At 40.4% G+C, this 72,089-nt stretch overlaps 1 long non-coding RNA gene and 1 pseudogene across 1 annotated transcript; one reads left to right on the forward strand and one right to left on the reverse strand.

The window, feature by feature from the left end:
• The first annotated feature begins 14,308 nt into the window (after positions 1-14,308).
• On the forward strand, positions 14,309-46,184 carry LOC133791892 (conserved oligomeric Golgi complex subunit 7-like; annotated as a pseudogene).
• A 3,669-nt stretch (positions 46,185-49,853) lies between these two features.
• LOC133789749 (uncharacterized) lies at positions 49,854-52,399 on the reverse strand. The gene is made up of 3 exons (XR_009873680.1): positions 52,370-52,399; positions 51,208-51,314; positions 49,854-49,976 (listed from the first exon to the last, which is right to left on the reverse strand). It is a non-coding gene; the product is annotated as an uncharacterized LOC133789749 (long non-coding RNA).
• Between the last annotated feature and the right edge of the window lie 19,690 nt (positions 52,400-72,089).

Below are 72,089 nucleotides of genomic sequence, written 5' to 3' on the forward strand. Positions count from 1 at the left end.
ATCATTGTGGGGAAAGTGCACCCCTCGTGCATCCTCCTTCATGAAAGTGATTGAATCATTCTCTCCCTTAAAGCTTTTCGGGGGTCGTTGCTCCAGACTTGTGACACACGGTGGTGGACTCCATCTGGCTTCTCTAGCATACCTGTCTCGACCCTTCTTGGACTCTCCTCCAAACCCCGGACCTCCGAAGATCGTTCTCACTTCTCCTTGTTTCTCTGGGGCTCTTTCTCGGGCCTGAGGTATCACCGGATCATTCTCCGATTTCTGATTTTCCCTTCTGACGTATCAGCCTAGGTGCCCCCTGCGTATGAGCTCTTCAATTTCTTCCTTCAAATGGGTGCATTCTAACGTGGTATGGCCCATGTCCTTGTGGTATTGATAGTATTTGCTAGGGTCCCTCTTGGACCGATCTTTTCTCATCGGCAGGGGCCTCTTGAAGGGAACCCGACCTTCATTCGTGAGATAGATGTGCTCTTTGGTGTCCGTCAGGTTTGTATATAAGGTGTAAGCCGCTTGCCTAGGGTCACCCCCGCGTTTGGGCCTTCTCTGGTGGTCATCTCTCGACCCCTCGTATGCCCTCTTCTTTTTTGTCCCATTCGATCCTTCATGGGTTGAGGGCTTAACATGGGACTCGCTTTTTCCCGCCTTCAAGTTCTCATGGCCATCCTCGACTCGAATGTACTTTTGTGCCCTTTCGTAGAAGTCATCTAAGTCGGTGACTTCCCTTTTGAGCATGTTATCCCAAAGCTTGCTACGCGGGTGCGCTCCAGCCGAGATTGCCATCTTGAGTTCTCCCCTGGCCAGGCTTCCCACCTTGGCTGCCTCCATGTTGAACCTATGAATGTAGCTCTTTAAACTTTCTCCTTCACCTTGCTTTATGTTAGCGAGACTGGTTCTCGATATGGTGTAATCCCGCACGGCATGATGTTGCTGGCGAAACTTGTTGGAAAACTGCTGCCATGACCTAATGGTCCCCGGTCTCAGCCTTTTAAACCATTTGTAAGCAAGCCCTTTCAGCGTGACAGCGAAACAGTGACACCTTGCTCTACTATTGATCCTTCTTAGCTTCATTAAGTCGTTGAAGGCATCCAAGTGGTACTTGGGGTCCGAGGTACCTTCGTATGGGGTCATATGGGGTTCTTTAAAGTTGGCAGGGAGTTGCTCCAACTGGATTTCTCACGTGAAAGGTGACTCGTAGTCCAATTCTTATCGTTAATATGCCCCCCTGACGCTGTGACATTCTTGCTCCGAAGACTCCTCATCTCGGTGTCTAGCTCTTGCCGCCTCTTATGTAAGGAGTCCCTTACCTCAGTGGGATTTCCCTTTCTCTTTTCTCCGTCCTTTGGAGGGGCCACAGGGGGCGTCATCCTTGCTCTTGACCTCTTCCCGTTGAGCTTTTCTCTTAGGTCAGGCATCGCTTCCTTAGAGGTGACTTCGGCCTCATTCCTAAGACCATCGTTGTTCCTTCGTCTTTGCTCTTAGGGATATTTCACCGGTCTAGGTCCCTCATGGTATTTTTTCTGGGGGGTGTTGCTGGTAGAGAGTCGGGTTCTCCCATCATCCACGGGAACAATAGTTTCCCCTCTTTCTCGTTCTTTCTCCTTGTGCTTCAGAACGGGTAGGCTCGACTTTCCTTATAGAAGGTCGTTTAAGACCTCCTGCGTGTTCTCTAGCGTGGCTTCCAATTTTTGGTTTTTTCTTGTGCAACTCACGAATTTCGTCCACATAGAAGCGAGTCTTCAAGCTGGAACTCATTGAATGCACATGGGGACTTTTGGCTGGCCTCCGCGTCGAGGGACCTGGGTCTCGGTGGCTCGAGTGGGGTGCCACTGGGGGTCGGGAATGTGGAGGCGCTGGTGGCTCTAGGTGACCTCCGTCGAGCCGGATAGCTGGGGATGATGCTTCCTTCTCCTCCATTGGTGGAGGACGTTCCTCCGGCATGTCCCTCCGCTTAGGTGGAGGGGGTTCCTTTTGGAAGGCCCTTAGTTGCTCTCCGTCCATGTGAACCTCAACATCTTGTAGCTGACGTAGGCGTTTCGAACGCCTTGGCATTTCTCCTTCTTTGAAGGTGATGAATGAACGTTGTCTTGACACTCGTTCTTCCCACAGACGATGCCAAACTGTTGACGGTAAGAATTCGTCAACGATATAAGGTCAAAAAAATCAAATTATATTGTGAAAGATAGCTAAGAATAAGATGGAAAGAATTTGAAAGAGAAGAAGAATACAGAGCTACAATGGAGCAAAGATCATATATTCCTTAAGTGTCTATCCATACAATGAATTTTCCAACCCCTTCACCTGAGGGGTCAAAGCCTATTTATAGGTGGGCTCTATTGGCCCCTGATACAAGTAAGTCCCAGGGGGCAAGGACATACACAGGTACATTGCCAGGGTAGTGGCTTAGGACATAGTGGTGTCTACCCTGACAATGCCAGAGTAGTGGCATAGGACATCGTACTGTTGACTCTGGTATATGGTCGGGGGTGCTTAGGCAGTGCCTCCCCTCTCCATACGGGTTCGTACTGCCACTACTTGTCATACGCGGATGTCAAGGCCACACCTCTATCCTCCTCATGGTCGTACATCCTATATCAGTACACGTACCTTGTACCCAGTCATCTTCATCAATTCTAGTTTGGCACCAAATGATTGTTTGGTATTTCCAAGTGTTCCTCGTACGCATATTGAGGAGGTTTCAAACTTTACATGTCGTGAGAAGACAAGGCATGGGGGTGCCTCGATGGTGGCATAGGGTGCTTGTGACGAGACAAGGTGCACGCGGGGGGCCTAGCGAGGGCCTCGCATAGCGAGATGCTAGGGGTACTTAGAGGGTCTCAGATAGCGAGATATCCCTTGGAGACCTATGTTTGGATGCATGCGTCTATGCATGCAGGACACGAGAGGCCTAGTAAGGCTGCACCCTGTGTGATCACTCATAAGCGAAACGGAATGTCTCGCATAGACAAGGTGCGCGCGGGAGGCTAGTCGAGAGCCTTGCCTAGCGAGGGTGGCACCTCGGGGTACCCGTGTTCAGGTCCTTAGGTGCGCGCGGGAGGCTAGATAAGAGCCTTGCATAGCAAGGGTGGCGCCTCGGGGTACCCGTGTTCGAGTCCTTAGGTGCGCACGGGAGGCTACCAGAGAGCCTCACATAGCGAGGGTGGCGTGCGCACGGGAGGCTTGCCGAGAGCCTCGCATAGCGAGGGTGGCTCTGTTGGCTTAACGACTCTGATGCTAAGTGAGGCCCTCACCCTTCGTGCTTGTGGTGGATAGCCCAGCGAGTAGGCGCGCGTCACTCCTAGACGGGTTAGGCCTTGCTATGCGAGGCCTTTCCCTCGGCACACACCCTTGGCACCTCACGCCGATGTCCACAAGGGTAGCGACGTGTAGAGCGCGGCATGTCTCGAAGCACCGTCCCACTAGCATGTGTTTCATAATCTTTAGGGTGCCTTATAATATAGAGGTTCTCCTTAATGGAATTCATAATGGAAAAATTCCCACATTTACAGCCACCACGTTGGCTTTCCCTGGATGATAAAGGATATCACAATCATAATCCTTCACCAGCTCCAACCAACGTCTCTGTCTCATATTCAAGTCCTTTTGTGTAAAGAAGTACTTGCAGCTCTTATGGTCTGTATGTATCTCACACTTTTCTCCATAAAGGTAATGCCTCCACACCTTCAATGTAGAAACCACCGCTGCCAACTCTAGATCACGGGTTAGGTATCTCTGTTCATAATCCTTCAACTGATGTGATGCATAGGCAATCACCTTTTCTTCCTGCATAAGGACACAACCCAACCCCAGTCTCGAGGCATCGCAATAAACCATAAACTTCTCCTGATCTGTTGGAAGACTCAGGACTGGGGCAGTAATCAAGCGTCGCTTTAACTCTTGGAAGTTGTTCTCACATCTATCTGACCACGTAAACTTCAGATTCTTACGTTTCAACTCTGTCAGTGGGGACAATATTCTTGAGAATCCTTCCACAAAATTCCGATAATAACCTGCCAATCCAAGGAAGCTTCTAATCTCGGAGGCATTCCATGGCCTTGGCCAAGTCCTAACAGCCTCAATCTTAGCTGGGTCCACCTTGATCCCATCTCTACTAACGATATGACCCAAGAATGTCACTTGTGGTAACCAAAACTCGCACTTTTTAAACTTCGCAAACAACTTGTGCTATCTCAATCTTTGAGAGACCAATTGGAGGTGCTGCTCATGCTCATCCTCTCACTGTGAATAAACCAAAATATCGTCGATGAAGACGATCTCAAATCGGTCTAGATAGTCCCTGAACACCTTGTTCATTAAGTCCATGAATGTTGCCGGGACGTTAGTAAAACCAAATGACATAACGAGGAACTCATAATGCCCATATCTTGTACGGAAAGCTGTCTTGGGTATGTCTTCATCCTTAACCCTCAACTGGTGATAACCAGATCGAAGATCTATCTTCAAAAATACCATTTTACCTTGCAGTAGGTCAAATAAGTCATCTATCCTTGGTAGAGGATACGTGTTCTTGATAGTCAGCTTATTCAGTTCTCTATAATCAATGCACATCCTTAGTGAACCATCCTTCTTCTTCACAAATAACACTGGTGCACCCATGGCGAGAAACTGGGTCTGATAAAACCCAGATCTTACAACTCCTGTAACTAAACTTTGAGTTCTCTCAACTCAACTGGGGACATTCTATACAGTGCCCTCGACACTAGCTCTGTCCCTAGCGCTAGCTCAATAACAAACTCGATCTCCCTGTGTGGCGGCAATCCTGGTAAATCTTTCGGGAACACATCCAGGAACTCACAGACCAACCTAGTCTCTGCTAGTCCCACTGGCACGACCTGAGTGGTATCCACCACACTGGCTAGGAATCATATGCAACCTCCTTGCAACATATCTCTAGCCCTCAAAACTGAAATCATAGGCACTCGGGGTCCATGCATAGTGCCAACGAATATGAAGGGTTCCTCACCCTCAGGTTCCAAGGTTACCATCTTCTTCTTACAATCAATGGTTGCTCCATATCTAGTTAACCAGTCCATTCCCAAAATCATGTCAAAGTTGGACATGGCTAACTCTACAAGATCAACTGACAACTTCCTACCATCCACCATTACTGGCAAAGACCTAACCCATCTCCTGGAAACCACCAATTCCCCAGTGGGTAATAATGTCCCAAATCCCACAGCTTAAAACTCACAGGGCCTACACAGTCTATCAATAATCTAACTAGAAACATAAGATTGTGTAGCACCAGAATCAATCAGCACAGAATAAGATATGTCAGCACTAGAAAGCTGACCTATGACCACTGAGGGCCTAGCCTCAACCTCAGCTTGTGTCAATGAAAATACTTGAGCTAGAGTCAAGCTGTCTGTCTTCTTAGGTTCTTCTTTCTTCAATCTTGGGCAGTCTTTCTTGAGATGCCCCGCAAGTCCACATACGAAGTAGGCCTTTGCCCGACACTCACCCAGATGATGCCTCCTGCATCTAGCACATTCTGAATATGTCTTCCAGTTCTCATTACTACCCTGGCGGCCAACCTGTACACCTTGTGGCCTCCTATCAGGTCTAGGATCCGAACTAGTATTCGAAGTCTTCCTTTTTTGGTCGCTGGGGTCTCCACCCCTACCTGATCCTGAGAAAGGAGGTCCTGTCCTCCTCATATCCCTCCTGGCTGCGTTCTCACGCCAGATCTTATTCTCAGCACCCTCTGCAGTAAGGGCTCTCTCTACTACCTTCCTTGTCCCATCAGTGGGTACTAAGTCTGCAGCGAACTTGGCTAATCTGTAAAATTTCAGGGCGTACTTGGTCACTGACATATTCCCTTGTAAAAGTATACTAAACTCCTCCGCCTTCACAGCTCTGATGGCCTCATTGTAATATTTCTCGTTAAAGAGGGTTCTGAACTCTTCCCAGTTCATTTTAGTTACATTCCTAGTCTGGGACACCACCTCCCAGCAGATTCGGGCATCCTCCCGAAAATGTACGTGGCACAAGCCACTCTCTCATTGCCCACTATCCTCATGAATTCTAGGATGGATGTAATCATGGTCATCCACTGTTCTGCCTTAAGTGGATCTACACTGCCCTCGAAAACCAGAGGGTGTTGCTTCCTGAACCGCTCATAAACCAACTCCCAACGATTCTTTAATTATGTCTGCTGTTGTATGACCGGTACTGGAACAGCAGATGAGACCCCTGATGCAGTGTTCCCAGCCGGAACCTGCTGTTGCCTCAACTGATGAATCTCTTCATCCTGTCTCTGTAGTCTAGCTTGCAGGCCTGGAAGCATCTGTTGCCAATTTTTGGGGGCTGGCAGAGGGTTCTAACCCTGACTACCACCTTGAACCTGATTTTCAACGTCGGCTGACTCATTAGATTGCCCTGGAAGCATACTTCCAAGTCTATCTGCAATCAATGACTCGGCTTATCAGGCGATAATAACAATATTTCACATCAACCCATGGTTCAAACTGATCGAATAAGCATCCACATGCATTGACAATGCTAATAAGCATCCCGATAATTCACACATAACAATCATGCTAATAAGCAGAGGAATTCATAATATTACTTGAACATGATGCTAATAAGCACATTCTTGGCATGCATACACATAACATAATGCTATTAAATATTTTCCAACACTCAAGAGCAAACAAAATGCTAATAAGCATTTTTCCTCTAACATGCAACGGAGCTGATAAGCATCCTCTATCCAATATATATATACATCAGCGCTAATAAGCGTTTCTGACATTCATCAATAATAATGACGCTAATAAGCGATCCTACAGCATTTAAAAATGTCTATCGTGCTAATAAGCACATTCTTAACCTACATACCGGAGTCAAGGGCCAGGCCCTATCAGAATAGCTCATGCTTCTTATTTAAACAAGCAGGTAAAGCATATATAATTCATTTAAGCAAATATACACAAAACTATATTAATAGTTACCCAACCCTGAGTCAAGCTTGTCCTTAGCAATGAATGTACATCCCCAATCCAACTTTAGGAACCCTTAAACCTTGGCAGCTCTGATACCAAGTTGTAATGCCTTGCTAACTAGGGTCCGTTACCAAGTGAGTTTAATATCAGTGTTGGACCTACTAAATAAGTCATTTGGACTAAATATGTGATGAATCTACAAAAGGTTTAGGTATTTAAAATTTTGATCAGGTCTTAACCTGTAACGCCCTGGATAACCAAGACCGTTACACTGTGTGTTTAGAATAGTGCAAGACTTGCTAATCAAGTCATTCAGACAAAGTGTAAACTCTATACCATTATCAGAGTAAGAATAAAAAGATTTTGGTCACAAACAGGCTATTTTCATTAAAAATGACGGTTTAATACATGGAGACTCAAAACAGGGTTAAGATGTCTTAGTTACAACAAATTCTAGAAGTTACAAATAGTTCAAGCCACTCTAATGGCAAAATATACATTTTAGGTTTCCGTTCCTCTTTAATTTCTCGACCGTGGCGGCTGAGCAGCTGACGATGTACACCTCGCCCCCAGAGCTCTCTAACTCATGGTTGATTTAGCCTACCCTTGCCTTTACCTGCACCACGTAGCACCCGTGAGCCAAGGCCCAGCAAGAAAGCATAATAACATAGCAAGATCAGCAACACTTATCAAATATTTCACAATGCTCAACCAAGAATTCAATATTTCATAACATTTATCCAATCAGTAATAACAGTTTGTCATCCAAACAATCAACCAACTATATTCATAACACAATATTCACATTCATAATCAATAGATTGTCATATCCATCAAATAACATTCAGGGTTGGCGCCCTTAGTCGCACCCTCTATTTAACACACTGTCTTCGGCTCATTAGGGCCGCCCCCAGTGTAATACTCACTGACTTCAGCCAGCTTAACCGAGCTCAGTGATAAATAAGCTGCCTCAGCTACCAGTGGCCGAGCCGCGCCCCAGTGCGCAAATATTGATTCCGACACCCTTAGGCCGGTAATCGCATGTCCCATGGCATAATAACACCATCTCACGACATGATATACAAATGTAGGGAGCTCTTAGTCCCATCGTGTCCACATGGTTAATCACATTCACATAACAATGCATACAAACATAGGGAACACTTAGTCCCAACCTAACCACATACTCAGGTGCAACTTTCTTACCTGTATCCCGAGCTTCCGATGCCCCAACGCCGCGAGCACGGTCCTCTATCCCGAGCCTCACCAAAGACCTAGTCACAACATAAACGAAACATCCTTTATCACTAACCAATCCAAATATACTTCCCGGAACCAATCCCACACTCTCTGAATGCCCCAAATCCCTAAAACAATGCACCAAAGACATCCCCCGAATCCCCGGAGTAAAGGCTCAAAATTGCAAAATATCACATTCTGAAAATGGCCTAGCGCCGCGGCGCTGCCCTATAGGGCCGTGGCGCCCAGCAAGACAGAGAGCACACGCACCGCCCAGAAACAGCCTTGCGCCGCGGTGCGCTAGAACAGCGCCGCGGTGCGCTAGAACAGCATTCTGGGTTTTTCCCCTGTGTTTTCCCGAACCCATAACACTCTAAATCACCCCAAACTTATACCTAAGCCTCAAAATCAATTCAGAACCCCAAATGAACCCCTTTTAACAACCTATAAACATCACAAACAACCCCAATCACACAAACACACCCCAAAATCCTATCTTGAGTTTCAAATTCCTAAAACTTTAACCATGGCTTCCAAAACTACAAATCATGCTTCAAAAGTCTTAAGCCACACCAATTACGAAATTAAACATGCTAGAGATTCTTACCTCAATCAAACTCAGCTTGAACTCCTCCCAATTCCAGCTCCCAACCTCTTTGCTCTTGATTACCCTAATTGAATTTCAAAGTAAAACCAGCCATATTCCCTTTAAGTTTTCTCACTTAATCTTTGAAAATTCAGACTTAAATTCAACTTAAACAGAGCACAATTCTTACCTTTGAGAAATCCTAGCTTAAACCTGGTTTTGATTGCCTCAAACTCCCTTTGAGTCTCCTCCTAGGTCCCAAGTTCAGCCCCTTCTTCATTTCCCTTTTCTTTCTAGCCCTTTCTTTCAAATTCAGCATAAACCAAAATATAACAAAGTATAATACGTATTCCCTTTTCCTATAGCTGAAGTAATCCTAATCCTTGTCTAATGATCATTTTACCCTTCCATCTAACTCCCATTCCAACTAAACCTCAAGGCCCTTCTTGTCATTCCTACTTCCTTACAATTCTACCACTTCTTTTAACCAATCTTGTTACTCTCTATGGTTATTAGCAGTTACACAAGTTACCAAATTACCAGTTACCATTATCTCACAAGAGCTAACTTACAAAATCCCCAAAATACCCCTAGACTCCTCCCGAGCCGGGTATAAAATCCTCGTTGTGACTTCTGAGTTATCTAGCTCTCTAGGACCGTCTCGGCACGTGCATCGCATTGATATCACCACACCCACGTGGTACAAATTACATCACAAAATTATCACACTTATGCCCTCAACGGGCTAAAATTATCACATATCATAATACACATAGTCACGCATCTTAATCATTGAATTCACGCATACTTCCCATTATGCCCTCCAAGCATGCTAATCAAGGCCCTTAAGCCTTATTAGTGAATTTGGGTCATTACATAACCATTTCATTAAACTAAAAAAACATATTCTTTACACAGGATCCCAAAAACATTAGTTTAAAAACTGGTTATAGCATCCTTGTTACATAGTAAGCCGACCTAGGCGGCAAAAGTTGGGTTTGACTCTAGTTTCCTTAAGCATCTCGACCGTGGTGGTCGAGCGGACTGCATATGTACATGTCACTGTTATCACCCTCCGACTCATGGCTGGTTGAGCTTCTCTTTACCTTTACCTGCACCACGAAGCACCCGTGAGCCAAAAGACTCAGCAAGAAAACATTTTAAGCAATTCATGGAGTAATATATCTATTAAACAGTAATAACTAAATCTGGCAGCGGCGCGCCTCCGAAACAAAGCCCCTCCTAGGCCTTGGGGTTTACACGGGCCGCAACGCCAAAAAACAGGGCCGCGACGTGACCTTACGAACCCAGGACCCCTAATCTCCCCAACCCAAAACCTCACCAAAAAAAATTCTTTCCAAAAAATCCCAAAATCACACCTCAATCCTAGCACAACATTAGCACTAATCCAGCAACAAAACCCAAGCTTTAACACACTCAAAACACCACCAAAAACTCAATTCACAACCTTGAACTTTAAAGCTCATGAACAACAAAAATACAAATTAAAACATAGTTTACAATCCTTACCTCAGCTATGAATTCAATCCCCTTAGTTGCAGCTAATCACACCTAACCTCAAGCTTTCAATTCCCAAACCTTAGCCTCAATGATTCTTTAGTTTTGTCCAAAAATCAAATCAAGAGAGAAAGAGGAAGAAGAGTACAATCGAGAGGGAGAGAGAAGGAGCAAGAGTGTTCTGTTTTTGCTTCCTTCAACCAAGGGAGAAAGTGACTAAGTCACTACTTTTTACCCAAAAGACCTAAATGCCCCTAGGGCCAACTCTCTCTCTCAAAGCCCCTCAAGGGTAGTTTTGTCATTCGCCACATACCCCGTTAATCATAATTAATGTCTCACAATTTCCATTACTTCCAATATCCTCAAACAATTACCAAATAATTTCTCATTACCCGCTCAATCTCGGTAATGTACTAAGTACCAAATTACTCCTAGGCTCACCCCGAGCCCGGTATTTGACCCCATTATGAATAAACTGCTAACTTTCTTCCTAGGATCGCCTCATGCCCAATATCTTAAAAATATCCAAATAATAATGTGGTCTCACACATATATCACATATATGCATACATCTATACAGTTATGCCCTCAACAGGCCAAAATTACTAAAATGCCCTTCTAATAAGAAATAGGCCTACCTGCATGCCAATACAACCATATAATAATACACACGCACATAATCATATAATAATGCAATTAACTAGTTATTGCCCTCCTGCCCCCCAAATCAAGGCACTAAACCATATTAGGGAATTTGGGACGTTACATGATATATATGGAAAAAGTAAAAATTTATTAATAATTAATATATGAATTTTAATTATATATACGTATATATCATGAAAGCCAAGGTGCACCTCCAGACTCACTCTGCAGAGATTTGATTGCTTTGACCATAAGCCCTCATAGTGAGTCTTAGAACACTATAGGCGATGGATGTTTGGAATAGCTCGGGCACCTTCGGACACATTCTTATGGTTCAAAGTACCCCCAGTTACATTCGATGACCTCAAATGGAAGCCAAGGTGCACCTCCGAACTCGCTCTATAGAGCTTTCACCGCTTTGACCATAAGCATGTTGGAAATACTTATACAAGATCTTATTTATTTTAATGTAAATCATATATTAAACAAATCAATATAAGAAAACCTAGAACATGTGTTCTAGAATTGAATTAAACAGAAATAATGATAAGAACACTTACATTATATGCAGTGGAGTGAATAAGTCCTTCCTTCAGTTTCTCTAACCCTTGTATCCTTTCTGTCACAGGGTATTTCCAAGAAACTGAACCGATCTTCAAATTTCTTCACAACCTTCCACAGTATCTTTAGAATCACCTAGACTAGAGTAGACAATTCTAAACACATGAGATATATACAAAGAAAAGAATAGAAGAGAATATTGAGGCTTAGAAAAGGACTTTTATTGTAGAGAGTCTAAAACCCTAAATCATCAAAACTAGATCTTCTGATCATCTGTTTTCAACTCTCACTTAGCATTCCTTTTATAGGTTCAATTATGCCACTTATTTTATTAAAAAATCAATAAAATAATAGGTAATATCAGCCATTAGGTAAAAATTCTCATGGGCTATAGGCTCGTGAAATTTCCCATTTAATTATAAGCGCATTGGACTTAAAATCAAGGCATGTATTATTCTCTATTAGTTAATTATTTAAATCCTTTATCAAATTAATTATTTATAATTTAAACCTCGATTTAAACTTATTTATTAATTTAGACACTAATTCGTCTTAATTAATAAATCTGCCCTAAAATCTCTTTTCTTCTCTAATTGCATAACTCTGTGAAATTATCCAAAATTGACCCAGTCAACTTTGATAATTAAATCAATTACTTGATAATATCTAGATGATTTTATCCAAGGCACTGTGGGGACCATGAGCCTGTGAAATCAAGCTCCAAGAATTTATCATAAATTTAACAAATAAATTTACTAACTTATTAATTTCTCGTGACTCCACTAAAGACTCAAAATTGCACTATTGAATTCATAGAAAGCTAATATAGATATGTTATTAGTTATCCATTGTTACAACCATAATTATCACTCAATCTTCTATAAACGGTCTACAATGAGATGGGACTGAAATATTATTTTACCCCTCATTGTATTTTATCCTTAAAACACTTAGTTCCTTGTAAATGATATTTCAGTAAACTAATATTAATTACTGAAATAAGATCTCTATCATTTAACACCTCGAACCAAACTAAAAGGAAACTATCATTTTACTTCTTCATCAGAAGCTATAGATGTTCATATCTATGATTAACACTCCCATTCAATTATATACTACCTTGTTCCTAATATGGAAGTATGGGCTAGTCCGTAGGGTAAGCTGGTAATGAACAAGTCAATAAACTCAAATAATACAATAAGTTAGAATACTAATCACTCAGAATTGAGATTGAAACCTGTGGTAAACTAAATGATATGACTAGAATAGATGTTTACTTATCTTATCTACTGTCAATATTGGTCCAGTCCGATGTAACAAATACATCTGATCTTATCTACTTTGCTAATGTTCTGGAAAGAACATAACACTACAATGTGTAAGTAGATCATATCATAGATTGGCAAGTCAGTGTAAATCCTTTGCACTGACTAATCTTAGGACTAACTTATTTTTTGAACATATAATCATATTTATATTCCACGGTGATTACGTCTCTATAAATATGATTAGCTATATGCTCGGGATTTAATAGAAGTTTATATTAAAAAAATAATCATGAAAATAAAATACGTGAGCAAAGTGATTGATCAAGTCAAAAATGATTTCTATTCTTTTGTTGATAATAAAATGAGATTACAAAGAAATTTGGTTTTAATTAGGGCATAAAACCCCAACAAAGCACTCGTAGCGAGTCCTACAACACTATAGGCAATGGATGTCTAGAAAAGCTCAAGCACCTCCAGACCCAATCTTATGGTTCAAAGTACCCCCCAGTTACGTTTGGTGACCTCAAATGGAAGCCAAGATGCACCTCCAGACTTGCTTTACAGAGCTTTGACCGCTTAGACCACAAGCACTCGTATCGAGTCCTAGAACACTATAGGTGATGGATGTTTGGAATAGCTCGAGCACCTGCAAACCTTTTCTTATGGTTTGAAGTACCCCCCAGTTACATTTGGTGACCTCAAATGGAAGCCAAGCTACACCTTCGGACTTGCTCTACAGAGCTTTAACCGCTTTGACCATGAGCACTCTTAGCGAGTCCTAGAACACTATAGGCGATGGATGTTTGGAGCAGCTCGAGCACCTCCAGACCTGTTCTTATGGTTCGAAGTACCCCCCAGTTACGTTCGGTGACCTCAAATGGAATCCAAGGTGCGCCTTTATGAATTTTTCACCATTTATTCTAAAGTTATGAATTCCATTGTTTGTAAACATTAAATTTTCAAAAGTATATATATATATGCCTTTCGTTGATATTTACCTCCTATTAATTGTAAGTGGAAGTATTGAGGCAAATAAAATTTCATAAGGGAAAAATATGAATGTGGTAAAACTAAAAAATGATATAATTTTGGTGCCATTTTTCTAGAGAAGTGTTAATTTTGCAATCCAAAATAACACAGCCCAACCCAATAAAAGGGACATGCGCCTCACTAATTAATCTCCCAAGTCTTGGAGGGATTTCGAAAATTTCACAATCCTTCCTACTAATTGAACTAAATATTTAAATATGCCTAATATGTATTATTTTAGAACAATATAATAATACTACAGTGATATAGTACGTACTACTGCAGTGATTTGTCAAGGTGATATTTTAAGCTAATTTTTTTATTTTAGTTTATAGTAAATTTAAATTTAAAAAGATATTATTACTTTTTTTTTAGTTGTCTTCAACACATTATCATAAGAAGAGCTTTGACAAAAACCCTATTTACTTGTTAACCTAAGCTAAAGGGAGTTCAAGTTTACCATAAGCACTCCAAGACCAATTCGAGTGTATGATAAAATGGAAAAGTACAAACCAAAGGAACATAAAATACTACCAGAAGATCCTCTCAAGTATCTTAACGAATTAGAGAAGAAGTTCTATGATGCTAATTTCGCTAGGGAGCAAGCTACAAGCGAGAAACTGGTAATGGAGAATGTGGTTTCTTTACTGAAAGAAAGGATCGATGACTTAGAGGGTGACTTGCGTGACATGCAAAAAAGAAGGAGGACTTGGCTGCGGAGCGGGTAGGTTTAAATATGGCTATTGCACAAATGAAAAATGAAGCTCATAATCAATACATAAGGAAATTGGAACTTCTCACTCGTGTGAATGTATCTCAATCTTCAAATGTAATGGATCATAACTAACTTATATAATTATTGATGATTGTTAACTCTTATTATAATTTTTATATGTTATATCTTAAGTTCCATTAGTAGCCTTGGGAAGTGTTGTTATTTACTGTGTATTCTTGTTGTATTGTTGTCTATGATATTATGTTGCTTGTAGTATTATTGTTTTGTTGTTTATGGTATTATTTTGCTTGTAGTAGTAATGTATTTCTTTCTAATGTATTATTTTGCCTGTATTATTATTGTTGTTATTTTTTTATTTGTTTTATTATATTGGCACACGTGTCATTGACCAATTCAATCAATCCATGGTTGTTTTTTGTAATTGAAAAACAAATAGTTCATGGTTAGTCACATCTTCTTTTGGTTTTCCTTTCTATAAATGTAAAGAATGTTGTAACCAACCCATGGTGATATAACACATCTACAATTCTTTCTTCTTCCATCCATTATAAGTAAGAGTAGGAGAATGGAAACCTCTGGAGGGAATTCTAATGCATGTTCAGTGGCATTAGGTAGGCGTGAATATCACTGTAGCGTTAATTTGGTGTGGCGTACTGTATGGACCATTGATAATCCAGGACGTAGATTTTGGGGTTGTGGAAACTACATAAGTACTAAATAATCATGTATGTTCTTTTTTTTTTGGTGTTATACCCAGATTTCGAGCTATGTTAAATATAACCTCGAAAGTTGGATTCACAAACGAATGGACTCACAAGGTTTAGAGTATGCTCCAGGACTAAATATCGAGCCTGCAAGACTGAGACGACCTCGAATATGGTGACCTCGAAGTGTTCACGATCTCGAAAGGTAGCTCCAGAGACGCATCTATCCTCAGGGATGACCTCGGATCAGGGGTTCCGAGCTCGACGCACATACGATCTCGAAAGCCGTGTGACCTCGGGAGATGTCATTAGCTCGAAAGCTGACGAGAAACCTGGGAGGCTAAGGCCTTGGAGATATATGATAAAAACCGTGAATATCTATAAGTGTTGTGCATAAGAGATGTAATCTTCATTTATTGCTGTAAATCCCCTAAAGTTGTGGGATATTATTTGGTTAGTTATACGCCCCCTGGTCTTCAGGGGACGTTTCCTTTTATATTTGATTATAGGCATTTAAAGCCATTTATTTTATTTACACAAAAAGAGTAACCACCTAAAATATGTGGGATAGTATTCTGCAACCTTCTCTATAAATAGAGAGGTCATGCACCATTGAAAAGGACCGAAATTCTGAATCTTAAGAGAAAACTCTGAAGAATTCTTGCTTAAAGAATTTTCAGAGATAATCTTGAGTTTAATAACAAAGACTCGTGGACTAGGCAGATTTAACTGCTGAACCACATAAAAATCGTGTTTTGTGTTGTTATTTCTTAATTGGTCATTACTAGTAATTGTTTACGTTCTCTTCTTTCACTGTTGACAAAAAACGGCATCAACATTTGGTATTACTATCTCCCTACTAATTTCATGGAAATGGATGGTAGAACTTAAATGTGGTGAAGGAGTGCAATTTCTTCGAATGGATAGATCAACCTATATGCGAGGGAGCAAGGTGTGTATTTCAAAAGCAAGATAGAAGGATTGAAGAAAAAATCACCCAAATCAATGGGCTTAAGAGTGAGATGTCTCTGGTTTGTAGTGAAATTAATGTACTAAGGAAGCAAATAAGATGCCTTCACAAAATCTTTGTATTTTTTGGGTTGGTAGTTGTATTAAAAATTTTTTATGTAATATTGTTAGTTTAGAGTTTATTATCTATATTAGTTGGGAAAGTAGTGTTTATTCTCCAACTTTCATTAAATGTTCTTAGTTTAGATATGATTTTTTGTATTCCTATCCTAATGAGCAATTTGCTGTGACCAATAGAAAATATTAGTCACTTATTGTTGATGCTCATAATCTCATCGATAGAAAGCATGAGGCTGAGGCAAGGCCCTTGGGCCACCGTCGTCTCGGTAAGCCATCGCACCATCACAACACAAGTCTGGGTTCGACTCTCGTAGAGTTGATGCCAAGTGGCCTCACTTGGCCTCGCCAACCCATACTGCCTAAAGGGCCTCGCGAGAGGCCTCGGCCACGCCACACAAGTGGCCTCGTGAGATGCCTAGGCCACATCCCTCAAGTGACCTCGCGAGATGCCTAGGCCACGCCGTACAAGTGGCCTCGCGAGACGCCTAGGCCACATCCCTCAAGTGGCCTCGCGAGAGGTCTCGGCCACGCCACCCAAGTGGCCTCGCGAGATGCCTAGGCCATGCCGCACAAGTGGCCTCGCGAGACGCCTAGGCCACATCCCTCAAGTGGCCTCGCGAGAGGTCTCGGCCACACCACCCAAGTGGCCTCGCGAGACGCCTAGGCCACGCCACCCAAGTGGCCTCGCGAGAGGTCTCGGCTACGCCACCCATGTGGCCTCGCGAGACGCCTAGGCCACGCCACCCAAGTGACCTCGCGAGACGCCTAGGCCACGCCGCACAAGTGGCCTCGTGAGACGCCTAGGCCACATCCCTCAAGTGGCCTCGCGAGACGCCTAGGCCACATTCCTCAAGTGGCCTCGTGAGATACCTAGGCCACGCCTCCCAAAGTGGCCTCGCGAGTCTCGACGCCCCTGGCCTCATGAGGGCCACGTCCACAACGCACTCGACCCTGTGAATAGCTAGGAAGCCACATCCTCAAGGGGGTCGCGAGGAGAGCGTCTCGCCACGCATCCTTAGACATCTTCCAGGGCCACATGCCTATCGCTCAGACTCGTGAGTGACCTCAGGAGGTTTCGGATATCCCATACCAAGGACCCAAGACCTCCACCTCACATCAAGGGTCCCATTCCTTACACCTCGTGATCCCTATGCTTAGGAGATCCAGTACGAGTCGAATGGGGGGTATTTGTACGACCAAGTACTAAGTACGGGTACCAGTGCCAGTGAGATTGCTGGGGTAAGGATCATGGTCCGTACGGCCATAGGTCAGAGCCGACACCACAACCTCCTGCGGCACTACGGCTGCCACCACGCATCAGACATGGGTACAGACAAGTAGTGGAGACACCCTCCTGACACCTGCTCCTATACGGGTTGTACAACCACGACCTCTGAAGCCACTCCCCTGACACAGTACGTACGTCCCACTTGGTCCCCTGGACCACTATGTACCTAAGGCCATTAGAGCCTACTATAAAATGAACTCTAAGACCACCTGAAAAGGGGTTGGAAATTTTACTGTAGCAGAGGCTTAAGTGTGAATGAAAGACTGAATTCTCCATTATTGATCCATCATTGTTCTTGAGTTCTTGTTCAAGTTTTTACAGCTTTCCAATTAGCGATCTTGATTCGATTCGATAATTTTTCCAACTTAACTTAGTTGACGAGTTCTCACCGTCAACAGTTTGGCGCCGTCAGTGGGAACGCTAGTTTCAAGCTACTGTTCCACCATTGTTTCCGACAATAAGAAGATGACAAGACGCTCGAAGCGACTGAGGGAGACGCGCGAGGTAGAAGTTCACCTGAATGGGGTCCAGTTGAAGGCCTCCATGAAGGACGCTCCTCCACCTAGGAACGTGGAGCCCCCGAAAGACCCAGAAGTTCACAGAGGTCATAAGGTGGCCTCATCGCCGGCCGCTCCACCTGGAGGGAGTCCTCCAAGAGCACCACCGGTACACGCTGATGAGTTCCCTCCTCCAAAACCGCCACGGGCACCGAACTCCGGCCGGCAAGACCTGGGCCCTTCTGCCCGTAGACCTGACAAGCACCCCCCAGGTCCACTCCGTGAGCTCAAGTTCGAAATCCCAGTTTTACAAAGAGGAGATACGTGAGCTCCACCGCAAGAACCAAAGATTAGAAACCACCTTAGAAAACATGCAAGAGGTCCTTAATGGCCTGCTGCAGGGTAAGTCCAACGTAACCTTGCCTAAGAGGAAGAAGAAGGGCAAGGATGGGGTGGAGACCACGGTACCGGTAGATGATGGGAGAACCCGAAATTCAACTAGTAACACCCCCGGCGCGAAGCAATGCGATCACCCCGAACCGCCTAAGCAGGCCCCGAAGCCAGCACCGAAGACCAACGCTACCCCTCGCCATGAGGATGAGGTCACCTCCAAAAGAACACCCTCAGACTTACGTGAGGAGCTCAATAAGAAGAGGGCGGGCAAAGGGACCACGCCCCCTGTGGCGCCTAGAGAAGGCAAGGGAAAGGCGGATCTCGGCCCGTCCGCTCTAAGGGACACTCTCAGCAAGAGGAGGCAGGACCTCGACACGGAGATGAGGAGCTTGCGGAGCAAGATCGTCACCGCGTCAGGCGGACAGGCCTTTGAGGAGGACTTCGACCATGATTCGCCCTTTGTGAGAGAAATTCAGGCAATCTGACTCCCTGCCAATTTTAAGGAGCCCAATATGACCCCTTACGAAGGGAACACGGATCCAAAATACCACCTGGATGCGTTTAATTATCTGATGAAACTGAGGGGGGTCGGAAGTGGCGCCAGGTGCCATTGCTTCGCTGTTACTCTGAAAGGACCCGCCTACAAATGGTTCAAAAGGCTAAGGCCAGGGTCCATCAGGTCCTGGCAGCAGTTCTCTGACGAATTCCTCCAACAGCACCATGTCGTACGAGACTACACGATCCCAGGTACCAGCCTGGCCAACGTGAAGCAAGGGGAGAAGGAGAGCCTGAAAAGCTACATTCACCGGTTTAATATGGAGGCCGCAAAAGTGGGGAGCCTAACGCGTCGGGAGTTAAAAATGGCCATTACTGCTGGGGTGCTCCCAGGAAGCAAGTTGTGGGACAACATGTTAAAGAGGGAAGTCACTGACTTGGATGACTTCTATGAAAGAGCACAGAAGTACATCCGTGTGGAGGATGTCCATGTAAACCTGAAGGCGGGGAAGGAGGAGCCCCACGCGAAGCCCCCAACTAACGATGGGTCGAATGTAGCAAAAAAGAAAAGGACGTACGATGGGTCGAGGGATGACCAGCAGAGGAAGACCAAACGAGGGGGTGATCATAGGCCAACGGCTTATACTTACTATACGAACCTCACAAACACCAGGGAGCATATTTACATCACCAACGAAGATCGGGTGCCTTTCAAGAAGCCCCCACCAATGAGGAAGGATCGGTCCAAAAGGGACCCCAGTAGATACTGCCAATACCACAAGGACATCGGACACACCACAGCAGAGTGTATCCATCTGAAGGAGGAAATTAAGGAGCTTATCTGCCGGGGGCACTTGGGCCGCTATGTCAGGAGGGAAAAGCAAAGGCCGGAAGGCGAGCCCACAGCACCCCAGGCGCAAGAGCGAGCCCCAGAAATACAGGGGGAGGTCCGAACCATTTTTGGAGGTCCAGGATTTGGGGGAGACTCTAGGAAGGGGCGAGATAGATATGCGAGAGAGGCTCGGCGAAGTCCGCCTCCCTGCGTCATGAGTTTAGAACAGCGACCCCCAAAGAGTTTCAAGGGGGAAAATGACTCGATAACGTTCACTGAGGAGGATGCACGAGGAGTGCACTTTCCCCACAATGATCCCCTGGTGTTGACAGTCCAATTGGAAAATATGTGTGTGCATCGAGTCCTAGTAGACAACGAGAGCTCGGTAGACATCCTATATCGCCCTGCTTTGGAAAAGATGGGACTGGGCATTCGTCACCTGAAGCCATGCCAGTCGTCCCTATACAGATTCATAGGGGACTCAGTGCAACCCCTTGGAATGATCGAATTAACACTTACCATGGGGGAGCAACCCCGGCAGACTACAGCCATGTCTAACTTTGTCGTAGTAGATTGTGCATCAGCTTTCAACGCGGTATTGGGGAGACCCTCCCTGAGAGAATTGAAAGCCATAACTTCAATATATCACTTAGTTGTCAAGTTCCCGACTCCGGGAGGGGTCGCAAGTATGAAGGGAGAACAGAAGGAGGCGAGGGAGTGTTATAACACCTCACTCTGCACGCCTGTAAAACTGCATGAGCCAATGGCCATGGTGGTACATGAGGCGCTATGTATGCCCACGGGGGGTCCGCAGGAGCTGGACCCTTGGGTCGTGGATGAGTCAAGAGCAGAACCAGTGGAAGAAGTAGAGGAGGTTACGGTGACGGAAGAACCATTAAGGAAATTGAAGATAGGGAGAAGCCTGCAAGATGATGTGAAGGAGGAGTTGACGAAATTTTTGAAAGACAACCTAGACGTGTTTGCATGGAGTCATGAGGACATGGTGGGCATAGACCCCAGTGTGATGAGTCACCACCTGAACATCTCCCCAGAAGCAAGGCCTGTTCCGCAAAAAAGGCGGGCGCTAGACCCCACAAGATACGCAGCGTTAAAGGAGGAGGTTGACAAGTTGAAGGCCAACGGTTTCATCCGTGAGTCTTTCTACCCTGTGTGGGTATCGAACCCAGTACTTGTGCCAAAGCCGAATGGGAAATGGAGAACCTGCGTCGATTTCACAAATTTGAATAAAGCTTGTCCTAAGGACAGCTCCCCACTTCCCAGGATAGATCAACTAGTAGATGCAACAGCAGGACATGAGTTACTGAGTTTTATGGATGCCTACTCAGGGTACAACGAAATCCCAATGAACCCGATAGATGAAGAGCACACGTCGTTCATCACAGACAAAGGGCTATACTGTTACAAGGTGATGCCCTTCGGGCTCAAGAACGCGGGAGCCACCTATCAAAGGCTGGTGAATAAAATGTTCGCCAATCAGATAGGAAGGAATATGGAGGTGTATGTGGATGATATGCTAGTGAAGACCAAAGTAGCAGCAGAGCTCAACAAAGACCTTGGTGAGATGTTTGACACGCTCAGGAAGTACCGGATGAAGTTGAACCCAGTCAAGTGCACCTTCGGGGTATCCTCAGGAAAATTCTTGGGTTTCATGGTCAATTCCAGAGGCATCGAGGCCAATCCTGACAAGATAAAGGCACTCATAGAGATGAGCCCGCCAAAGAATAAGAAGGAGATGCAGTGCCTAACAGGAAGGGTCGCGGCCCTTAATAGGTTCATCTCAAGGTCCACCGACAAGTGCCTCCCATTCTTTGACATCCTCAAAGGGAGAAAAAAGTTCGCTTGGGATGAAATATGTGAGGAAGCATTTATCAAGCTGAAAGAGCACCTGGGAAAGCCGCCCCTGTTGGCAAAGCCAGAGAGGGGCGAGAAGTTGTACCTGTACTTGGCAGTGTCTGAGCACGCCATCAGCGCAGCCCTGGTTAAGGGAGAGAAGAAGCAGCAACAACCCGTATACTATGTCAGCAAGCGTTTGGTGGATGCGGAGAGCCGGTATCCAGAGATCGAAAAACTGGCTTATGCGCTAGTAGTGGCGTCGAGGAAGTTGAAGCCTTACTTCCATGCACATACAATTGAAGTCTTAACAAATAGTCCTTTGAGACAGGTCTTACATAAGCCGGAGACTTCAGGGAGACTCATGAAATGGTCGATTGAGCTAAGTCAGTTTGATATTATATACACACCAAGAAATTAGTTCACAAAAAAAAAATGATGAAAAATGAAGTGAAAAATATACAAAACAAAAGAAAGGAATTATGGTGAAAGTGAGGTTGTGGGGGATTGAACCCCTTACCTCTTGAAAGGAATAAGAGTCTATGCACCACTAAGCCAAGGGAGTAAAGTGAGAATATCAAGCCATGCATGAAGGCCTATTTATAGGAACCAAGGTGAATAGTCTACAAGGGCACCTAAAGGTACTCTCCTAGACTGGGGGGCAAGTGTTGATGCTCATAATCTCATCGATAGAAAGCATGAGGCCGAGGCAAGGCCCTTGGGCCACCGTCGTCTCGAGAAGCCATCGCACCATCACAACACAAGTCTGGGTTCGGCTCTCGTAGAGTCGATGCCAAGTGGCCTCACTTGGCCTCGCCAACCCATACTGCCTAAAGGGCCTCCCGAAAGGCCTCGGCCACGCCACACAAGTGGCCTCGCGAGATGCCTAGGCCACATCCCTCAAGTGGCCTCGCGAGACGCCTAGGCCACGCTGCACAAGTGGCCTCGCGAGACGCCTAGGCCACATCCCTTAAATGGCCTCGCGAGAGGTCTCAGCCACGCCACCCAAGTGGCCTCGCGAGACGCCTAGGCCACGCCGCACAAGTGGCCTCGCGAGACGCCTAGGCCACATCCCTCAAGTGACCTCGCGAGAGGTCTCGGCCACGCCACCCAAGTGGCCTCGCGAGACGCCTAGGCCACGCCACCCAAGTGGCCTCGCGAGACGCCTAGGCCACATCCCTCAAGTGGCCTCGCGAGAGGTCTCGGCCACGCCACCCAAAATGCCTCGCGAGACTCCTAGGCCACGCCACCCAAGTGGCCTCGCGAGATGCCTAGGCCACGCCGCACAAGTGGCCTCGCGAGACACCTAGGCCACATCCCTCAAGTGGCCTCGCGAGAGCTCTCGGTCACGCCACCCAAGTGGCCTCGCGAGACGCCTAGGCCACATTCCTCAAGTGACCTCGCGAGATGCCTAGGCCACGCCTCCCAAAGTTGCCTCGCGAGTCTCGGCGCCCCTGGCCTCATGAGGGCCACGTCCACAACGCACTCGACCCTGTGAATAGCTAGGAAGCCACATCCTCAAGGGGGTCGCGAGGAGAGCGTCTCGCCACGCATCCTTAGACATCTTCCAGGGCCACATGCCTATCGCTCAGACTCGTGAGTGACCTCAGGAGGTTTCGGATATCCCATACCAAGGACCCAAGACCTCCACCTCACATCAAGGGTCCCATTCCTTACACCTCATGATCCCTATGCTTAGGAGATCCAGTACGAGTCGAATGGGGGGTATTTGTACGACCTTGTACTAAGTACGGGTACCAGTGCCAGTGAGATTGCTGGGGTAAGGATCATGGTCCGTACGGCCATAGGTCAGAGCCGACACCACAACCTCCTGCGGTACTACGGCTGCCACCACGCATCAGACATGGGTACAGACAAGTAGTGGAGACACCCTCCTGACACCTGCTCCTGTACGGGTTGTACAACCACGACCTCTGAAGCCACTCCCCTGACACAGTACGTACGTCCCACTTGGTCCCCTGGACCACTATGTACCTAAGGCCATTAGAGCCTACTATAAAATGAACTCTAAGACCACCTGAAAAGGGGTTGGAAATTTTACTGTAGCAGAGGCTTAAGTGTGAATGAAAGACTGAATTCTCCATTATTGATCCATCATTGTTCTTGAGTTCTTGTTCAAGTTTTTACAACTTTCCAATTAGCGATCTTGATTCGATTCGATAATTTTTCCAACTTAACTTAGTTGACGAGTTCTCACCGTCAACAGTTTGGCGCCGTCTGTGGGAACGCTAGTTTCAAGCTACTGTTCCACCATTTTTTCCGACAAGAAGAAGATGCCAAGACGCTCGAAGTGACTGAGGGAGACGCGCGAGGTAGAAGTTCACCTGAACGGGGTCCAGTTGAAGGCCTCCATGAAGGACGCTCCTCCACCTAGGAACGTGGAGCCCCCGAAATACCCTGAAGTTCACAGAGGTGATAAGGTGGCCTCATCGCTGGCCGCTCCACCTGGAGGGAGTCCTCCAAGAGCACCACCGGTACACGCTGATGAGTTCCCTCCTCCAAAACTGCCACGGGCACCGAACTCCGGCCGGCAAGACTCGGGCCCTTCTGCCCGTAGACCTGACAAGCACCCCCCGGGTCCACTCCGTGAGCTCAAGTTCGAAATCCCGGTTTTACGAAGAGGAGATACGTGAGCTCCACCGCAAGAACCAAAGATTAGAAACCACCTTAGAAAACATGCAAGAGGTCCTTAACGGCCTGCTGCAGGGTAAGTCCAACGTAACCTTGCCTAAGAGGAAGGAGAAGGGCAAGGATAGGGTGGAGACCACGGTACCAGTAGATGATGGGAGAACCCGAAATTCAACTAGTAACACCCCCCGCGCGAAGCAACGCGATCACCCCGAACCGCCTAAGCAGGCCCCAAAGCCAGCACCGAAGACCAACGCTACCCCTCGCCATGAGGATGAGGTCACCTCCAAAAGAACACCCTCAGACTTACGTGAGGAGCTCAATAAGAAGAGGGCGGGCAAAGGGACCACGCCCCCTGTGGCGCCTAGAGAAGGCGAGGGAAAGGCGGATCTCGGCCCGTCCGCTCTAAGGGACACTCTCAGCAAGAGGAGGCAGGACCTCGACACGGAGATGAGGAGCTTGCGGAGCAAGATCGTCACCGCGTCAGGCGGACAGGCCTTTGAGGAGGACTTCGACCATGAGTCACCCTTTGTGAGAGAAATTCAGGCAATCCGACTCCCTGCCAATTTTAAGGAGCCCAATATGACCCCTTACGAAGGGAACGCGAATCCAAAATACCACCTGGATGCGTTTAATGATCTGATGAAACTGAGGGGGATCGGAAGTGGCGCCAGGTGCCATTGCTTCGTTGTTACTCTGAAAGGACCCGCCTACAAATGGTTCAAAAGGCTAAGGCCAGGGTCCATCAGGTCCTGGCAGCAGTTCTCTGACGAATTCCTCCAACAGCACCACGCCGTACGGGACTACACGATGCCAGGTACCAGCCTGGCCAACGTGAAGCAAGGGGAGAAGGAGAGCCTGAAAAGCTACATTCACCGGTTCAATATGGAGGCCGCAAAAGTGGGGAGCCTAATGCGTCGGGAGTTAAAAATGGCCATTACCGCTGGGGTGCTCCCAGGAAGCAAGTTGTGGGACAACATGTTAAAGAGGGAAGTCACCGACTTGGATGACTTCTATGAAAGAGCACAAAAGTACATCCTTGTGGAGGATGGCCACGCAAACCTGAAGGCGGGGAAGGAGGAGCCCTACGCGAAGCCCCCAACTAACGATGGGTCGAATGTAGCAAAAAAGAAAAGGACGTACGATGGGTCGAGGGATGTTTAGCTTCGATGCATGGAATTTCATTGTAATTAAAAACGGTTACAACCCAAAAACGAATACAATAGCCGACCTACGCGGCAAAATCAGGGTTCAACCCTAGTTCCAATTGACAACCTCAGCCGTGGCGAACGAGCAGGCGGCATATGTACACTCCACCCCTGAAGCTCTCCAACTCATGGCTGATCCAACCTTTCCTTTCTTTTTCCTGCACCAACTTGCACCCGTGAGTCGAGGCTCAGCAAGAAAACATAATCATACTGATAAGCAGTGCATTGGCATATCATAGATTTACAACTAACATGCCTAGTAATAATAATTCTACTAATGCATGCAATTAACTTAGCTGAGTGGCTACAGAGCCACACTGGATCCCCTCTCCGTCTTTCGTACAATCGGCCCTAAAACTGGCCAAGAGGGTGTGATGTTAACATTTCCAGCGACCTTAGAAGCATTCAAGCGTGTGTCTCCCTTCTGGATTGGCTTAGCCCTGTCGGTCAATGTTTGGCATGTAGCACCACCCTCAACTCCTGGGTTGAGCTTTTATACTCCCAACTAATAAGCTGAGTGCATCAGCCTTTGACTAGTAAGTCAATTCCTTTAGAGTTCAACTGATAAGCTGAGTTTTTTAACTTTCAACTGATAAGTCGAGTGCTTTACCTTTGACTAATAAGTCAAGTCTTTGTTTTTCGACTGGTAAGTCGCGTTTGTAACCTTAGACTGATAAGTCGGATCTGTAATCTTTGATTGATTAGTCGAGTCCTTAAACCTTCAACTGATAAGTCGAATCGTTTCATCCTTTGACTGATAAGTCGAATCCTTTAACCTTCGACTGTTAAGTCGAACCTATAGAGCATGTTATAACCTTGACTAGTAAGTCAGGCCCTTTATCAGATAACACAGACAAATCTTCAGCTTATTAGCTGAACTTTCCCAATCAGATATACAGACTAACAACCACAGGATTATACAAGTGTGTATCGCACTCCTTCTTATTTGTATGGCATTCGAGCCAGTGAAGTGCATGTCGCACTCCCTTTCTATCTATTTGGCATCTTATGGACCCAAAATGGTTATGTTTTAAATATTTATACTCGCAAGCACACGAATGATATATGAAATATAGTGTTCGTGTAAGCACGAGATCGAGCCCAAAGGAGTTGTCTAAAATCGAAAATAAAACTATTTTAAATAAAAATTAATAAATTATAACCTAGCTCCAAAGATTGATGAAATTTTTGTATAATGAAAATAAAATAAAAGATAATAATAATAAAGATATTAAAGACAATATATATAACTAAATTAATAATTTTAAACAAGATGGTAGAAGAAAGATTATTAAGATAATAGAATCCACAAAATATAAGTTCAATAATATTTAAAAGTACATTGATTCCCAAGTTTTAGTAATAGTTGAAGTTAATCAAACCATAACTTATTCAAATTAGATATTCTATTTAAGCACAAGTTTTTATAAAAATATAGGATCTATCTTCACTTTTAAAAATTATAATTTCAAAGCATTTAGTGTAAATCAATCTAATGAAATAACAAATAAAACAATGAACATTATTTATAAGGAAAAACATAATATTTTTGTTCTAAGCATTGGATGTGTACAATTTAATGACACATCTTACACAAAGAATATTATGTTTTTGCACTAATGAAGAACTATGGCTCGAAGCCATGAAACAGGAAATGGCTAGCCCTGAAAATGAACTATGGCTCGAAGCCATGAAACATGAAATGGAGTCCATGTACTCAAATTCTGCCTGGGATCTTGTGGAAGCACCTAGTGACTTTAGGGTCATTGGGTGCAAGTGGATCTACAAGAAGAAACGAGGTGTTGATGGAAATATCGAGACTTATAAAGCTCGATTAGTGGCAAAGGGTTATACCCAAAGAGAAGGCATGGACTATGAGGAAACTTTTAGTCCGGTAGCCATGCTAAAATCCATTCGCATCCTCTTATCCATAGCAGCCACTCTCGACCATGAGATCTGGCAAATGGACGTCAAGACAGCTTTTCTTAATGGAAAGCTTGATGAATTCATTTATATGGATCAGCCAGAAGGATTTAAAGTATCTGGACAAGAAGGAAAAGTTTGTAAGTTAAATTGGTCCATCTATGGACTTAAGCAAGCTTCTCGTTCCTGGAATCTTAGATTTGATGAAATAATCAAAACCTATGGCTTTGAACAAAATATCGATGAGCCCTGTGTTTACCAACTGAAGGAAAATCAAATAGTGGTATTCCTGGTTCTTTATGTAGATGATATCTTACTCATTGGAAACAATGTTAAGAAATTATCAGATGTGAAGAATTGGCTGAGCACTCAATTCCAGATGAAGGATTTGGGTGAAGCAAGTTATGTTCTAGGTATCCAGATCATCAGGGATAGAAAGAACAAACTTTTAACTCTATCTCAAGCAGCTTACATTGATAAAGTGCTTGAACGTTTCTCAATGACAAATTCCAAGAAAGGGCATCTACCGTCCCGCCATGGAATTCATCTTTCAAAGAAGTAGTCTCCCCAGACTCCTGAAGAGGAAGATGCAATGAGAAAATTTCCTTACGCATCTCCAGTTGGAAGTCTGATGTATGCCATGTTGTGTACTAGACCAGATATCTGCTATGCAGTGGGAGTAGTGAGCAGGTATCAATCAAACCCAGGACTGGAACATTGGATAGCAGTTAAGCATATCCTGAAGTATTTGAGACGGACTAGGGATTATATGTTAGTCTACAAGGGTGGTGTTCTGAACCCTGTAGGCTACACTGATTCAGATTTTCAGACTGATGTCGATGACAGTCTTATTTATATAGCTAATCTTATTTATAGTGACGTCATCACAGTGGAATATAAATAATATTATATGTTCAAAATAAGTTAGTCCTAAGATTAGTCAGTGCACAGGATTTACACTGACTTTCCAATCTACGATATGATCTACTTACACATTACAGTGTTATGTTCTTTCCAGAACATTAGCAAAGTAGATAAGATCGGATGTATTTGTTGCATCGAACTGGACCGATATTGATAGTTGATAAGATAAGTAAACATACTGTTATTATCTATTATAGTCATATCATATAGTTGACCATAGGTCAATTCAATCTCAATTCTGAGTGGTTAGTATTCTAACTGATTGCATTATTTGAGTTCTTTGACTTGTTCGTTACCAGCTTACCCTACGAACTAGCCCATACTTACATCTCGGGAACTCAGTAGTATGATTGAGTGGGAGTGTTAATCGTAGATATGAACATCTATAGCTTCTGATGAAGAAGTGAAACGATGGTTTCCTTTTAGTTTGGTTCAAGGTGTTAAATGATAGAGATCTCATTTCAGTAATTAAATTAGTTTACTGAAATATCATTTACAAGGAACTAAGTGTTTTAAGGATAAAATACAATGAGGGGTAAAATGGTATTTTAGTCCTATCTCATTGTAGGCCGTCTATAGAGGATTGAGTGAAAATTATGGTTGTAACAATGGATAATTTATAGCGTATTTTTATTTGTTATAGAGCATTCTATGAATTCAAGAGTGCAATTCCAAGTCTATAGTGGAGTCACGAGGAATTAATAAGTTAGTAAATTTATTTGTTAGATTTATGATAAATTATTGGAGCTTGATTTCATAGGCCCATGGTCCCCATTGTACCTTGGATAAAATCATCTAGATAGTCTCAATTAATCGATTTAATCATCAATTAGAATTATCAAAGTTGACCAGGTCAATTTTGAGAAGAAAAGAGAAATTATGGCTGATTTATTAATTAAGATAAATTGGTATCTAAATTAATAAATAAATTTAAATCAAGGTTCAAATTAAAAATAATTAATTTGATAAAGGATTTAAATAATTATTTAATTAATTAAATCAGTAGAAAATAATACAGGCCTTGATTTTAAGTCCAATGGGCTTATAATCAAATAGGAAATTTCACGGGCCTATAGCCCATGATAATTTCGACCTAGGGCTTGAAAATGGCTGTTATTTTATTAATTTTTTAATTAAATTAAATGGCCTAATTGAGTCTATAAAAGGAGTGCTTAGAGAGAAGTCAAAACATAAGTTTGATAAGTCACAAGTCAGATTTTCTGATAGTTTTAGATTCTCTCTTAACACAAGTCCTTTTCTAAGCCACTTTGTTATTTTCTCTTCTTCTCTCTATATCTATCTCATGTGTTGAGAATTTCCCACACTAGTCTAGGTGGTTCTAAGGATACATTGGAAGATTGTGAAGAAAATAAAAGATTGGTTCAGTTTCTTGATAATACTCTGCAACAGAAAGGATGCGAGAGTTAGAGAAACTGAAGGAAGGACTCTTTAATTCCGTTGCGTATACTGTAAGTATTCTATTCTTTGTATCTCTTTGAATTCAATTTTAGAAACATGTTTTAGGCTATCTCGTATTAATTTGTTTAATATTAGATATACATGAAAAGAAATAAAGATCCTGTATAAGCTAATTCAACACTAGCTTCATCCAATTCGCGACTTGCTAGAACAAGGTCGCGACTTGACCACGAAATCAGCCATTTCCTACGATTTTCCCACTTAAAATCCTCCAAAAACCTATCCAAATATATCCAAATCTCAAAATCAAAGTTCCCAAACATCCTTATTTCCCAAAACCAATAAAACCCAAGTCTCAATCCAATCAAAGCTTTAAAACTTCAAAAACTTAGAACTTAAAACTTGGATTACCTTCGACTAAGTCGTTTCCCATCTAAATCCTCTGGCTAATAAGCTTCTAATCTTCCTTAGAATCGCTATACCTCAATCCTTGCTTGAATCCGAGTCCTAAAACTCAAGTTTCCTTCGAAAATGCGATCGGGTGTCGAAAAGGGAATGGGAGGGAGAGAGAACGTTCTGAACATTCTTTTATAATTCTGACAGGTTACTTCATGTTTAAGTAACCTCAAGCAAATCCTAATGATCGGGGTCCCAAAAATGCCCCCAGGGTAAAATAGTGAAAATTCCAAGAATCTCCCCCTGATCTCACTAACTCCCAATTTATCATCAAATATTTATTCCCATTACTCAATATCCCGGTAATGTGTTAAATACCCCTTGACTTACTCCGAGTCAAGTATGCTAAATAACACATTTATAAATTCACTCAGCATGTAATCATATAATCATATCAATAATCAACAGTCAGGCTCTATCAGAATCTCATGCTCCCTAATACAATATGTAGGTAAAGCATTTACATTCTATTTAAGTAGTTAAGCACATAACTTCATAAATAGTTACCATACAATGAGTGAAGCTGTCTTTAGTGACGAGTGTACATGCCCAACTTGTCTACAGGAACACTTAACCTTGGCTCGCTTTGATACCAAGTTTTAACACCCTACTACCCAGGGACTGTTACGTTGTGCATTTCAAACAATGCTAAACTCGCTAACTGAGTCATTTGGCCATAATCGTGTAACTAAGTGTGATTAACGGTTTAGGGTTAAAAAATTTGGTCAAAGATAATACGTTTCACTACAACATTTACTGTATACATTGGGATCCAAAAATATATTTTTAAGGTTACAATAAAATATTTACAACTAGTCGACCTAGGGGGAAAAATAGGGTTTAACCATAGTTACTCTTTAAACCCTCAGTCGTGGTGGTTGAGCAGCCGCATATGTACACATCGTCACCTAAGCCTTTACCTACACCACATAGCACCTGTGAGTTGAGGCTCAATAAGAAAACTCAATATGCTCATGAACAGGTTATAACATGTAACTGATTCATAATAGGCATGCCTAGCAATAATGGCCCTATTCATGCATGCAAGCAAGTCCAAATAAATGATTACAGAGCTCTGCACCATGTATAGATGACTATTGAGTCAATCTTTGAATAGGTGACTAATGAGTCACACACTTGGGCTTTACACCCTAATAAGATAAGTGACTAATGAGCCATGCACTTGGGCCCTACACCCTAATCAGATAAGTGACTAATGAGTCACGCACTTGGGCTCCGCACCCTAATCAGATAAGTGCTAATGAATCACACACTTGGGCTCTACACCCTCAGCCACGTGGCATTACAGTCACCTGAGCCTTTTTGCCCTGGCTCTAAGTAACTAGACAAGTGCTTTTAGTTTTCATCGAACTTGTTGTCGGTCAAGCATTTAATCCTCATGTTGATTAGATCTAACCATTTCGGCTCTGCGTTCAATACACTTATGTTGCTCTTCACTCAGAGGTCAATTCCACATGACCAGTGTCGTTTCTAACTAATGAGTCAGTACCACTCACAAGTAAGAAATGCACCCGGTCATATATATTATGTCAAATATCCAAATATAAGGAATTCAGCATGCTCACTCAACATTCACTAGCATAATTATGATCATGCACATTTATAGAGACTCAAGCTCTGATCAATCTCATATTCAACATTCATGCCATGCCTTAATAGCATGTATCTTATTCATCACATGCATCACATACTGGGTGCAATTTTCTTACCTTTGGTCCAAGCACGGGTTTCCAATAAATGAGCCACAAGCATGATCCTGTTTCCAAGCCCCTAGCGATAACCTAGTCACAACCATAATATAAAACCTCATAAAAAATGAGTAAATAAATACTTCCAAACCCAAACCTAGCTTCCGGGACGTCGAATCCAACACAACTGGGTAGTAGGATCAATCACAGGCCCTTAGAGTTAAGTTCCCATGACAAAAAACCAAATCTAGGAAAAAATGCCCAAGCCGATCTCGACCTAGCCCTCAGGGTCACGATTTGCCCCCAAGTCAGAGAGCCGTTTCCTGGGCTCTAGGTGCGGGTCGTGACTTGACCCCTCTTGGGGCCTGGCTTCTGGCTTCATCGAAGTCGCGACTTGCTAGAACAAGGTCGCGACTTGACCACGAAATCAGCCATTTCCTACAATGTTTCCCACTTAAAATCCTCAAAAACCTATCCAAATATATCCAAATCCCAAAATTAAAGTTCCCAAACATCCTAATTTCCCAAAACCAATAAAACCCAATTCTCAATCCAATCAAAGCTTTAAAACTTTAAAATCTTTAAAAACTTAGAACTTAAAACTTGGATTACCTATGATTAATTCATTTCCCATCTAAATCCTCCATCTAATAAGCTTCTAATCTTCCTTAGAATCGCTATGCCTCAATCCTTGCTTGAATCCGAGTCCTAAAACTCAAGTTTCCTTCGAAAATGCGATCGGGTGTCAAAAAGGGAATGGGAGGGAGAAAGAACGTTATGAATGTTCTTTTATAATTTTGACAGTTTACTTCAAGCTTAAGAAACCTCAAGAAAATCCTAATGCTCGGGGTCCCAAAAATTCCCCTGGGGTAAAATAGTCAAAATTCCCAGAATTTCCCCCTGATCTCACTAACTCCCAATTTATCATCAAATATTTTTCCCATTACACAATATCCCGGTAATGTGCTAAATACCCCCTGACTTACTCCGAGTCAAGTATGGATCCCGTTGTGACTTTCCCACTGGCTTACCTCCTAGGATCATCTTGTGTTGAGTAATCCTAGCATAACCAAATAATAATGAAGTACCACACACATACCACATATATGCCAAATATACCCATAACTGGCCAAATTATGAAATTACCCTATTAAACATAAATGGGTCCACATGCATATCAATTCATATTATGATATAACTCACATAGTCACATAATGATACACATAAATATCATATAATCACATAATTTTCAAAATTTTCCATCCTGGCCCCCTAATCAAGGCCCTAAGTCTTATTAGGAAATTTGGGTCATTACAATTACCCAAGAGTTATGAATCCTGCTCAGTCATTTGGGGGGCACCATAGTCATACACGGACAAACAGAGGAAAAAGTGAGTAATTAAAGGGACTTAGAAACGTTAATTTTTATTAATGTTAAAGTGCTTGCGCGTTGTTCGGTATGTACCAAGCAACAAAAAGAGCCATAAAATAATTTCTGTAGATAGGGTTGAACAATTTTTGTTTACAACGCATTTGAAAAAAATTGAACAACTCTAATTCACAGAGCCATACAGCTCCAAACAGAGTCGCACAGTTCCAAACAAAGCCGCACAGCTCCAAACAGAGCTGCATAGCTCCAAAACGGCTCTGATTTATAAACAAGGAAGAATACCCACTCTTCGCTATGCATTAATGGAGCCACCCACTTAGTAGTCCCCTCAACTGCTGCAAGCATGTCCCTCCAGTCATGTCTCCTCAACCGCCACACACATCAGCCCCCTCTTCGGTGATTGCACAACCGTCGGTACAGTTATTAAGAGAAGCCATCATGATACTTCATGGTTTCAAAAAGTGAGTGGAAAGAGTGAAAAGTCCTTTCTTGGGAACTTGAAGAAATGCAAAGGCTATTGACTATACCAGATGATATGCCACGTAGAAAGAAGCATATACCCCTGACCAGGCTGGACGGGGTGACCTCCAGAAGAAAGTTTCCATGCTGCTTAGCACCATCGCAAACTTGGGTGACAAATGTTATCCCAAAAATTGGCATATCTGACGTGCCATTAAACTTGGACACGTAGAGTAGACTGGGTAGACCCTTCGGCATGTTGGTCGGTGTATACCTGCAGGGTATACGACGAGTTACTGCTCGGCATACTATCTCCAGAGGCTCAACTACTCGGCAGGACCACCAGAAACTTGTTGGTCAGTATGACAGGCAGATTGGTCAAAATACACTTGACAAACGAATAATAGTCACTGCTCGATGTGCTTACTAGGAGAGAAGCTGGTCGGTATGAAGAACAGACATACCTACTCGGATGAAAGAAATTACACTCTCCGTTAGCACTCCTCAAGAATCATCTAACCACCCACAAAGAGCGCCTAACAGCCTTGAAGACTTGGTCAAACCTCCTAACAAATAGGAATGTAACTACCTGCAGAAGGAATGGATATTTCCCCATCAGTTATGCTCAATTGCTACCCTTGGGCGAGAGGAACTATATATATGCAAAATCTCCACTACAGTGGAGGGGAGAGATAAAAAATAGCCTATAGACCAGCATTAGAAACATACCGAGCAGCCTGGCTTGGTACTTAGCAACGATTCTGCTATTCTGTATTGTCTTTTACACCTATAAATCTACTTGTATTCACTGGCTAACTTATATAAATCCTTAAGATTAATACAAATCTAAGAGGAAGTAGGTCATTACCAATCCTTGAGGTCGAACCTCTATAAATCCTGGTGTTTTTTATTATTTATTGCTCATCATTACTAGGTTTTTGGCTCATTTATTGTTTATTGATTGCCTGATTGAAAGCTCTCAAATTAATTATTTTGACTCCGCATCAGTTGGCTAAAAATCCAGTCAACAATATATATATTATAAATCACTTAAACAAAGTGGCATAGTCATGCCTACAATATTCACAAACAATACAAAGAGATGATGATATAGATAGAAGTAGGTGACTACAAACTTCAAGGTCTAACAAAGATCAACCCTTAAACAATACAAATATGACTTCTATCAAGAATAGAATATGATTTGAAAATATAAAGGGAGAAAAAATAAGTCAAATAAGAGTATGCAATATTGACTTTTTATAATAAACATAAATCTGGTAGATAGTGATGTTGATAACTATCGCAATCAAATGTACCCACTTACTTGTTACTAATGGCACATTACTAGAAACTTGTTCAAATTTTCCTAACTTTAAATTATCAAATATAATAAACCATTTACTTGATTTCTATTACTCTATCAACTTCCTGAAAAAATCTTTAATCAACTCAAATAAATATGCTCTTTTAATATACTGAGAAAACAAAGATAGTCTTAAAGAATTTCAATTGGAGTTGAATAATTGGTTCAAAAGAAAAAAGAAAAAAAAAATTAAGGACATTATATCCAAATCAGAGCAGTGCATAATATCCAAGTCATACACCTGGAATTCCAAAAAAATAAATCTTCATTAACTGGTGAGAATCCAATAAGTTCAAACATAGAGGCAAAGACAAGTCATATATATACTCTGACCATAAGCACTGTATTCTCAATCAAAGAAACATTAAAAATTATCAAGCAATATAATCTATTATAGAGCTATTGTCAAAAAAAATTAATAGCTTACCAAGACAATTACTAAATTATGTTCCAACTATACCATTAAGCAATAATCATCATCAACGGACTCTAACGCTTTATGAAAGGGCAGAAAAATTTATATATAGGACAGTCTAATCAATTTATCAAACATAAGCAATGCATTCTCATCCCAAAATGTTTTTTTAATCAAATTTTTGTATTCTGTTTTCAAACGCAATAAAGGAAAAAATAAAGACACACATCACACCATGCGTAAATGAATCACTTAATAGAGACAAAATAAAGAAACTGATATCTCACTATTGATTGATTTTTTAGTCAACTGATGCGGAGTCTAAATAATTAATTTGAGAGCTTTCAATAGAGCAATCAATGAACAATAAATGAGCCAAAAACCTAATAATAATGAGCAATAAATGATAAAGAACACTGGGATTTATAAAGGTTCGACCCCAAGAATTGGTAATGACCTACTTCCTTTGTAATGCCCCAACTTTAGGGACCGTTACAGTGCACATTGCAAACAGTGCTAAACTTGCTAATCAAGTCATTTGGCCATAAATGTGTAACTAAGTATGATTAGCGGTTTAGGGATTTAAAATTTTTGGTTAAGATATAACATTTTATTAGAATGTCTACTATATACATTGGAATCCAAAAAATATAATTTAAAGGTCTATTACAAGAAAATATTTACAACAGGCCGATCTAAGCGGAAAAATAGGCTTCAACCCTAGTTCCTCTTTCAAACCTCGGCCATGTATTGGTCGAGCAGCTGCATATGTACACGTCATCACCTAAGCTCTCCAACTCAAGGATGGTCCAGCTTCCTTTTGCCTTTACCTGCACCACAAAGCACCCGTGAGCCGAAGCCCAGCAAGAAAACATGAATATGCTCATGAAAATAATATCAGATGATGTCATTACATCACACAGAGCTTATAGCTCTAAAAAGATGAGTGACTGATGATTAAGCCACTAGCCATTAGGTGGAGAGGTGACTAATGAGTCACAATCTGGTCAGGTGACTGATGAGTCACGCTCTGATTAGGTGACTAATGAGTCACACTCGGGATAGGTGACTAATAAGCCACGCTCTGATTAGGTGACTAATGAGCCACGCTCTGGATAGGTGACTAATGAGCCACACTCTGGATAGGTGACTAATGAGTCACGCTCTGGAGGTCCCATACCCTCCTAGCCATGTGACTTGTGGGTCACCTTAGCCTTTTCCAGCTCTGGCTCTAGATTTCTAGCCTTTGGCTAGACAAGCGCTTATTAATATTCATCGAACTTGAGGTCGGTCCCGCATTAATGCTCATTTGAGTCATTAAATGCAGATGTCGATTAGATCTAATCTTTATTGGCTTGCATTGAACACACTAAGGCCATCCTGACTTATGAGTCAGCACCGTGTGACCAGTGCCCAGTACCACCACCGAACCTGACTAATGAGTCACAGCTTCACAGTTGATACTAACACCTTTGCCAATTTTGACTAACGAGTCAGTACCATGCATAAGTAAGCATTGCTACCAAACATATATCATATGTCAAACATCCAAAGATGGGGCATTCAGCATGCTTACTTAACAGTTGCTAGCATAATAATGATCATGCACAAACACAGAGACTTAAGCTCTGACCAATCTCATATTCATCATCATGGCATGCCCTAATCACATGTTTCTTGTGCATCACATGCATCACACTTAATCATCCATCATGCCTCAATAATAGTCATATGCAAATGAGCAAGATCGCTAAGCATTCATTATGCTATCAATGTTTACATTTAAACATCCAACATGCATCAATAATAGCCATGCATGTCACACATGGAGTGCAGTTTTCTTACCTTCGGTCCAAGCACAGGTTACCAAAAAACGAGCCACAAGAACGATCCCGATTCCAAGCCTCTAGTGATAACCTAGTCACAACCAAAAATGGTGACCCAATGAGTTCAAGTTCTAAAACCAATCCTTGAATCAAAACTTATCCTCCAAGACATCAATCCTCATTAATCCGGGTAGTAGGATTGATCCCGAGGCCTAAAACCATGTTCCCGGGGTTAAAACACGCAAACGGGCTTGAAAGCCTGCCTGAGCCACGGCCCCCAGCACAACCTGAAGCAAGCGCCATGGCGCCCAACACCAAGGGCTGCGGCGCCCAGCAAGAATAGAACTGGGGGCACCTGCTTCATCGAGCTAGGGTCGCGGCCCCTAACCCTACGCCATCCCCAAACACGATTTTCAACTTCCCAAATCCTCCAAAAGCATGCCTAAACATTCCCAAATCATCAAATCAAAGTTCCCAAACTTCCCAATGGTCCAAAACCATCAAAACCCAAGGCTCAATCGAATAAAAAACTCAACAATCCACAAAAGCCAATTCTAAGCTTAGTAACTTTAAAAACTTAAAACTTGAATTACCTCCTATTGAGTCATTTTCAACTAAATCCTCTGACTAATAAGCTTATAATTTTCCTTAGGATTGCTATGCCTTGATCCTCGCTTGAATCCGAGTCCTAGAACTCCAGATACCTTCGAAAACGTGATCGAAAGACGAAAAGGGAACTTTTAGGAAGAGAGAACGTACAGAACGTTCTTTTTATTTCTTAAAAGGTTACTTCAAGCTTAAGTAGCTTCCAATAAAACCTAGTGCTCGGGGTCCCGAAAACACCCCCAGGGACATTATAGTCAAAACTTCCAGAGTTTCCCCCTAATCTTACTAACTCCCAATTTATCACCAAATATTAATTCTCATTACCCAATAACTCGGTAATGCTCTAAATACCCCTTGACTTACTCCAAGTCAAGCTTAAATCCCGTTGTGACTTTCCCACTAGCTTACCTCTTAGGATCGTCTTGTGCTGGGTAACCCTGGCATAACCAAATAATAACAAGGCACCATGCCCATTTCACATATATGCCAAAAATGCCAGAAATGGCCAAAATATGAAAATCACCCAATTAATCACAAATGGGTTCACATGCATATTTAATACACCTAAACATGCATATTATCATTACATAACATAATAAATCAATTATGGCCCTCCCGGCCTCCTAATCAAGGTCCTAAACCTTATTAGGAAATTTGGGGCATTACATCCTTCTATATTTGTATTAATCTTGAAGGTTTACACAAGATCACTAGAGATTACAAGTGGATTTGTATGTGTAAAAGACAATACAATAAGGCAGAATCGTTGCTAGGTATAAAAATAGATGTCCGATATGTTTCTAAACACTAGTCGGTAGACAATTTCATGAACTCCTCTTACTGTGGTGAAGGGTTTGCATTTATAATGCTCTATTTGCCTAGGGTCTGAACACGGGTGTAACTTGTAGTGTCCCATATTTTCTAATAGGGCTTAGGGCCTTGATTAGCGTGCCCGAAGGGCAATAATTGATTTAATTATGCTAATATGTGAATTTAATGATTATATGTGTAGAAATGCATGTGTTAGGTGAATTAAATATCCATGTGGGCCCCATTTGGTTATTAGGGGTATATCTGTAATTTTAGCTCATTGAGGGCATAAATGTGATATATGTGTGTATTTTGATTGATACCACGAGGGTGTGGTGATATATTTGCGATGTGCGATCCGAGATAGTCCTAGGAAGCAGATTAGCTAAATAGTCACAACAGGGTCGAATACCCGGCTCGGGAGAAGCCTAGGGGTATTTTGGGAACATTGTTGGTGTTCGGGATTTACTGGGTAATGGGTAGTAATTTAGCAATTATTTGGGTATGTCGGGATTAAATGGGGATTTATAGGAACGCTCGAGGATTTAGCGAGATGTGGCAATTGACGGGATTGCCCTCGATGACACTAGAGGATTTAAGATAGTCTTGAGGGCATTTTGGATTTTTTTTTTAGCAAAGGAATAAACTTGGACCTTAGGCAGCTTAGACTCTATCTCCCTCTTTTGGTGCTTGAAGGTTTGAAGAATTTTTTAGGATTTTAGACTAAGGAATTGAAGGATTGGAGGCTTGAGGTGTTTGGGAATTAGCTCAGGCTGAAACTATCACAGAGGTTTTCAACAAAGCTCGGATTAGAGGATCGTGCTCAGGATCGCGGTAGTCAATCAGCTCGGGACATAGGTAAAAATGTTGTTGCACCCATAGAGCGGGGCATGGCCCTATTATTTGTGTTTCAGGGCGTGGCCCTATTGTTTATGTTTAATATATGTGTGAACATTTGTGAATATTATGTTGTGTTATGCCTGTTTATGAATGAATGGTGAAGGCCGGGAACGGCGAAGGCTGATAACGACCAGAAACCGGGTACGGTAAGGGGCTGAGATCAACGTTGAATGCTGAGTGCATGCTGTTAGGGCGAGACCCTCCAAGGGTGTTGTATCCACCCGTTCAGTGAAAACCGCGAACCCATGGCCTGATAAAGCACCTGGGTCGACATAGGTCGCTATGTGTTTAGTCTGTTGACTGTTTTGCTATATATTGTGGAATTATGTATGTGAATCGTTATGCCTTTAGTTTTCTTGCTGGGCTTCAGCTCACAGGTGCTCTATGGTGCAGGTAAGGGCAAAATAAAGGTCAACCAGCAATGAGTACGGAGAACGTGGAGCGACAGTACATGTTTGGCCTACCTGGCTGCCACGACCAGGGTTATTTTGGGAAAAATGTTGTAATGATTGATTTTGTCACCTAGGTCGACCATATTTATATTCTGAGTTGTAATACACTTTCTAAACAGTATTTTGGGATCCCAACTGTATAACTTTATGATTTCAATGAATGTCCAAATCTTTATGTTTTATGTCGTTAAACGAGTTTTATTTCAATTTAGTCACACTTTTAACCTGAAACCTCGATTAGCGAGCTAATGACTATTTTTAACCCACATAGTAATGACTCTAAGGAAGTAAGGTGTTACATAACTGATGGTGGAAATATCCCAATATTCTCACAGGTAGTTACAACCCTACCCTTTAGGAGGTTTGACCGAGTCTTCAGGACTGTTAAGCGCTCTTTGTGGGTGGTTGGGCGATTCCTGCGGATTGCTAACGATGAGTGTAACCGCTTCTCTCCGACCAGGTTTGGCTATCCATCATATCGAGCAGCTGAGCTTCTAGTGCTATTCTGTTGACCAGTGTTAGAAGGACTTCCCCTCAAGAGAGTGAATTGCACAGAAAACGCAAAATGCATCCTGGTATTACAGCCTAGGAAGGGTGTAGCCATCATAGACACAAGCTTCCTTAACATCTCTCACTGCCGCTTGCTTGACAATGTTCCTCGCCAAGAATTCCTTATAGGAGACTCAATGCTATGCCTTGGCATAGGACTTGGGAAAAGTGTTTATCGTCTGTAAACTGCTTTCCCTGCTTAGCAGTAACTTGTCGTATATCCTGCAGGTATACACCTACAAACATGTCGGGGGGTCTGCCCAGCCTACTCCACGTGTCCAAGCTTAGTGCCATGTCACATATGTCAATTTTTGGATAACATTTGCCCCCAAAGTTTGCAATGGTGTAAAGGCAGCATGGAAAATTTCCTTTTGAAGTCATACCGTCTGCCCTTTGCCATGTGGCACAATGTCTGGTCCAATTAGTTGCCTTTGTGTTTCCTCAAATTTCCAAAAAATGACTTTCCACTTGTTCATGCCTCTTTTTTGAAACCATAAAGTGCCATGATTACCTTCCTTGGTGTCTGTACTGACAGTTGTACAACTTTCAAGAAGCGGGCTGACATGTGCGACAGTTGAAAGGACATGATTGGAGAGAGAGGTGAACGGGCAACCAAAGTTCATTGATGACATGTGTGGGGAGGCATGCTGGCAATAGCTGAAGAGACTACTGAGTGGATAGGAATTGATTTAGGTATATATCTAACTTACCAAATTTGAAAAAACTAGTTTCAAATTATTAATTAATTAAATAAATAATATAAAAACAACATTGATACAATATAAGTATATTGATACACGCATGGCATAGTCCCTCGACTATGTCATGCGTGTACTGCTGTATCCCTTTTTAGAGATATTGCATTTTTCATTTCATTTATTTATTTAACTAAAATCAATCTTCCACAAAATAAGGTATTTATCGTTTTAAGGGAAAGATGACAACCATATTTTAAATTTTAAATTTTAAATTCAAATTAATGATCATCATTATCATCATCTTTTAAAATTCAATAATTCAAAAATTATTTTTGACTTACCAATTTTATTTTATTCCACTCAAATAAAATAATTAATTTCAAAATTTTATTTATTAATATGAATTTAAAAAATTACATATTTAAATTAATAATTATATTTTCGAAAATTAATAAATAATTCCAAATTAATTATTCAACCTCAATTATCATATAATTGCATACTTGACCCGAAGAATAAAATTTTTCTCAAATTCCCAAATTATAGTTTTACCCTTGTATCAACTCTTACCTTGATATGGTGGTGATAGAGCCATCCTGGGACCTATGGACCTATAATATGAAGCTCCAATAAATAGTAGATTATTAATCAAAGCTTTTTTATTAAATAATCATATTTATTAATTTCATGATTACTCCACTATAAATATGAGATTAAACTCTTGATAATTATAGGCATATATTTACTGAGTACTTTATTAAAGAATAAAGTGTCCATTGATATAATCATTACATACAATATTAATTCTCTATTAATGGTTCATAATTAAAAGGGAATAAAATTACCGTTTTACCCTTTTAGCTATATCTTGTTCCTAGAGTACCATTGACTTTACTAGTGAAGGTTATGTCACAACAGGTTTGCAACGTGGGTGCTCATAACCTTTTCAGTTCCAAAAGTCAACCCAATAGGGAACCATTATTCAATCTATAAGAAGGTATAGATTCCATATCTGTTAAACTACGTCCTCAACCATATGTATCATTGAGTCCCCAAAACAATTGTTCTTAGTCTGATCATTCTAACAAACATTAACGCATGAATAAAAGGATCAGATGACATATATAGGAGTTCATAGTAACCTCAGGATTAAGATCATCATGTATATAATCATCACACTACAATAATATTTAGTATATATTACATTAAAGAATAGCATATATTTAGAAGTGCTATTATTAAGTGGGGGATTAAAACACACGGATCTGAATAGTGGGGATTAAAAACACACGGGTCTGATTTTGGCGCCATATGACTAAAAACTCAGGCGCCAAAATGAATTTCTGCCGAATTCCCTTTCTCTCAGCCTTTATCTAAGTTACCCTTTCTCTCAGCCTCTATCTCTCACTCACGAAGCCCTCACCGCCCTTAACTCATCTCTGCCTCACCGCCCTCACGAAGTCTCTCCGCCCTTAACTCATCTCTGCCTCACCGCCCTCACGAAGGAGAGAGCGAGAAAGGGAGTCGCACACAGATATGGTGGGTCAGATTGTTAAAGCGAGGAGGGATGGAGGCATGCATGACGTGCCCTCTTTGTAATAAGCTCTTGAGCGAAGCTACTACCATCTCTCTCTGCCTCCACAAGAGTATGTTCCTTCTCTCGACTCTTTCTCTCGTCAATTCTTCTTTTCTCTCAAGTTTTTCGATGATTTTTGTGATCTGGGTTTGCTTTGTTTTTGCGTTTTGTGTGTCTGCGTTTTGTGTGATTTTTGCATTTTGCGTTTCGATCCCAAGAAATGGGTGAACTCGGCGTGTCAGACTCGGCACCCGGAGGACTCAGTCGATAACCATCTCGTCGATCTGGAGATGAGGCTCCAAATCGTATCTGAAGAGATCTCTGCCTCGCTAGAGGAGCAGAGCTCCGCTGCCCTACTTCGCATGCCACGGGCCACCCGCGATGTGATCCGACTCCGCGACGATGCGGTCTCACTACGCTCCGCCGTCGCCGGAATCCTTCAGAAGCTCAAGAAGGTACCTACATGTTATGTCTGTTTCTGCTATGTTTCTTCTTTTTGCCGCAATTTGAATTTGGTTTTTTAACTTTATTTTTGGGTTCAATTCACTAGAAGATGTGAAGTATGGAAAATTTGGACAATATTAGGATGGCGGTGTCAGATTTACTGCATTTTATAAGTTAAGAAAGTATAATCTTTTAATTATGCTATCCCTTAATGCCAAATTTGAAGCTTATTATATTTCTCAATTGCTCAACTGAGTTTTTTCAATTTGCCTAAGTGAACGAGGGAAATTTGAGGAAGATTTTCTAATGCAAATTTTTCAATATTAGTTTTTTTTTTTTTGGATATTTGAGAACTACGATTGTGTAGTTTGTGCTACCTTTTGAGCTCAATCTCTTGGCAATGAGATAATAGATTTTTGGAATAAATTACAAGAAGGCAGGGCACCCTTTTGGTTAAAACGTCTCGTTTTTTCTTTTTCTGCTTAAAAATAAATGTAGATATTATGAATAGATTATTGCTAATGTGAACAATGGAATTATGTTGAGTTATATGCATGGATATACGCACACATAACTGAAATAGTTGCCTAAATATATATATTCTGCTTTGCAATATGTTGTAGAGCATTACTATAAATTATAGTAGCAAGTTCACATTGATATACCCACGTTTCAGTACATTTACTAATGTAATTGGTTTATATAATTTACATGGGTAGACAGTTGTTGCCGGCTTAGCTTTGCTTATATGGTTTGAGATTTTAGCTTCTCACTTGATACATATGAATAACAATACTCTTCTCTTCAAACAATTGGTTTTAATATGCAGGCTAAAGGATCATCAGCTGAATCTATAGCTGCTCTGGCCAAAGTTGATACTGTTAAGCAGAGAATGGAAGCTGCTTATGAGACATTGTAGGTGGGTATTTTATCATAGAAGTTATAATCAGTGCAGTATTGGAAAATGTTGATGTTGCATTTGATTTACTCATTGATGGATCAACAGGATGCTGCTGGGTTAACTCAATTAAGTTCAACTGTGGAAGATGTTTTTGCTAGTGGTGATCTTCCAAGGGCTGCAGAAACCTTAGCCAACATGAGGCATTGCTTGTCTGCTGTTGGGGAGGTAATATTTTTCTATAAATTGTTTTAACATTATACTCTACATTTGATTTTATAATTTTTGATGATTTTAACTTGATATTTTATTTTTTGTTTTGCTCATTTTATTGTTGCTGAATTTGCTAATGTGAGAAAGCAACTCGAGGTCCTAGAGGATAGGCTAGATGTAATGGTGCAGCCACGTTTAACAGATGCATTATCCAGCCGGAAGGTCACCAAATTTCTTACAACACTTGTTTTGCCTATGGCTTGCTTTCTATTCAATTTATCTCCTATTAATTCCTTTTAGTACATACCATACGCAACTTGAATAACTTACATCTATTATCATCCTGCAGATAGACATTGCTCAAAATTTGCGGGGTATTCTCATTCGAATTGGAAGATTCAAATCACTGGAGCTACATTACACAAAAGTTCACCTAAAGCCCATAAAACAGCTCTGGGAAGATTTTGATTCGAAACAACGTGCTATTAAGCTTGCAAATGAGAAGACTGAAGCTGAAAGGTTGTCAAGCCATGAGTTTCAATCAAGCTCTTCGACAATTTCATTCGCAAGTTGGTTGCCAAGCTTCTATGATGAGTTGATTCTTTATCTTGAGCAAGAGTGGAAGTGGTAAATTCTTCTGACTATATATTTTTTTAAGCATCGAGGAACATCTTGTTGATACAAAGAAGCTATCACTGAATTTAAGCACTGAGCTTAAACTGTCATCTGCAGGTGTATGGTTGCTTTTCTTAAGGATTATAAAACTCTTGTACCAAAGCTACTGATCGAGACAATGGCAACTATTGGAGTAAGCTTTATTTCACGTATCAACCTTTCAATTGGAGAAGTTGTTCCTGAAACAAGAGCTTTGGGAAAAGGTTTGTACGGACTTGTTTTTATGGTGCTTTTAAATTTTGTAGGCATTTAATATTATATGATATCTTTCAATTGGACAAGCTTTAAGTCATGCAATTTTATTTTTGGCAATTTATAAATTATCCTATCAATGTGTTTCTTTTTATTCAGGTTTATTAGATATTATGTCTGGTGACATGCCAAAGGGAATTAAGATTCAAAGGAAACATTTGGAGGCATTGATTGAGTTACACAACGGGACACAGACTTTTGCTAGAAATATTCAGCATTCCTTTTCAGATTCTGATCTTCGAGTTCTAATGGATACACTGAAGGCAGTGTACTCTCCCTTTGAATCATTTAAACAAAGGTAAGCAATCATAAACTTTTTTGCACTTCCACATTCTTCTAAAATATCTAGGTTTTTTTTTTTGAAAACTTTTTTCTATTATTTTTTCTTCGTTATATACTAGATTCTGTAAATGCTATGTTCATTTTTTGATTAATGATTGAATATGTATATAAGGAATGGTCAGAGACTGATAAACCTTATTCTCTTTTGCAGAATTTGAACCACAAAAATATTGTGAAATATCTTGGATCCTTAAAGACTAAGACTAAGAGTCACCTCCACATAATTCTTGAGTAAGTGGATGTAAAACTTGTGTATGATATTTAATTGTGTGACTTTTATTTTGGAAAGTCCTATTATTTACTCTGGTTAAAATTTGTAGATATGTGGAAATTGGTTTCTGTTTGGCTCATGAATCAATACCAGAGATAGGATTTATTATTTTTGCCTTCTGACTTGTTTCAGATACTTAATCAGTAGTAAGCCAGTCATATTACTGTGCTTGGAAGCACTGAATTATACAGAAAACTTTTCAAACTGCATATAAATGGATAAAACAAAATAAAAATGTCGTTTGCAATTTATTACTTGAAATAGAATGCAAATTGACCTTTTATTTAAAAAGAAAAAAATTAATATATATATTTTTGAAAGATAGATCTTAATATATTGAGTGCATATCTATGCATGGTAGCTCTTGGGCCTTTTCTCAAGTCTCTTGAATCTGCCAAATTAATTTTGAGGAGATTGATTTTAGCTCTAGTGGGTCAATGATCAAAATGAATCAAAGTTAGGCCCCAAAGGCATAGTACTAATTACTTATATAATTTTTTTTTTATGTAATTAGTGGAACAAACTCTCAATCATGTAAAAATAATTTCAGGATAAAAAAATGAATTAATCAACTTCTGTTCGTTGAAAGTGGTAACTTTAAAATGATCATTTTGCTAATATATACCAATAGAGAGCAGTCATGATTGAGACTGAATCTAGTGTAACTAATAAATAAACATTAGCTAAACAATGTTCATTACTAATTAAACTTAGAAGTTAGAATGGTTATCTTTTGATGTGAAAGATTAAGTTGTATATAATAATTAAGAAAAATTATTATCTAATAGTTTAAAATAAATAATTATCTAAAATAATAGAAAAAGATGTTAAAATATTTTATTATCTCTGGTATAAATATTTTATTTATTTTCTATCTTTAGTTCGAACATTATGACGCCACTCATAGTCTAAAATATGGTTTGGTAGTGATACCTAGAGAAATTTTTGAAGTCAATGTGTTGGTTAAAGTGATTGAAAATTTCAGGAAATAGTGTATAGCTTTATGTGTGTTGGCTAAACTTTCTACTAAGGAGCATCGATTTATAATTCAGTTTGCTGCAACAGCTTGAAGTTTTAGCTGGTCTGCTAGCTTCTCAGTTTTTCTGTTGTTTTGGCTAGTTTGGTGAGGCTTGTTGTTATTAGCCTCTGTAGTTAGTGTTTTGGTTTGTAGTATTACTGGTGTTTGGTTGAAATTGGGACATGACTTATATGAAACTTAAAATCTGGCCATTTTTCTGAAAGCCCCAAATAGCTATCATTAATTTGAGTCGCAAATTCCAGTTATCCCCTTCATTTTTACCCTTTTTCTAATAGTTTCTTTCTAGTATGTTCTTGTTTCCAGTTAATTTATATTTTGTTATCCTGAGAATAAATTTCTTGTAGTTCAATAACTGGACTGTTTTCTCTTTATTGTTTCCTGCCTCATTATACAGGTGGGGAATTTGGCTGCTCCAGTTGAAGAATGGACCGTTAGTGGGACAGCTTTAACTGCACTAATGGACGTGGAGAGAAGACATGGTACTACTGTAACCTTTATTTATGCATTCAGACAGTAATTATCATCCATCAAAGTTCTCTGCCATCTGTAAATAAAAGTTTGCAAGGATAATTTTGGACAAATATTTGAAAATTTCTGCTCACTGCCCTTCTTGATGTTTCGTTTCTTATTTGAAATTTATGGAAATCTCATGTCTTTCAGGAAAGTTTAAGCCTGTGATCAAGAAGGCCATGGTGGAGCTTCAAGGTAATATCTTAGAAGCAGACTATTTACTTTGGTATATGGATTAGGTCATTTGCACAAGTTATGTCAATTATTGCTTCCTTAGTTGCGGTGCGAATGATAGGTCTGTCTATTAGGTTTGCTTAGCTCCTCAAATTTCTCAATAAAAATATTATAATTATAATAATAACAATATGTATATACCACTATTTATAAACTTAGAAAAACAATATCTAGACTCTACTAGTAAATATTATATCTAGACTTTATCAATATAGCTAATTAACGAGAATAATATTCTAAATACAGTCTCTATCCTAACTCAGTAAAAAGCATGAAATAAGGAGTTCATATAAGTATAACACCAAAGACACCACATTAAGTGAGTATAAGTATTGAAAACTTTTTTTTGAAATCTAGACACAACTGTTATTAACAGTTGAGAACCATAAGAAACACAATCCCCACAGCAAGGTGAAAATAAACATGAGCTAAAACAGATAATATGTACATTTTTCCATCTTGCTTTTTCGAGTCCTTATTTACACATTTCAAATTTTCCATATTGATTTCCCTCAGAACAATCCAAATGTGTTATCCCCGCTATAAGTCATGTAAAGAAAGGCTTATATGGGAATAAAATTGGTCTCAAGAGTCAAGACAGTCCATGGTGGTAAAGCAATTGTATATGAACCTATCATTTTTAATATCTATTTCCATTGAACCATTGATAATGAACCAATATCACTCTTCTTCATGTAATTTTGCTTTCATTTTAGTGGCTTCATTGGATTTCAAATTGGAGGGAACTTTATTTGCAACAGTTTGCAAGAGGTATGTTTTCTTTTATTTTTGTTAAAATACTTTGCAAATGTTAGAGGAGTTTGAATATCTTAGATATTCATCCATAGTGAAGTAGGTTCTGAGATTATTATTATTGTGTGCTGCGTTGAGATAAGGAAGAAAACTTGTGTGTTGTTTGAATATTTTGAATTGATAATGATTGATGGTTGATTAATAAATATGGCTGGAATGTTTTCTGATTTTCTGTTAGTTATTTGATGTATATATAATAAACTTCAAAAGATTAGTATCCCTTTTGTATACACCTATAAAAGATTAGAGGATCAATATTATTACCCTATATTAATTATCCATTTTCTTAAACCTCTGTAAACATGAAAGATTTAATGTAATATGCTTCATGAGATGTAATGTAATAACCAATATTCACGAGTTCATGAGTAGGTGACAAGCCAAAAACATCAAACAGTGCAAATAAATCTTCTAAAGTACCTGTATACGTAGTTTATCAACTTCAATCATTAACAGAGATCCTAAATTCCCAGTGAGAATTTCCAAAGCATCCACATACTTTGCTTGTTGCTCCAATATAGAAATGTATACCATCATAGCTGCACTAATTCAAGGTTTTAGCATATAATCAATTGACAATAGAACAAAAAAAAAATATTTGGTGATATATTAATAAAGAGAATATTAAAGCATGTATGTATGGGAGAAGATGATATATAAAATTGTTTTAGTACAATATCACCAAATTTGCAAATATTGTACAGTGAAGAATCGTGTTGCTTCTAGGTTCTCCTAGCAATAATTTCTCTGACAGCTATTGTGATGTAATACTAGTGATCTAACACAAGCTCTGCAAAATAGTATAGCTGAAATATAAAGCTATAATGATCTTATCCATTAATTCTAACTAGCACACTGATTTAATTAGTAACTCAGAAATAGAAAATCCAGTGCATGTAAGGATAGTCATACAAGATATTGGAACTCTTGACAGCAAAACTTCTTAATTTACAAAGGTAGATATGACTTTCACCTTCAAATACATGTTTTGAATGTTGAAGCTGCATATTATAATCTTCCTAATCAAGATAAAATGTACATACACTACAATTCCCTTAAATACATGACACTAAGTTTTTTTTTTTTTGAAAAAAATACATAACAATAAGTTAAGATCAATATGAAACAATGATTATTCAACTCAAATAAAGCTAGTACTAAGGAAAACATAGGATTGATTGAGTTCCATACGTCTATATCTGTTAAGGATGACCCCAGCTTGTCAGCCAGAGCAGAAAGATGCTCTTTCGCGTCCTGAAAAATGTAGTCACAATTCAGCATCAAGGTTAGAGATAAGAAAACTATAAAAAAGCAACATGAACAAGATCTAAAAATTAAAATGATCTTCAGCACATTCAAAGGTAGGCCAAGGGTAGCATGAAAGGTAAAATGTTGAGAAGATGTGTTTTTTTTTTTTTGATAAGAAACAGAGATGATTTGAAAAATATATATATTTATATAATATTAATCATCTTAGCTACATCCTAAGAGCCACATTAAACTACTGCAAACTATAGCAACCCAAAGTGTAAGAATAGTAGAGAATATTGTCAAATTGTTCACTAGTTACTTGAAAAATGTACATTAAACAAATGGCCTCAAGGTACTCCTAACTTCACCTAAAATTTGCCTTGTTGGTGACCTTTTTCTGATGTTTCAAGAATGCCTAAAGAGAAGCCCAAGACACTTTTTCTTATATAGGAAACAAAATTCCACATGACCAAAAAAGGAAAAGAAATCAGTGAGGGAAAACAGATAGTTGAACAATCCATTCATTCAACTAAAAACAATCAAAATCAGGAAAGATGTAGAACATAGTAACCACTTCTATTGGCCAGAAAGAAGCTTAAAACCCGAGTGTTTCTCATTATGATGATTACAAATCCTTCTTTTCAATACAAGGTAACAACTCTCTGTTATAAGTAGCAAAAATGACATGTTTTACAATTCCACATTACTACTGTCATCTTCCCTTTGCCAAAGCCCATATAGGTTTCTCCTACATTAAATTTTTCTAAAAACGGTAATGAAGAATATGTTTTACAAAAGTTTATACTGCAAATATCAAGCTGTGCTAAAATGGAATTCTTTTCCCAAACAAAATCTCCATTATCATTACCCCCCCTAAGGTCACATTAACTTTAAATTCCTCACTCAGGTCCCCCTTTATTTCTAGATATCTTGTCCAAGGCCACAATGCTCTTGACACTAAAATTAAAGATTCAAGAATCTCTCCACAGAATCCAAAATAGATAGATAGAACTGAAACTCCATAAAAGTTGGACTCTGAATTTGGGGCCAAATACTAGCACATGCACATAAATAAGAAAATATACACAAGAGATCACATCATAAGCTTAAATCCATTGTCATGCTCATTGACATTTGTTACGACAAGAAAAAAAAAACATAGTTAAACAGGAGGAACCAGTATCAAGAAAAAAGATACAGGCAACACCAATGGTGAGGTGAGAATAGAAATCACCTCATCAAGGTAATCAACATCGAGGTCGCCAGAGTTATCAACATTGCCAAACATAAATCCCAAAAGCCGATTACTACCACCAGCCTCTTCGTAATCATCCTCATCATCTGCCAAATTACAATAGAAAAAATAACATTTATACATATATATTGAAACTACTTATCTTACATGTTGAATTGAATATTATGGTACAAATGTTAAATAGGAATTTAAAGTCATAGACATAATAGACCTATATAGGCCTAAAAGTTCATACACACGAAAGACTGAAATCCAATGCAAAAGTCTTCAATGTAAGACACACGACTATAAATGACCATACCAAACCTCTTCAATATAACCGGAGGACTATAAATGACTTTGATGTAAACACCCAAATAAGTAGAATAGCAAAATAGAAAGAAAATAAGAATTCATATGGTTCCCAAAAAAAATGACAGAAACAAAAAAGCTCCATTTCAGGGTTAAACGAGACAGTTGAGGGTAGCTATTGGTCTAAATAACATAAACATACCCATGAGACAGTTGAGGGTGGCTATTGGTCTAAATAACACAAACATGTGCCCAAAAGCAGTAGCTCAAACAGTAAGGCATGTAGTTTGCTCCCGCAAGGTTTAAGGTTTGAGTCCCTCATAGGTACCTAAGGTCCTACATAACAATTGCTATAATTTTATAGTCCTCAAATTTGTAAGGTTAGGTAATGAGCCTAGTTTAGAAAGAAAAAAAAATACCATAAACATGTTTAGTAAATGCTGAAGAAAGTACCAACCATCACTAATGAATCGTCCTTATTCTTCTTTATTAAACAAAATAAGGCTTGAAAGAATCAATTGCTAGTCACTATGGCTTGATAGAGAAATTATGTCGGAATGGAAAATTGGTCGAGCATTTGGGATACAGTCAAAATATAGGGAAGAATATGTGATTTTCATCTTATAAAAGAAAATAATGGTTTGAAGTTGTCATACATGTATCTTAGAGAAAAGACACCAAAAATTAAAAGAAAGTCGATAGACATTATGGAAACCCCACAATGAAATCTTACTGGTTTTCCAGTTGCCTATGCAGCTCCAATTGTTTGTTTTCACAAGAAACAAGAATAGCAAAACTACATTGAACCACACAATGAAATTACAATTTAGTCCCTTAGCATCAAACTAACCTTCATCTCTTCCATCTTGAGAACCACTATCAAAACCATAACCCATGTTGTGAAGACCTGCTTTCTGTGACAACCTAAACAAGAACAAAAGGTATAAGTAAAGACCCTTCTCACATATATATATTCTCTTAGTCACTAAGTAGATTAAGTGCTGGCACTAAGAATATTCTCTTAGTCAACATATGTCTTTTATTTATTTATTTTTTGCTGGCAGTGGCTACTAAAACAGTCGTATGTAATGTAAAAATTCTACATTTTTATAGAGTGGAAAAAGTAAATATAAAATAATATGAGGATAAAAGTGGCAAAAATGGACCAAGAGATGCTTATCCGCTCTTTTACTATTAGTATGACACTTTGAATTTGTATTTCTTTGATGCCAAGAATGATTGTTTATTTCTTTCTTTCTGACTTTTATTATAAGTTTTTTTTTGTGATAATTGATAATATGTTGTTATATATGATTTTTGTAACTCATCAAAATTCGTACTAATTATAGAAACGGTTGATCAGAAACTAGTCAAAGAGTTTGCCAAGTGCAAGATATGTCACCTCCATCTACAAAAGGAAAGAGGCCAAAACACATACCTACAGGAAAATTAGTTAAACTCCTCAATGAAAAGAGGAAGAGCTTTAGACTAAATTTGGAAATGGATAAGGTTGTTGAAGAGAGATATGGAGCAAGTGCACAAAGGATGATGAATTGAAGGATGGAGCAAGTTTCACGCATGGTTTACTTTTGTGTATCTTGTAATGTTTCTATTTTTCATTTTTGAAGTAAAAATTATTCAAGATTATAAAACTTTATTATGTTATGCTTTCAAACTTAAGTTAGAACTAAGTTCTCATGAAGTAGACACACTCATGGTTTGAATTAGTTATTGTTTAATGTAATACTTATGGTTTATCAATCTATTGAGAATTACATTTTATGATTAATTTTGAATTTTTTTTATCAAAATACAATAATGAAAATCTTTTAATTAAAAAAAAACCATATAAGTATACTTATCAAAATAAAATTTTAAATTTATTACTATATGTTATGATTTAAAAACATATTATAAGCGTAAAAAATCGTTATGGTTTATATAATATAACAAACTAAAAATGTTATCAAAATAATCAAATGTAACAGTTGAAAAGTGTTATGAAAAAAGTACAAGATAAAACTTCAAATTTATAACCAAAAACTCTATCTAAATGTTATTATTTGAATATTATAGCACCTAAAAATGTGTTATTGAATAGTTTAAGATAACACCGAACATAACATTCAAAAACTGTTATAGAAAAGACTGGACTTTTAATAACAGGGGCTATGTTAGCATTTTCAGAAGTGCTATCAATAGTCCCGGTTAGCAGTTTTTAAGTGTTATGAATACTGTTTTTTCTTGTTGTGTCATTTGAAGTGTTTGATTAATACTACGAAGCAATGTTTAAACAAGTATTAACAAATCACATCTAGTCCAGTTCTATATATCACTAAATATAAAGTACCTTCACTAAAGTGTTCTACTACACTAGTGACCCGGATCTAGGTCACTTGTATGAATAATACTAGTGAATCGTACTAGCAGTAATTAATCTAAAGATTCCATAACTTTATTTTACTACAAATTATTTTAAGTTCATTATCTTAATCTCGATCCTATCATACCAATATGAGATGAAGACTACATGGATGAATTATGAATTTTTTTATATTTACTTAATATTATCAAAATAATATCAGACATAGGGTATATATATAATAATTCAATTCAATTATTTATTTCATTTAAAATATTTTTCAACTGCAATTGTTTTAAGGGCATTATTCCCAACAAACATCCTGGGCTATCATAGGTTGTAGCCCCTGAAGGAATCTTTCCTTCCTTGTCCCATTAGTGGGCACAAATTTTGCAGCAAACTTGGCTATTCTATCAAACCTCAGTGCATATTCTATCACAACATATTCCCCTGAAGCAGTTTACTGAACTCTTCAACTTTTACAGCCCTGATGGCATCATTTTAATACTTTTCATTGAACAAAGTTCTAAACTCTTCCCAATCAAGGGTATTGAAATTCCTAGTCTGGGATATCACCTCCCACCAGATTCGAGCATCCTCCCAAAACATATATGTGGCACAAATCACCCTTTCATTACCAACCACCCTCATAAAGTCTAGGATGGTGGTAACCATGCTATTCTGCAGTTCGACCTTAGCCAGATCTGCACTACCCTAAAAAACTGGAGGGTGTTGTTTCCTGAACCTTTCATAAAGCGGTTCCCATCTGTTCACAGCCTCTGGCAGCTGTTCAACTGTTAGCACCATCACAGGTTGTGCCTCTGGAAAAATGTTCCCTGCAGGAACGTGTTGTTGTATCAGGAGGCGAATCTCATCTTCCTACCTCAATAATTTGGCTTGCAAATCAGCAAGTACTTGCTACTAGTTCTCAAGAGCTAGCGAAGGGGTTTGACCCTAATTTTCATTCTGACCTTGTCTATCATTATGGCCCCGATCTTCCTTGCCAGCTGATGATTCAATCTGCCTTGGAAGCATACTTCCAATCTTATACTTTGCTGCAATAACCAATTCGACCAATTAGGTAGTAATAACTAAACCTTTTGCCGCCTCACGGTCCAAGACCAAGCAAATAATCATTCACATTCAACAGTCATGCAAATAAGCATGTCGATTCATGTTCATATCCAAGCATGGTGCTAATAAGCACATCCTAACATTTATAACCAATAACGATGCTAATAAGCATTTACAAGAATTTATAACCAAATAACAATGTTAATAAACATTTTCTGGCATACATGTATCTATGACATAACTAATGAGTGTGTCCTGATCTACATGTCCATATAACAATGCTAATCAGAATTTCTTTTGCATTCACAAGCAATTCCAGTGCTGATAAGCACATCCTTTTTTATCATGCAGCAATCAAGGGCCAGACTCTATTAGTATTTCTCATGCTACCTAATAAGGCAGACAGATAAGGCATTTATATCCTATTTAAGCAATTAAACACATAACCACATAAATAGTTACCAAACCCTGAGCCGAGCTTGCCTTTAGTGATGAGTGTACATGCCCATTCTATCTTCTGGCACCCTTAACCTTGCAACATTCTGATACCAAGTTGTAACGCCCTGATTAGCCAAGACCATTACACTGTGTTTTAAATAGTGCTAGACTCGCTAAACGAGTCATTTGGCCATAATCGTGTAACTAAACGCGATTACTGGTTAGGGTTAAAAATTTTGGTCAAAAGGAATAGATATTTCGTTAAAACATTAAGTTGTACATATGATCCCATAATAAACGTTTATAAAGTTGTTTACAGTTCCAATAGGGTAATTACAGCTCAAAAATTACAACCAGCCAACCTAAGAGGCAAAAATAGGGTTTAACCCTTGTTTCTCTGAGAAACCTTGGTCGTGGTGGTCAAGCGGCTGCATATGTACACATCACCACCTAAGTTGTAACATTCTGAATTTACTATTAAGGCTCAGTGCTTGGATTACAGTGCCTAGAGGGCATAAAGGGATTTTTATGTTGATTAACTGATTAAATGCGTGACTACGTGGCATGTATGATATATATGATAATGTGAGTATGATTATATGCATGTGTTATGAGTATTAAATATGCAAGTAGGCCAGTTCTTGATAATTGGGGGCATATTTGTAATATTGGCCCATTGCCGGCATACATGTTAATATATGTGAGTAAATGATTGAGACCACATTATTATGTGGATATATTTGCAGTATACAGCTCGAAGGAAATCCTTGAGAGAGGATTGGCGGAATAGTCACAGAGGGGTTTAATACCCGGCTCGAGGCGAGCCTAGGGGTATTTTGGGAAGTTTAATGTATATTTGGGGTTTATTGAGTAATGGGTAAGTGTTTGGTGATTAAATGGGCATGTTGGGATTAATTGGGAATTTGTAGGACTACTCGAGGAATTAGTGGGAACTATGGCAAAAGACTGATTCGCCCTTGAGGGCATTAGAGGGTAAGTTAAGGGGCATGGGAATTTATGTCATTTACTGCCTAAAGGGATGACACACTCAGCCAATTTTAATGGTGTAGAACCAAGGGAAAACCTTTAGAACATTCAGTATACTCTCAACTCCTCCTCTCTCTCTATTCGGTTTCTTCTTCCTTTTGAAGTACTTTAGGGGCTCTTGGGAATTTTAAAGTGGAAGTTGTGGAATTGAGGGAGCTGAGGCCAGAATTTGCTTAAGGTTAGTTTAGAAGATCACATCACTTCACAATCTGAATTTTCTTTAGAATTTATGTGATTAAGTTTTGTTGTGGCTGAGTAGAGTTCTAGCTTGGGTTTTGAATTATATTAAGGATTTGATGTGGATTCCAAGCTGATTTTAGGTGTTTGATAAGTGTAAGGATTAGTTTATAAGCTAGTTATGATGTTTAGGCTGTAAGGATAAGAACTCTAGGTTCAATTCTGGGTTTGGGCTAATGATTGGAGTTAAATTTATCGGTTCGGCTGGGAAAAACGCATAGGAAAAGGCTAGATTTTCTGGGTTTGGTGCCTCGGGTCACGACCTTATTCTTCAGGTGTCACAACCCGTGTGCTTGAAGAGGTCTGGCCTTTGTCTAAGAGGCAAGCCGCGACCCTTAAGGGAAAGTTGCGGCCCTAAATGGAAAATAAAGGGGAAGTCAAGGTTTTAGGCTTGGCAAGGCTCGGGGATTCTAACCTTAGCGCTCAGGACGAATTCTACTCCCGGTTTAGTAGAATTCGAGGTTCCGGAGGCTAGTATTTGTTTTCAAAGCATTTAATTGGTTTAAAATTTTATGGTTATCCATTATCACATTGTGACTAGGTTTTACTATGAGGGCTCAGGAATTAAGGATCGTGCTCGGGGCCATCATACGCTTGCTGCTCTAGACCTGAGGTAAGAAAACGGCACCCATGTGGTTGTCATTGGGACTGAGATTCCCTATAATTGAATATATGCATCCTGTGAGTTATATATCTATTATGTGGGATATGAAAGGGCGACCTAAGAGTGTCGGGGTTGATGATAAGCGTATTGGACGCAGCTCAGCCTAAGTGAGCCGGGGTTAGCTAAATAATCAGTGGACTTGGCCTAAGTGAGTCAAGGTAGCTAAATAATCAGAGAACTCGGCCTAAGCAAGCCAAGGTCAGCTAAATAAACATAGGGCTCAACCTAAGGGCGCCGACACCTAAGTATTCGTATTATAGTTTGAGTTATATGTGAAAGTATGTGCTAATCATTTCCTAGCTCCATACTTGTATTTAATTGATTAATTGAATTAATTGGTTTGAAGTTTATTAATCGCTCTTGTGTTATATACGTTGTTGTTTTTAAGTTTTCTTACTGGGCCTTGGCTCACGGGTACTATGTGGTGCAGGTAAGGAAGTCAATAGCTGGACCAGCTATGAGTTGGAGAGCTTCAGGGGCGGTGTGTACATATGCAGCCTGTTCAACCACCACAGTCGGGATAGCTTGGAAGGAACTATAGTTAAACCCTACTTTGGCCGCTTAGGACGACTAAATTGTATCTGTTTATCTTTTCTACGTCTGTAAACTAATTTCTTTTGAGATCTCGTGTACAAACATAATATTTTAATGAAAAATAATCATTTTTTCCAAATCTTTTATTACTTGACCTTGACTTAGTTTTTAATAACACATTTAAGTTCAAACGACTTACTTACAAGGTTAAGCACTATTTTAAACACATAGTGTAACGGTCTTGGTTATCCAGGGCGTTACATAAGCTCTCCAACTCATGGCTGGTCCAGCTTCCCGTTCCCCTTACATGCAACACATAGCACCCATGATCCAAGACTCAACAAGAAAACATAAACATGCTCATAAGCAGTTAATAATATGTTACCAAGCCATAATAAGCATCCCTAACAATAATAATCCTACTCATGCATGCATACCATTCATATAAATGACTACAACATCATATGGGAGCCAGTTGACCTAATTAAATGATTAGTGAATCACATCAGGGCCCATTGCCCAAAATACATGATTAATGAAACATACTGGGGCACATTTTCCTAGGTTATGGGACTAATAAGTCACCCCGGAGCCCATTGCCCTATCATCTGTATAACCAGCCTTGGAGCTGGCCTAGTGTACCTAGCGCTTAATTTTCCTCGACCATTGGGTCGGACAAGCGTATGATGCACTCCTGATTATATTTAACCATATCGACTAGTGCACAGCGCACTATTTCCGCCCTTGACTCATAAATCAATGCTTTTCGACCATCGCTCAACGCTATTGTCGTCCTTGACTCATAAGTCAAGCCTTTCTCAATCAGATAATGCAAACAGGCATTCATTATATAATAAATATCCAGATTCAGAGCATTCAACATGCTTGATCAACAATCACAGGCACAATTATAATCATGCGCATTTACAAGGGTCCAAGCACTAAACAAATCTATATTCAACCTTTGGGCCAAGCCCTAATCATGTGCATCACATATTGGGTGCAGTTTTCTTACCCTTGGTCCAAGCACGAGTAAAATATAAATGACCCTTGAGCACAATCCTATTTCGAGCCCTAGCAGTAAGCTTGTCACAACCATAAATAATATTCTCATTAAGAATCAATCCCTAAAAACAAACTCCGGGACCACTCCTTTCTCTTGGGACTTCCAATCCCACCCAACAGGGTGGTGGAACCATCCCTCGAGCCCTCAAGTCATCCCAAGCTCTAAAAAAGGGCTTTTCTGAAACTGGCACAGCGCTGGGGCACCCAAGGGTAGTGCTAGGGCGCCAACCAAGTCAGAGAGCCCCCCTTGGCTTCCCCTGCGTAGCGCTGGGGCGCTCCCCTATGAACCTAGAATTCCATGGGTTTCCCTTGCATTTTCCCCTGAATTCAAGGCACCAAAATCTCATCCAAGCACTATTCAAACTCATAATTCAACCTCATAACCTCATCAATACTTTAACCTCAACAAAACCCAAGTTTACACTTGATAAAAACCCACCAAAACACAAAAATCCATACTTGAGCTTTGAAGCTCAAGAACACCTCAAGAACACCCTTAAACCCAAAACAAATTTGAATCAAAACAAGGTTTGTGGCTTACCTCAGTGATTCCTACCATACCAAACGAAAACATCATGGTTGTCCCTAAAAAACTAGATCAAAGTGAATCTTATGTTCCTGGACAACCCCTTTCCCACCTTGACAACCTTGGTCTGGTGCTCTGGGTCAAGCGAGATCTCTTCTAATTCTTCGACTGGGTCCACCCCTGTGTCAATATTCCTAAAATGGGGGCCTATGTCTTGCACCCCGTTTTGGGTCGTGTCTTATTTTTGGCTACTAGGGTCTACAAGCTGTGCGGTAGATACTGCCTTTCCTGCCTTTTCATTGAATATTTATAGCACTCCCTAGCCACCAATTGATTCCCCTTGAGACACCTGATATCTGCTCGAGTTGGAAACTAGATGAGTAGATGGAAGATTGGAGTTACTGCTCGGAGGTCATACAGGATTGGTCGGTCTATCATGGCATTATATGGAGAAGGGATGTCGATTACAATGAACAATGCCATAATAGTGTTGCTCTTAGGTACCGCCCCTACTGTCAAGGGCAGCCTTATGCTTCCTGTTGGGGCTATGCCACTTCCTATGAACCCGTATAGCAGCTACTCGCATGGCTCCAGATCTTTGATGCTCAAATTCATTTTCTCCAGGGTATTCTTGAACAGGATGTTGGTGGATGACCCATGATCGATCATTGTTCAGGCCACAATCATGTTGGCAATCTATATTTCCACCACCAAATGGTCATTATGTGGATGACGTACTTGATCGGTGTCTTCCTCGTTGAATATGATGGGCTCACACTCATAGCGAGGTTGTTTGGGAGTACGCTCCTGAACAGCCAACACATCATCGTCCTGCTCATATCTAAGGGAACGAGCATATTTTTCTCGTACCTTGCTGGTATTACTGGCCAAATTTGGTCCTCCACAGATCATATCCAGCCGACCAGTGACTGGTAGTGGTAAGAGAGGTTGATTACCTTGATACTTTTGCGGGGGTTGTTGTTGAGGATGTTGGTCGGTAGTTGGCCATACATACCTCTATAGATGAGCATTATTCTGCCAAATGAGGAATTATATCTCTTCCTTCAGGTGGTTACATTCATTGGTTTCATGACCATAGTCATTGTGAAACCGGTAGCATTTAGTCATACCTTTCTGCTAGCATCCTTCCTCATTGATGGGGGTCTTCGATATGGTACCACCACTTGGGTGGCAATGAAAAAATATGCTTGGGGCTCCAACAGGATGGAGTATACTTAGGCACAAACTCTCGCAATTTGGGCTGCTCGGTGGTTTTAGACTTTTTGCTGTCATTTTGGCTATTATTATTTCCAGCTCCATTGCCGCGTTTGCCATTTTTTCCCCGTTTTTACTTTCTTCTGCATTGTTAGTGGTATTCCAAGCTTTTGTTTTCCCCTATCCAACAGTTGCTTAGATAGGGCTATCCACCTTCCACTCAGCTTCCTCGAGCTTAATACATTCCTCTGCCCGATCAAGGAACTATTGGGTGGTGTGCATAGACTTTCTTTTCAAACTGCTCCAGAATAGGCTTTTCACTCTGATTCTTGAACTAATGGCTATTAATTTACCATCATCACTCAGGGATTTCACCCTTGTGGCTTCTTGCATAAAACTTTGAATGTATTCTCTTAAAGGTTCATTATCTGGTTGTTTTATGTCCACTAAATCATTCTGCTCAGCTGGAAAAGGTTTTGACGAAGAAAATTGGGAATAGAAAATGTGGACAAATCCATCCCATGAGGAGATTGACCTTGGTTGCAGCTTGAAGAACCACTACTGGGTGGTTTCTAACAGGGTGGCAGGAAAGATTTTGCACCTAGCATCATTTTGAACTCCTTGGAGATCAGTTAGTAACACAATTTTGTGAACATGGGACACGGGGTCCTCCCGCCCAGTATGCATCTTCCATGTTGGCATCTTGAGCTTGGTGGGTATGGGCAGCTGGTTGACACGTTCTAAAAACAGGGAAGCCCTCTGCCTCTCCATTTCAATGTCTATTAACTTGGGAGAGGTTAGGTCACTTACCAGTCGAGTTAATAGATCTAGTTGGGCCTGGACGTTTGGTTCTACAGCTGCCTGGGGCTGTGCTACATTGCGGACCTCATCCATTCTCTGGTCTCGAACAAGCTCAGGCAAAGCTATGTTGTTCTAGTCCCAATTTTCCCTGCTGTGATTAAGAGCATCACGTAGGTCTTCACCCCCCCTAGTGCGCATCCGGTTGAATACGGAGTTTTGTCGAGGCCTGGCCCCAACATTTTGGTTGTCTTCCCGGCCTGGTACTAGGGGTACTTCCTAGAACCATCTACCTCAGGGTGGTTGGTTGTTCAGGACACCCTGCCCTTGTGGGACAAATGGTCCTTCAGGCTGGTTATTCTGCTGGTGGGCTCATCTCTCTGCCTCATCATCATTATATCCATAAGCATAATTGGGTATGTATGCACTACTGACTTTTAGTTCCTCTCTTCTGAACCTTGGTCAAATACTCTTGGTGTTGTCTATGCCAACCAAGATGTTGATGGTTGCTCTGGGGTTGACCACCCCTATTTTGGTACTGGTGCTCGGGTGTTACCACCCCAACCAACGACATTAGGATTTCTTTCATGGCCACTTCTTTGAGATCTTGGCCAAAAGTTATCTGACCAGTCCAGTCCCATGTAGTGCCCTGAAAGGACCTGCTCATCAGCTAGCAAGGGGTGCCTGTTGTTGTTTGCTTGGGGGCCCCGACCTGATTGGTGACTCCTAGTCGGACCCCGTCCTCCAATCTAAGGTCAAGCCTCTGGTCCGTTCACTTCTCCTTCAGAAAACCCAAAACAAGAGTGTGTTGTTGGTTGTTAGCAGTAGTACCAGATGCAATCCCCCTACCCTAAGTCTACTGTTGTTTCATGTAATTACATATGGACTCACCAACCTCCCTAGTTCGGTGTTCCATGTCGATCCATCCATTCTTGGAAATATCTTCTTTTCTTCTTGAAAGCCTCATTAATGGCCTCCTGGATGGTAGCCCACCCATGGTCCATGGTAACAAGCCGATTCTGCATTTTCCCCATGACTTTCCTTATCTGCTCAATTTCAAGATCAAGTCCTTCAATATACACATGGGGTTCATACCATCCAAGACCTCCATCTCTTGGCCCTAGCTGGTCGATACCCCTTGAAGCACCTCCATCTGAAGTTCTTGCGTTAGTAATTCCCGTTGAGGTAGCAGACCTATGTCCAAAGGCAGTAGGCCCAGTAGCTTGCCCTCTAGTGCCAGGTGGGTTCCTGGGTGGAAAATCAGCTCGCCCCCCATTCAGATTGCTCATTGAGGGAACTCGGTGCGACGATTCAACTTTGCACTCCGAAGGTTCTTGGCTTAATCTTCTTGTTAAAACCACCATCTTCGCAGCAACTAAATCTGAATGTGATTGTTCTTACTCTCAATGAAAGCACCAAAATATTGACTGATTTTTTAGTCAACTAACACGGAGTCAAAATAATGAATTTGAGAGCATTCAATAGAACAATCAATGAATAATAAATGAGCCAAAAACCTAATAATAATAAGCAATAAATAATAAATAACAACAGGATATATAGAGGTTTGGCCCCAAGAATTGGTAATGACCTACTTCCTCTTAGATTTTTATTAATCTTGAAGGTTTACACAAGATCACAAGAGATTAAAAGTGGATTTCTATGTGTAAAAGACAATACAACAAGGAAGAATTGCTGCTAGGTATAAAAATAGGTTGTTCGGTATGTTTATAAACACTGGTCGATAGGCTATTTTGTGAACCCCTTTTACTGTGGTAAAGGGATTGCATTTATAATGCCCTGTTGGCCCAGGGGCTGCACATGAGCGTAACTGATGGTGGAAGTATCCCATTATTCTCGCAGGTAGTTATAGCCCTACCCATTAGGAGGTTTCACCAAGTCTTCAGGGCTATTATGCGCTCTTTACGGGTGGTTGGGTGATTCTTGCGGACTGCTAACAGTGAGTGTAATCGCTTCCCACCGACTAGGTTTGTCTATCCATTATACTGAGCAGCTAAGCTTCTGGTGGTATTTCGTCGAGCACTGTTAGAAAAACTTCCCCTCAAGAGAGTGACTTGGACAGAAGATGCAATAATACATTTTGGCATTACAACATGGGAAGGGTGTAGCCATCATAGACACAGGCTTCCAGAACATCTTTCATTACCGCTTTCTTGACAATGTTCCTCACCAAGAATCCCTTACAGGAGACTCAATGCTATGCCTTGGCGTAGGACTTGGGAAAAGTGTTTATTGTTAGTAAATTGATGTCTCTCCCGAGCATTAACTTGTCGTATACCCTGTAGGTGTACACCGACCAACATGTCGGGAGGTCTGCCCAGCCTACTCCACGTGCCTAAGCTTAGTGCCAAGTCAGATATGTCAATTTTTGGGATAACAACAAGTTTAAGTAAATCTTCTTCGTGATGTTACATTACGTTAAAAGTTTGAAGATAATCTTTGTAAATATCAAGTTCAATTTCCATTATTACTAAACGTTGTGTTAAAAATGTGTAAAGTGAAAAAGTTATGAAGGTAAGTAAACATAGCAAGAAAAAGGCATTCTCAAAAAATCATATATACACAATTGTGCTTGGGGGCTTGAGCATTCAGTTGTCTATACCCTAGGGAAGTGAAGAGATGGTACACAGTCCTATATACAAAACCAAACAAAAGAAACAAAAATTACAAGAGGCAGCTTAGATCTTGTCAAGGGGACCTCCTCGATAATCTCTATGATGGGATCGGCCTCGAGAATTTGACATGCCTCCATGGCAGCCCGAGCAGCAGCAGCGGCAACCTCCTCCGCATGAAGGCACTCTTTCGAAGAGCATGTTAGGAACGAGTTTCCTAATACGCAGTGGAATGGTGGTGGGTTGGCCCATTGTACAACAAAAAATTTTGTAACATATTTAAACTACCTTTAAATATGCGGATCCATTAATATACATACATTAATCATAAGCAAGAAAAGAATAGAAAACATACCTCTTGATGCCTATCAATTGTCCTTGCTATCTTTTCGTAATTTGAACGAACTTTCTATCCAAACTGCTCACGGGTACTCACACCAAGATCTTCCACAATGTTCTCTGCACCTCAAGAAGCGTGTGAGCTCTTAGAGAATAAAGGATGGTAAATTTCTGATTCAACTTGATGTACTCAACACATGAGATCAAGAGAATAGGCCTGAGATTGGTTCTGTATCTTTTTTAGGGAGAGATAGAAAAATATCGTTCTTTTCTTTAGAGCGAATAAAGGAGTGTCTTTTATTCTTCTGATAAGTCTGACTTAAATAGGAAATATTTAAATATAAAAAATGAATTTGTAACACATTTACAATTTATATTTTAATTAATTAATTATCTCATTAATGAAAATATCAAAAAACTAACTTTTGAATTTTCCATTAATTAAATAAATAAAAGTGAAAAATCTATCCCTGAAAAATATATGGCTCATGCCACACACAGTCCAAAGACTGTGTATGTCGTGTAGCACCCTATATTTTAGGGATATTTGATTTTTCCACAATTATTTAATTATTTATTCAAACTACCTTATCAAATAAAATCCAACAACCTAATAATTAATTCAAATTTAAATTAATTGTCTTTTTAACTAATTATCAAATATAATTAATTATTTGAATAAATATCAATCTTTTAAATTCCAATCTAATTTGAACTTATCAGATTATTATCTCCCACTCAAATAAAGATATTTAATTAATTCTACCAATTAATTAAAACCAATTTTAATTAATACTAATTTCGAAAATTAAATATTTATTTTATTTTATTTTCAAAAATTATAATTAATTAATTATTTAATATAATTTCAAAAATTATATATTAATTAATTTTGTTAATTACAACTAATTTTTAATTAATTAATCACTATTATCACATAATTGCATATTTGGACTGAAGAAAAAATTTCTTCTTAAATAAGTCTTTTCACCATTTTTCCCTTTATATCAACTCTTTCCTTGAATAGTGTTGATAGAGCCTCTGTGGGGACCTATGGACCAATAATTCCAAGCTCCAATAAATTTGATGTTATTAATTAAACTCTTTAATTAGATAATCTTAATTTATTAATCTCATGATTACTCCACTATAAATATGAACTGCACTCTTGTAATTATAGACATTTAATTTACTGAGTACTTTATAATAATAAAGTGTCCATTGATATAATCATTACATACAAATTAACCCTCTAATAATGGTTCATAATTAATTGGGAATAAAATTACCATTTTACCCTTTCAATTATATCTTGTTTCCTTAAGTACCATTGACTTTACTAGTGAAGGTTAATTCATAACTAAATTATGAATTTGAGCTCAATTATCTTTCAGTCCCAAAAGTCAACCCTTAAGAGAACCATTATTCAATCTCTTACGAGAAGGTATAGATTCCATATATGTATAATATGTCCCCAACCTTTTACATTAATGAGTTCCCAAAACAAAAGCTTCTAGCCTGATCATTCTGACAGACCCTAACGAGTGAATCAAAGAACTCATATAACATAAATAGGAGTTCATAGTAATTTCAGGATTAAGATCTATTTGTATATGATCATCAGGTGATATATTTAATTAATACTTCGAAACGGTATTTAACTAAGTATTAATAAACAAATCTGGTCCAGTTCTATATATTCTCTAATATATAAAGTACCTCCACTACAGTGTCCTACTACACTAGTAATCCGAGTCTAGATCATATGTATTCATAATACTAGTGGACCGTACTTGCAGTAATTAATCTAAAGATTCCATAACTTTATTTTACTGCGAACTATTCAAGTTCATTTATCTCAAACACAATCATCTCGTACCAATACGTGGTTGAGATCACTGAATAATATAGTCCATAAAATATATGCATAACAAATTCAATTTATTTATTTATTTCGTAAAAAAATGTCTACTACATATGCTTTCAAGGCACAATTCCCAACAATCTCCCACTTGTCCTATAGCAAATGAGGCATCTCTCTCATTCCCATGTTTCTTACATTCTCCTTAAAAGATTTCATGGATAAAGTATTTGTGAAAGGATTTGCAGGATTATGCTCTTAAGCTATCTTCATAACTGCAACATCTCATTGATGAACTATCTATCTTACCAAGTGATACTTCCTCTCGATGTGTTTTCCCCACTTGTGACTGTATGGTTCCTTTGAGTTAGCTACTGCCCCACTGTTGTCACAATATAGGACTAGTGGCTTATCCACATCTGGCACTACTTCCATATCATAATAGAACTTCTTGAGCCACACAACCTCCTTATCTGCTTCACAAGTTTCTCTATACTCGGCTTCCATGGTAGATTCTGGAATGTTGGTTTGTTTAATACTTCGCCACACTACTGCTCCTCCTCCAAGAGTAAACCCTTATCCAGAAGTCGATTTCTGACTATCTCTGTCTGATTGAAAAACAGAATCAGTGTAACCAGTGGGGTTCAGGCCTCCACCTGAATATACAAGCATATAATCTCTAGTATTTCTAAGATACTTGAGAATATTCTTCACTGCAATCCAATGACTCAATCCAGGAATGGATTGATAACGGTTAACTATCCCTACTGCATAACAAATGTCAGGTCTAGTACACAACATAGCGTACATAAGACTGCCTACCGCTGAGGCATAGGGATTCTATCTCATATTTTCCTCTTTCTGAGGTGTTTTGAGACACTGCTCCTTGGAAAGGAATACTGCAGAACGGGTTGGCATATTACCCTTTTTTAGAGTTTTGCATATTAAAGCGTTCGAACACCTTCTCAATATAAGTTGCCTGAGACAGTGCCAAATTTTTGTTCTGTCTATCTCTAAGAAATTTAATGCCCAGAACATACTTGGCTTCTCCAAAATCTTTTATTTGGAATTGTTCAGCTAACCAGTTCTTTACCTTTGATTGTGATGTTATGTCATTGCCAATTAGTAATATATCATCAACGTAAAGAACAAGGAATACTACTACACCATCTTTGATTTTTTTATAGACACAAGGTTCGTCAACATTTTGTTCAAAACCAAACGTTTTAATTGTGTCATCAAATCTAAGATTCCAAGATCTAGAAGCTTGTTTAAGTCTAAATGGACCTAAGAAGCTTGCAAACTTTTTGCTCTTGACCTTTTACTTCAAACCCTTCTAGTTGAGACATGTAAATGGTTTCGTCAAGGTAGTCATTCAAAAAGGCTATTTTGACATCCATTTGCCAAATCTCATAACCCATGCACGCAGCAATGGACAAGAGTGTACGAATGGATTTTAGCATGGCTATAGGAGAAAAGTTTTCTTCATAATCAATCCCTTCTTTCTGTGTGTAGCCTTTGGCTACAAGCCTTACTTTGAAAGTCTCTACTTTCCCATCCGCTCCTCTTTTCTTCTTGAATATCCACTTGCAACTAATGGGTTTGATATTCTCAGGTGGATCTTCAAGAACCTAGACAGAATTGGAATACATCGATTCCATTTCTTGGTTCACGACATCTTGCCATTTGTCCTTGTTAGAATCATTCATTGCATCTTGAAATGTCAATGGATCGTCTTTGTTTGTGTCAGACACAAGCATTTGAACTTCGTGTTCATAGCGTCTGGGTTACTTACTAACCCTCCCACTACAACGAGGCTCTCTACTATTCTGACTAGAACTAGCAGTTGACTTTGAAATATCATTCGAGACCATCTCCTCCAGTACAACCTTACTACGAGGTTTGTGATTTTTAACATAGTCATGTTCAATAAAAGTTGCATTTGTCGATACAAATGTGTTATCCCAAAAATATGCACAGCTGACAAGGAATGAAGGTTGGACACGTGGCATCATAGTGGGGGCATATGACCTTTTATTCTTGAAACGTTTCATAAGCGTATATCAGTCAAAGAAGTTGGGAAAAACACACTTGTCCAATGAATAACAATTGCTGCGTGGTATGCTTACCAAAAAAGAGGTTGTTCGGTATGCTCTCCAGGAAACCCAGTATATCTGGTCAGATGAAGTCAGTTACATTCTCCTCACGCCTAACAATTCACCAAAACACTCGGTCAAACTCCTAAAGAATAGGACTACAACCACCCGCGAAAAGGAAGGGATATTTTGCAGCAGTTGCGGGGTAGGTGCAACTTCGTGGGCGGGGGGAACAGTATAAATGCAAGTCTTCCAACACTGTGGATGGGGGTCAGATTTTTAGCCTACCGACCAACACTAGGAATATATCAATCAATTATTTAGGAACACTTAGCAAAGATTTTTGCCATCTTGTATTGTTTTTACACTTGGAGTTGTACCAGTTTTCACTGGTCATCGTGTGTAAACCTTTAAGATCAATACAAACTGAAGAGGAAGTAGGTCGTTACCGTCTTTTGGGGCCGAACCTCTATAATTTATGGTCTCTTTTATCATTTATTGCTTGTAGTTATTAGGTTCTTGGCTTATTTATGGTTTATTGATTGTCTGAATGAAGGCTCTCTAATTAATTATTTTAACTCTGAGTTAGTTGACCAAAAAACCAATAAACATTTTGGTGCTTTCATTGAGAGCTGAAGACAATCACATTAAGATTTTATTGCTGCAAAGATGGTAGTCTCAACCAGAAGATCAAGCCAGGAGCCTCCAGAGCCCGAGGCTGAAGTCTCTCACCAAGTCTCGTCAATAAGCAATTTCAATGGGCAGTGAAGTGATTTGCCGCCTAGGAATCCATCTGGTGTTAGGGGGCAAACCGTCGGGCCCACTGCAGTAGGACAAGGGGCTGATGTATCCGCTGGAATCACTCAGGCAGGAACGTCAAGTGGAAATGCTGTGCGGGGTGTCAACCAGTAGGGACCCAGGGCTGGAGGCCCTGGACGATACGAACCCCATGTAGAAATTGAAGGACTCGACCCTGAGATTTATCAGATAAGGGAAGTCGTTGGACAAATGCAAGATCAACTGGCCTCTATGAATCAGGGGCGGGCCAATGCGTAGGAGGCCCTTAATGAAGCCTTCGAAAAACAAAGGGGAGACTTTTAAGAGTGGATGGATCGGCATGCACAAGAGATACAGGCCCAACAAGAGGATATGGAGCATCGGACAAGGGAGGTTGCTAAATCTATTCACAATTACATGCAACAACAGCAGCCACAAGGTGTGGGAACTGCGGCTGGCGCTACTGCCCAAAAGCAACAATGCCCTCCCGTTTTCGGTTTTGGTGAAGGTGCCATACATGGGCCAAGGGCTCAACATAAAAATGGAAACCACGGTCCAACTAGGAGTCACAGATCTGGTCGGGGTGCCCAGGCCAATAACAATAGGCGACCTTTATCGGCAGATCTTACCAAGACGGGGAACGGGACAGGACCAAGCTGGAGATCTTCAGCCAAGACCTCAGGGTAGTAACCATGATATGAATCCTAGCGTTGTGGGACGAGATGGAAATCCCCAAGTCCCAGCACAGAATAGAGGCAGTCAACCTCAGAACTACCAGCAGCAACCTAGTCGGTACAGACAGCAACAAGAGTACTGATCAAGGTCCCGAAGGGATGAGCCGAAGGTGAGTAGCGCATACAGGCCCCTTTATGCTGATGGATATGGCCATGATGGCAAGCCAAGTTTGCTAGCCTAATAACCCAGGACAGGGGGTAACCAGCCAAAAGGACCGTTTGTCCCACAAGGGTAGGAAATCCCTAACAACCAACCACCCCGAGGTGGAGGGTTCCAGGGAGTACCTCCAGTACCAGGAAGTGCAGATAGACAGAATTTTGGGGGCAGGCCTCGACCAAATTCTGTTTTCTATCGGATGGGTCCCATGGGAGGTGAGGACCTTTGAGACGTTCTTAACTGCAGTAGGGAAAATCAGGATTCGAACAATGTAGCTCCGCCTGAGCCTGTTCGAGACCTGAGAATGGATGAGGTCCGTAATGCAACACAGCCCCGGGTAACTATAGATCCTAACATCCAAGCCCAACTGGATCTGTTAACCCGACTGGTAAGGGACTTGACAGTTCCCAAGTTAACGAATATTGAAATGGAAACATGGAGGGGTTCCCTATTTTTAGACAGTATAAATCAGCTGCCAATACCTGCCAAATTCAAAATGCCAACATGGAAAATTTAAACTGGGTTGGAGGACCCAGTATCCCACGTTCATCACTTTGAACTACAAACTGACCTCGAGGGGGTTCGAGATGACGCCAGGTGCAGGATCTTCCCAGCCACTATGTCAGAAACTGCCCAGCGATGGTTCTTCAAACTATAGCCAGGATCAATCACATCATGGGACGGTTTTGTCCGCATATTCTATTCTCAGTTCTCCTCGGCAATGCCCCTTCCAACCGACCCAAACGATTTGGTGGACATCAAACAAAGGGACGACGAGCCTCTTTACATTCAACGTTTCATGCAAGTGGCCACCAAGGTAAATTCCCTTAGTGACGATGGTAGGCTGATAGCCATCAATTCAGGAGTCAAGGTAAAAAGTTTATTTTGGAGTAGCTTGAAGAGGAAGTCAGCGCGTACCACTCAAGAATTTCTCGACAGAGCAGAAGAATTTATCAAGTTAGAAGAAGTTGAACGGAAGGTGAATAATCCTACCCAGGCAGCTGCCGAGCAAGAGAAAACAAGTTTTGGGAACACCACCAACCCTGTAGAAGGAAGTAAAAATGGAGGCAAGAACGAAAAACGCGGTAATGGGGCTGGAAGCAGTGGTAACCAGAATGATAATAGAAGCCTAAGACCAGTGAGCAGCCGAAACCGAGAGAATACGTGCCCAAGTTTACTACTTACACCATCATGTTGGAGTCCCGAGAAGACATTTTCAATGCTACACAGGTCGTCGTACCATACAGAAGACCTCCTAAAATAAGGAAGGATGTTAATAGACGAGATATGACCAAGTTCTGCCGGTTTCATAATGATTATGATCACGAAACCAATGAATGTAACCACTTGAAGGAGAAGATAGCGTTCCTCATTAGACAAAACAATGCTCATCTGAAGAGGTATGTACGACCGGTCATCGACCCACAACTTCAACAACCTCCTAAAAAACAGCCTCCCCAACAATATCAAAGCAGTCAACCACTCCTACCACCATCAATAGTTGGCCGGCTATATATGATCTATGGAGGACCACATTTGGCCGGTAACAGCAGCAAGGCCCAAGAAAAATATGCTCGTTCCCTTAGACATGAGCAGGAAGAAGATGTACTGGCTCTCCAGGAGCGTACTCCCAAACAACCTCGATACGAATGTGAACCCATCACACTCATTCATGTACATCATCCACATAATGACCCTTTGGTGGTAGAGGTGCAAATTATCAACATGATCGTGGCTTAGACGATGATTGATCACAGCTCGTTTGCCAATATTATATTCAAGAATACCCTAGAAAGGATGAATTTAAGCATTAGAGATTTAGAAGCATGCGAGTAGCTGCTATATGGATTTACTAGGAACGACATGGCCCCCACAGGAAGCATAAGGTTGCCTTTAACTGTAGTGACAGCACCTAAGAGCAACACGGTAATGGCTTTGTTCGTAGTAATTGACATTCCCTCTTCGTAAAATGCCATGATAAGGCGACCGACCTTGTATGACCTCCAAGCAGTA

The sequence above is a fragment of the Humulus lupulus genome, chromosome 7 (assembly GCF_963169125.1).
Source record: "Humulus lupulus chromosome 7, drHumLupu1.1, whole genome shotgun sequence".
Lineage (NCBI taxonomy): Eukaryota > Viridiplantae > Streptophyta > Magnoliopsida > Rosales > Cannabaceae > Humulus > Humulus lupulus.